The 69,608-nt window shown below is 37.3% G+C and overlaps 2 protein-coding genes across 2 annotated transcripts; both read right to left on the bottom strand.

Annotated features, from left to right (window-relative positions):
* Positions 1-38,458: 38,458 nt before the first annotated feature.
* Positions 38,459-39,884, bottom strand: LOC143565676 (uncharacterized). The gene is made up of 2 exons (XM_077052575.1): positions 38,922-39,884; positions 38,459-38,737 (listed from the first exon to the last, which is right to left on the bottom strand). The coding sequence occupies exons 1-2, from the start codon at positions 39,882-39,884 to the stop codon at positions 38,459-38,461; spliced, it is 1,242 nt and encodes a 413-aa protein (XP_076908690.1).
* Positions 39,885-49,061: 9,177 nt separating this feature from the next.
* LOC143565678 (uncharacterized) lies at positions 49,062-51,127 on the bottom strand. The gene is made up of 6 exons (XM_077052577.1): positions 51,054-51,127; positions 50,857-50,981; positions 50,639-50,735; positions 49,542-49,651; positions 49,367-49,441; positions 49,062-49,290 (listed from the first exon to the last, which is right to left on the bottom strand). The coding sequence occupies exons 1-6, from the start codon at positions 51,121-51,123 to the stop codon at positions 49,240-49,242; spliced, it is 528 nt and encodes a 175-aa protein (XP_076908692.1). The 5' UTR covers positions 51,124-51,127; the 3' UTR covers positions 49,062-49,239.
* Positions 51,128-69,608: the final 18,481 nt, after the last annotated feature.

Raw genomic sequence — 69,608 nt, 5'->3', positions numbered from 1 at the left:
AAAACGTAAAACACAGTGGTAAATATATATGACACAATGACTTGAAACGTAAAACACAATGGAAACAACATATTACACAATGACTTGAACGTAATATACAATGAACGCAATACTATTTTTCTTAAATTAAATGAATTTGTCATATGTCAATCCGAATAAAAGACAATGAACGTATTACACAATGATTAAAAGTTAATGACGAACAAAACAACACAATGACGTAATCCTTGTTTTAATTTTTGTATTTAATACGAGTACCAATTGAAAAATATAATGATTAAAATCTATAATACAATTCAAATGAAAACTCAACTAAAAGACATAATGAACAACAAAAAAAACACAATTAAAAAAACTAATTATTTTTTTTTTTATATAACAATATGATACTCATAATAAAGATAAAAAAATGTTTATTATTATGGTGAATTTTTTTTAAAAATATAATGCCGTATGAAAACGTTATGAACATTTTAAAATGATGAGGAATTGACATGTGCCTTGCATGTGGAGAGAGAAAGTCAACAAATGTGGGTTATTACCTTCATGCCCTTTCCATCAATTTTTATTTATTAAATTAATCTTAGCCATTCAAATCTAAGATCAATGGACTAGATTCCTTCTTACCTTTCTCATTTTTGTTATCCTTTGTATTTTAACTTTACCCTATATTTTAAAGCTCTATTATATATAGTATAGGGTAGTGTTTGGTATGAAGTAATGAGAGGTGAAATAAAATGACTCATTTCAAAGGAATGAAATAAAACATGTTTGGTTACCATTCATTAATGGAATGAATCATTCCTAAGGAATGCAAACCATTCCATATATAACATTTTTCATTCCTTAGCAAAAGATGGTTTTTCTTTCATTCCTTCTAGGAATGAAATGGAAAATGATAAATAATAATAACAATAATAATAATATTGATAATGATGATGATAATAATAATAATAATTAATAATTAAAATAATTATTATTTTTGTTATTATTATTACTCCTACTATTATTATTGCTATTTATCATCATCATTATTATTTTATTATAGTATAAATTTTATTAAATTATAATTGTTATTATACTTATATTACTATATCGCATTATCTTATAACCATTCTATTAATTGATAAAAAATATTATGACTGAACAGTTTACTATTTAATTAAAAAAAATAATAAAGTGATGATTCATTTCATTCTTATTTGATAACCAAACAAGACAATGGAATAGTAATGATTCATTTAATTTCTTTGTTCATTCCATTCCTTTGTCCATTTCATTTCCTCGTTCATTCCATTACCCCATACAAAACAGACGTTGTTGAGGTAAATACATGAATGATACCTAAAATAAATATATTTGTGATTCATACGTTGTAATTCCGTGATGCCGTTTTAAACTTCAAAAAGTAGGTTATTATATACGTGGCCGCGTTTTCTTGAAACGACGGTGGAAAATAAATAATTAAATGATTTAGAAAGTCGTTGGATGCATGATTCCACATTTCCCGGCCATTCCGCTTCTTTATGTATTTATATATTTTTTTTTAAATGGTCCTATTTGTTTCAAGACCAACATTCTTACAATATTTTTTTAATACAAAATGATTGTTTTTACAGCAAATATAATAATTTGACAGCTTAATATGTATCATACTGTTCTTGGTTTTCAATACTAAGTATAGCTGCATTATAGTGTCCTTGGTTTTGTATCAAACAAGCCACGAGTATAGTATTAGAAATAAGAAATGTATTTAAATTGTGACATACTAGGGTATAGGCCCGCGTGGCACGCGGATGGAATAACTTATCACTAAATATATTGAAATATAAAAACCTTTTTTGGCCGTCATTTTATACCTAACAAATTTTATACTCTTCTAAAACAACCTGTTTTGAAATATTTTCAAAATAGTTACAAAATATAAAAAATTGGAATTAGTCAACTTTAAAAAATTAAGAAATTTTGTTTGATTTTTGACCAATCTTGCAACAAACTTTTAAATGATCACTGACATTAATATTTTGTTAAAATTGGAAAACTTGAAAACATTTTACAATAAATGAATTTTCAAATAACTTTGAAAAGATTAAAAAATTTTATGTTGACTTTGAAAATAATTAAAGGTGAAAAAATATGATGCAAAATCAATGAAAACAAAATATAAACATATAGGAAATAAATTATCAAATATTTTTAATATTCTTTGAAAACATTATGAAGACTTAGACTATCAAATTGTTTGGATGTTATAATTAGAAGATTTATATTATGTTTAAAAAACTTTTTAGTTAAAATGGATAAAAATATAATATGTGTTTATTATATAGTATTGAGAAATTTAGTGACATTAATATTTTGTGAACACAAATTCAAAAAAAAATATTAAACATACATAACCAAATTTAAAACGGTGAATATAAAAAAAACTTATGTTTCGGGTGTGGAATCTCATAATCAATTGAATTTACTATAAATAATAACAATAAAAAATTAATATGTGATTAATTTAATTTTTGAAATAGAAAGTGACATTAATATTTTATAAAAAGTTGTCAATTTTAATAATATTCACTAAATCATATGTGCCGAATAATATTTATAAATGATGATAAACGGTTATTTAATTTATGATATATTAAGTATTAATTATTATAAATTATGTCAATTTAAATACGGTGTTCTAAAATAACGCGGTTATTATTTTAGTACTAGTTAATAATAATAATTAATATTCACGTAAATTAAAGTAAGATTAAATTACAATTATGGTAAGTATTTTTAGTTTGACAATCGGTTTTTTAAATATTAAAATGATAACTTATTATAGTTAATGCCAAATCACAAAAATTAAAATCAAATAGGTTTTACTTTTACTAATATGACTAATTAATTTAGAAATAATTACAAAAATGAAAATTAAATCGGTTAATTTGAAAACTTCAAAAAATTGTGGAAAGATTTTGAAATGAGTTTAAAATTATGGAGATTATTAAAACCTTTAAAAATTTATTGAAAGATTGGTCAATTTCCAAATTTAAAAAGAGTTTAAATATGTTAATTAAAAATGAGTTTAAATTTTGTAGTTTTAAGTTTGAATTTAGTCTTCTATGTAAAGATATAAATAATTTGAAATATCTTGATTCATGGGAATAATAATATTAATAAATTATGAAAAGTTGTCATGTTTAATAATATTCACTAAATCATATGTGACGAATAATATTTATAAATGATGATAAAACGGTTATTTAAATTATGATATATTAAGTATTGATTATTAGAAATTATGTCAATTTGAATATTGTGTTCTAAAATAACACGGTTATTATTTTAGTATTAATTAATAATTAATATTCACGTAAATTAAAGTAAGATTACATTACAATTATGGCAAGTATTTTTAGTTTGACAATCAGTTTTTTGAATATTAAAATGATAACTTATTCTAGTTAATGCCAAATCACAAATATTAAAATCAAATATATTCTAATTTTACTAATATGACTAATTAATTTAGAAATAACTACAAATATGAAAATCAAATCGGTTACTTTGAAAACCTAAAAAAATTATGGAAAGATTTTGAAATGAGTTTAAAATCATGGAGAGTATTAAAACCTTTAAAAATTTGTTGAAAAATTGGTCAATTTCCGAATTTAAAAGAAGTTTAAATATCTTGTAATTAAAATAATGAAAACTTTATAACTTATTTATTGGGTTTTCCATATATAACGTAATTGGTTATATATAGAAAATATAATGTATCTTACAATATAATAACATAATAATGTTTTAAGTCAAATATATTGAAATATAAAAATGGTAAGGTGTAAATGTTATTATTTATGTCAAAATAAGATGTAACAACTAATTAGAAAAGATAATGAATTAATAATAACAAAATTACTAAAATTATAATAATTATTATAAATTATAGAGATTATCATTAATAAATAGATAAATATAAGATACAAAAATAAAATTTTCTTTAATACATCGATTCTGATTAAAATATATTAAATGGACAAAACCAACAACTATATATGATTGATTATATAAAAATTAAATAAATTACATGAATTGTGAAAAATACATAAATACATGAATAATAACAAAAATATACATTAATATTAAACAAAAAATAAGATATCTTATCAACAAATCTTCAACCCGTAAAATTAGCTAAATCAAGTTGGGAACATAACTTGAAATGATAAAATTAAATATTAATATTCGTTTTACAAATAATAAATTTTAATCGTAGTAATGTTACATGCTATGAAATATTTACCAAGTAATTCATAAAATTCAACTTTAATTTAAATTTGGAAATTTATAAATTTTAAATTACATCGTTTTAGAAATAATCAATTTTAGTGATGAAAATTTTAGACATTATGAATGTTTGTTTAATCAGCTATTTAAAAAGTTCAACTAAAATTTAAATTCAACTTTAATGTTTGACCAGACAATTTAAAAATGTTTGACCAACTTAAACGTTTGACCAGCAATTAAATAAAAAAAATCAACTTTAATTTAAATATGAAAATTTCAACTTTTTAAATCAAATCGTTTAACTTACCAACTTAAACGTTTGACCAACAATTAAATAAAAAAATCAACTTTAATTTAAATTTGGAAATTTAAACTTTTTAAATCAAATCGTTTGGAAATTTAAACTTTTTAAATCAAATCATTTAACTTACCAACTCAACCATTTGACCAGTAATTAAATAAAAATAAATCAACTTTAATTTAAATTTGGAAATTTAAACTTTTTAAATCAAATCGTTTAACTTACCAACTTAAACGTTTGACCAGCAATTAAATAAAAAAATCAACATTAATTTAAATTTGGAAATTTAAACTTTTTAAATCAAATCGTTTAACTTACCAACTTAAACGTTTGACCAACAATTAAATAAAAAAATCAACTTTAATTTAAATTTGGAAATTTAAACTTTTTAAATCAAATCGTTTTAGAAAATAATAAATTGTAATGATGGTAAGTTTAGACTTTATGGAATATTGACTTACCATTTACAAATTTCAAATTTAACTTAAATTTGGAATTTAAAATTCGAAATTGTAATCGTTTTAGAAATAAAAAAAATTAATCGCGGTAATGCTACATGTTATGGAATGTTAAACCACTGATTTACAATTTACTATTGGCCTTACCGGAAAAGACTAATGATAATGTCCATGGATGAAACTTTTTATTTAGAACCTAGAAGAACAACATGTGAAAGAAAAAAACAGGAAAAATATAAAACTTCAAATAAATATAAAACAACCATTGTTATAGGTATAACACATGAACGGAAAACTTACCGGAAAAACGTAAAAACGTAGAAATATTAGCTTCATCGCCGTTTTTGATTTAGAACCTAAACTGATTTTAAAAAAATCAGTTAACAATGAAAACAAAGATAAAAAGGTTAGATCTACAATAACCGGAAGAAAATATGATGTTGCCGGAAAAAGATATAACCTTGCCAGAAAATCATATAACATTGTTGGCCATTAGAGTATAATATATAACCTTACCAGAAAATGATTAATCTCGATCTACATTACCGGAATATAGAAGATGGTGGATGGTGGAGTTAGTAAGCCGAGAGAGATAGGGAGAGAGAGATAGAGATTAAATACAAACAAAAACGAAAAACAAAAATCTTACCGGAAAATCGTAAAAACTTCAAAATATCAATTCAATCTTGGATTTTGATATACAACCTAAAGAGATTATTACAAAATCATATAACAATTAAAATAAATATAAACCATATCAGAAAACCTTACCGGAAAAAGATATTACCTTGCCGGAAAATCATATAACATTGTTGGCCATTAGAGTATAAATATATAACCTTACCGGAAAACGATTAATCCCGATCTACATTACCGGAATATAGAATATGGTGGATGGTGGAGTTAGTAAGCCGAGAGAGAGAGAGAGAGAGAGAGAGAGAGAGAGAGGTGGAAAATATTAAGGTTTAAATAAGTATTTTGGTGTTTGGTCAACATGACACATGACACAATATTAGAGCTTCTGAAAATGGTAGTTTGATGACTGGATTACACATGTGGACAGCCTAGTTGAAGGCCGTGTGTCCACATTGTATTGCTTTAATAGTATTTAAAGATGTTTCGATCCTTTAGCAAACATTGAAGAATTTGATATTTTGGTGAATCTAAACATCGATGAAGGATTCATTGAATCACTGATTACCGGAATTTGTTATAATTTTCTTTGTAAAAAGTGAGTATTTTAAGAATTTATTTCAAATCGATAAAGAAAAAACGCAATGCTCAGTACCAATCAAAAAGTCATGATTACGAGGTTTGATAAAAGTCTAGAGTCTAGTCTAACTAAAATGTTAGGTCTTGTTAAGCTGTCAACATTTTGATTCATAAACTTTTATATAATGACAACCATAATATTTTGATTCACAATTTCTCTGCATTTTGAGCCACAGCTTTTATAATCATGTCATCATATAAAAAACAAGATTAAAAAAGAAAAACCCCTCACAAACTCCACAAAAAGTCCGTGTACTTGAAAAAATAGTAGAAAAGTAAAACTTAACTTAAATTGTGTTAGTATGTAACAACCGTAATTTTTATAAGACCCGGTATTATAATACGAAAATTTAGTTCCCAAAATTTTCATTAAAACAAACGTTATATTCACTTTCATAGATCATATGCCAATGTTTAAACAGTTACAAGATTCAAAAGCTTAGAACAAAATAAGTATAGCTGTTTAAACTTTAAACAACCCATGATATGTAGACTATTTGCATGTTTTTGCAGTATATTAACAAACTTTAAGACTTTGTTTATGTGTTGCCTTGAGACTTGATCACGAACCGCCATAGACTTCATGAACTTTACCTAAAGATACAACAATACAATAAGATTAGCAAAGCTAAGTGAATAATCCTAAACAAAATGAGGTTTCAGGTACTCAATCAAACCGTGTAAAACAAAAGGAAAATATACAAGCATCAGTTTGTAGCCTTGTTTCTCTATGACCAGTATATTAAACAGGGTAGGTCAGTAGGGTTTGGAGTAGACAAAAGAAGTCATGCATGGCGTAAGGTATGCCTCAAACTTTTTCTAATTTAACATGTCATTTTGATCCCCACACAACTTATACCCACTTTTATTTACCACGCTTGTCATTCATGAGATCTACATCGAGTTTTAACCACAATTATGGGCAATACTTTCGTGTGTTATATAATTGTTTTATTAACACAGAGATTTACTTTCAGTAACAAACTCATCATCTTTTTATCAACATTGTTGGTCTTATGGCAACCAGGGTGGCTCGTGGGACAGCGAAAATAAGTTAGGGCTTTAGGCTCACGTTTAATTAAGCCCCCCAACTCTAAAAAAAAATTATATATAGATATATTATAATGGGTAAAGTAACTCAAAATAATGTATTGGTGTGGTAGTAGGTTTGGTTGTTACTAAAGTATAAGTCATTAGTTCAAAAACTTGTAATAAGCAAGATTTATTTTATTAACAGTTGTCATGAAAAGGTCCCAAGATCGTGTTTCGATTTAGGTCTTCACATTCGTTGAGCCCGCCCTGATGGCAGCATACCACTCTTACACAACTTGAGAATCACATAACAACTTTAACCATTTGCATCCTAATGAGTCTTTTAGCAACTTGTGATTTTATACAGCTATTCACTAGGTTTAGAACCTTTGTTAGGAATCACCGTTGACAGTTCAACCTTGTATTCAAGTTCAACTCTTGGCAGTTGGAACATTAGCTTGTTTATAACAACTTCCACCAGTGAATGAATATTCAACAATTGCAAGATCTCATCTACAACCATGTGAATCTTGTTTTGACACGAGACGGTTACAACCTAATGAATTTTTGTCTCTATTATACATCATATTGTCCAAAATTGACTTTGTCACTTCTAATTCTTAAACCACAATATTTTTGGGCAAATTTCATAACTTAGACTTAATATATTGAAAACTAGTTTTTATCCCCCGTATTACGGGGATTGTTTTATATTATTTGTTCTAATATTTATTTATTTTTTGAATTTTTTTTATTGTATGAAAGTTAATAATATACTTATGGTTTGATGATAAATTGTTTCACAAATAAATGAGATGTTATAACCCGGTTTAAAAGCTATATTGTTTTGATGAGACCCAAAACCCGTTTATTTTTTTTACTATAAAATTGGCTTTTTTAATTATAAATAATATATATGAAAGTTAATAATATACTTATGATTTGATGAGACCCAATACCCATTTATCTTTTTTACTATAAAATTGGTTTTTTAATTTAAATAATATATATATCTTTTTTGAAATAAATAAGATATTAATTTTTAGTATATCCTATTTTATAGGATTTTTACATCAATAATTTGGTGAGAATAATTTTTAATTTAATGAGATGTTATAACCCGTTTAAGAAATATTTGGGTTTGGTAATACCCATACCCATGAATTCGGGTCAAATGGATGAGAAGCCTTCATTTAAAAATCAAGCAAATCTAGTGACTCCAAAAAAAGGGGGAGCGACCACATCGCGACACGTAGGATTTTTATGTTTTCGTTTATATATATTATAGATAGATTATAGATAAAATATAAGTAAATATACTTTATGTTTAAGATACTCGAATTACTCACCTTAACCTTAAGAGTTCTCGTTGCAAGTTATTACACTACATTCAGAATCCATAATACATCTCACATGTTAATTGTGACTCATTCATCAATACAAGACTCAACATTCATTGTTATTTTATATCCTCACTTCTTGGCTCGTTAAACTTGAAGGTCGTCATAAAAGGTGAGTCTTTTCTAACATACAACACATTAGGAGTGATTTAAGCTACATTTTAACCTAAAGCCTAAATTTCAAAATTAGATGAAATTCCCCAAATTAATTATCATTATTCATAGTTTTGATCTAAATTTCCAAAGAGCGCAAACAACTTATGCATCAAAGAGATGAATACATCTCATATATACCAACACAAATCATAGAAATCATTTAAAATAAAAAACACCTACTGAAGAAACACGGATCTTCTCTCCTTGATGGGTTTTAGATCCGATCAGTCCACAGGGTAGGATACGGGTAACAACCAGTACGATACAAGCCCAATTCCCCGAAGTCCAGTGACCGGAACCTACAAAACAGACACCGTGAGCTCGTTACGGGAAGGACAAGAAGGGGGTCTTCCCGTAACCACCCTCCGGCGTAAGAATAAGTACAATCCTGACGAAGATAAAGTACTTAAGTATGTGGAGAGAGTACAGTGAGAGTGAATGAATACCTCATGAAAATTAGGAAGGTATTTATAGCCGAAGGGTGTGAGAAGGTGATTGGGCCAGCTGTCCTTTTCAAAAGATGCTCTCGTAACCACCTGGACACGTGTCCTCATATGATAGGTTCAGTTATACGTTGCATGTGCATGTATAACAACTTGGACACGCATCCTCATGAGATAGGGTGATAAATATCCCTAGCCATGTGCACGGTTATAACGGCCTTGCCAGGTGTCCTTCATTAACTGGCCGAGAGATCACGTATTGCCCAAGAAAGCATCTTGGTAAATCTTCTAGAAAGTAATTAGTTACTGACAGCTGTCATGGGGCATTACCTCCTGGTCATCTATGCGGACGAGTACTCCGTCTTGCGGATGACTTCTGACGGTGTCAGGATGCTTTCACATACGTCGTGTGGGTGTTTCTTTCTTAGACGGTTAAACGGGTGATCCGTATGTCCCGCGGGTAACTTGTGAGGAGCTTTTATTTGACCCGCGGGTGGTACTTAAGAGTATTTGGGTCTTTTTGGTACCCTACCTCTATAAGTCCCCCCAGTCCAGTGTTTCTTCCGCGTGAAGTACTTTATGCGGGTGAAATTTTGGACTTAAAGATACTTGTTGGGGATTTTTTCTGAATTTTGCAAGTTTTGGTGAAGATATCTTGTAATGGATAACCATTTCGATAGTACGATGTGACAGCTTGCAGGCGCGTGTGTCAGGGATGTGACGTTTATGCCGGCTGTCACTGTACCCGACTGTTCACCTTTTTGCTTTTTGAATTTCCCGCGTGATGTGGCGCCCGTTGATTCGATCTCGGCGTTCTCTCTCTACTGTTCATATCCCATTGCATTAATTGCGATGGGTATAAATAGTGGAGTTTAACTTTTCTTTGAAGTTTTATCACTTTGAATTCCGATTATCATCTTGCTTTTTTCTTCCTTAAGTTCCGACCAACCATTCGATTTTCCTTTACAACTGCTTATTATTCACCATTTTTTTTACTGGAGTGATGGCTAATCAATCATTGATACCTAATATCGACGAAGTGGAGATCACCTGGGACCAATCTGAGTATGACAATTTGATCCAAACCTACGGTATCCCACCGGAATAGGGACCGGAATTTCCTGCTCCCGGATCCGTTGTTAGTCTGCCACCCCTTGACAAGATGGCCGTTTATGCTGATTATTTTACCCATGGGAATTTTCGATTTCCCATGACCAAGTTTTTCATGAAGGTGTTGAGTGCTTATGGAATACATCTGTCCTAACTATACCCTCGTGCCGTTATGCAAATTCGACACTACGAATTTGTGTGTACGGCCCATGAGATGGTGCCTCGCCTCGACCGATTTTCTGTATTTTACCGGATGTTCAACCGGGGTGGGTGGTTCCAATGCCAAGTGATAGCTGACATGATTATCGGCCACGAGGTCGAGAAGGGTTCCAAGGACTGGAGAAATAAGTTCTTCTGGATCTCTGAGGACGTGGTACCGGTCACCATGGTCCGACGTTCAGCCAATGAGGCACTCCCGGAAGTTGCCATGGCTGTCCATGAGGAACGGGAGTGGTTCCGCATCCTGGTTTCAGTGCCAACTCCGATGCGGGCGCTCCCCGAGGAAGCCCTCGTATGGGCTAGTATGAGCCGTTTATGGCCATCTCCATATTTGGTATTTAAATATTTGGTAGTTAAATGTGGTTTTACTGTGCAGATCCGCTTATAGTTGTTGGTGGAGATGCTGTATCCGACAAGTTACCATCGCCAATGCCAACGTTTGAGAAACAACCTTCTCCTCCTCTGGAGAAGGAGATGGAAGACCGACCTGCTACCCCTCCTGCTGAGACGAATTTGGGGGGGGGGGTCAAATCTTCAATCATGGATTAATGACTCCTTGGATTATCTCTTTCAGACTGGGAGATTCTTGGTTCTCAAGAAAATAATCCTGCTGTGGATGTGGAAGGATTCAGAACTCATGAATCCCCACCTCGCCCTCTTTCACGATTTCCTTTCACTTCCTCGCCTCTGCCTACGGGTGTGGGAGGAAATTCCCAGTTTGGGCGATCGTTTCACGATGCCGGATGGAAAACGTCACAAGGTGCCCCTCAACAGTCTTCCTCTATCCCAGTTCGTCTCCTTGCATCCAGTTTTGATTATTATGGAGAGGCGAACCCAGGAGAAGATTACCATCTGTTTACCCCGAACTGGGATACTGTTAATGGATCCCGTTTCACTGACCCAAAGGTATGTATGGCTTTTATTAAGCAGTGTGTGCCACCCGCGGAGCGAATCCACCAGCGTGGACGCTCTCGGCATGATCTTCACATGGATATTTCTTCGTCCTTTGCCAACTCTTTGGCTTGCGTACAAGAAATACTACGCGAATGGAGAGCGATGGGTGGCAAGCTTGGAAAAGCTTCTCGAGCTATCGAGGAAGCGAAGAAAGAAGCTGAGGAGCAACGTTCGGTGGCAAATACGGCAAAATGGAAATTACCTGATGTCGAAATTTCTTTGCAAAGTGAAAAGGATCGGCATGCCACTGCTGCCCGCTAATGGAAAGAAGCCTGCGAGAGGCAAAATTCAGTCTTGAGGCTGCCCGTAGTTATGCTCAACGAAAGAAAGAGGACCTAGCCCAGGCACTTGAAGCCAATTCATCTTTGGAAAGCCAAGTGACCCGCCAAGGTACTAAAATCCAAGAGTTGGAGGCAGAGCTGAAGCTGCATAAAGAACAATCTGAACTTAAAGATAAGAATGCCCCTGAAATGCAGGCTGCTTATGATTCTTTGCTGCAAACACGTGAAGAAGTCGAAGCCCGTGCAACTGAAGCTCTAAATGATAAGCAAAAGGTGTCTGACGAGTTGCTGGAGCTTCGGGACAGGTCGGAGCGTGTAGAGCAAGATCACCAATGGTTGTTAGATCGAGGGCTTGACTCTGTAAGTTTCTTTCCTATGTCTTTCATTACGCATTTAATGCTATTGATGATAATGAATCACTTTTTTCCTTTGTCAGGTCATTCGACACATTAAAGGGAGTTCTGAGCTGACTGATAGCTTTGCTAACTTGATGACTGCTTCTTTCCAAACCGGCTGTTTGATAGGCTTCAATGAAGGGATGGTGTAAGCACAAACTGGTCGCTCTTTTGAAGATCATCCGCTTCACGTACTTGATGTTAAGCAGGAGAATGACATGCGGATTAAAGAATATGACGGCTTGGTGTTCCCTATACAAAATATGCTTCCGGAGTTTGCCTCAACCAATGATGGTGTGCAACAACTGAGGGAATATTTGGATGACGAATATGAGGACGCCTCGTCTGAGGACACTCCACCGATACCTCCGGAAGACACGTCGACTCCTAACCCTTAGGATAGATATGAACCTTAAGATTTGTAATAGTTTCTTCAAATTTTTGTAATCGCCTTTTGAATATTAATGAAAAGAAACTTTTTATCTTGTGAACATTATATTGTATGGGGGATAATATCTTTGTAAGATATTTTGAGTTATCCGAAATTTGAATTTTTTGCAAGTTGGATGATTATGATGACGTGGCGGAGAGAGAAATACTGTGGGGCAACTGGCAAGACGTGTATAACGCCTTTTGACAGCTTGTACACACTTTTCCGAATCTCCCGCCTGACGTGTCAATCATCTAACGGTCCGCGTTTTCTCTTTCTTCTGGCAGTCAGTCGGTTGCATTTATTGCGATGAGTATAAGTATATCACTTGCAGCCTCCAATTCGTTCTTATCGTTTGAACCTTTTCTCTCTCAGTTGGCAGATCTAAGACTTCCAGAATTCACTTTCTCTTATTTTAACAAAATTAAACTCTATGGCCGGCGATAAAAAGAGTACTCCAGCTATTCACGAGGTTGTTGTGAATCTAAAGGAGAAAGATTACAATAATGTTGTCAACGTATACGGTCTGGCGCCGGAGTGAGGGCCAGAACGTCCAGCCGACGGTTCCATTGCTACTGATCCTCCGGCGGGGAATATAGCCGTATATGTGGACCATTTTACGACAGGGAACTTCCGGTTACCCGTGAAGGAGTTTATGGAGGCTGTCCAAACTACCTATGGCCTCCACTTGTCACAAATTCTTCCCTTTGGGATGTTGCGTGTTCGGAACTTTGAGTTTTGCTGTCAGGCCCACGTCATAGAGCCTACGGTCAGCAGGTTTGCCGTTTTTTATAAACTGACGAACCGTGACGGGTGGTATGGTTGGGCTACCACCGGGAAGGGTCCCATTGGTACCGAGTGGTACCGGAGCCTTTATGAATGGAAGCCCAAGTTTTTCTGGGTTCGGGAAGGTGTTATTCCTTTCGCTATGACCCGTCGCAAGGCGAGTTATGCTTCCCCATCCGTCTCTGCCACCACCGAAATCAATCTCCCTTGGTATACCACTTTGACCAAGACACCTACGCCACTGCGGGTGATTCATGAGGGAGCCCTGGTGCTTGCGAAGATGAGCCGTTTATGGCAGTTCCCTGGTTTGGAGCCATATTTTGAGAAATCTAATAAGAGTAAGTTTTTATATTACTATTTCTGAGTTCCATCTTACGATCTTGATAACTTTGATTACGTAGGTGAAGGCTCTATTCTTTGCTCACTCTTGGACAAGGTGGAAGGTCTAATGGTGCGCCGACCCATTCATCCCAACGACCTACCGTTCTTGAACGTACTCGGCATAATTTTTTATTCTCCACCCTTCGCCTAGTGCCCGTGGTGTCTGAGGCTATGTTTGCCAAAGGTGAGGAGATCATTGCTGAATGTGAGGGGATTCTAAAACCTCAACCTCTTACTGCTATGACTCCTAGCGGGGTGATAGTACTTCTTTCCTCTAGTGGGGAATCATCACCCCATGATGGAGATGTGTTTATTGAAACTACTGACTCTGCAAATATCCTGCCCTCATCTATAGGTTTAACTCTCAAGCTGGGTAAGAATCCAGCCGTTAGCACTTCTGCGGGTGGTGATGGTGTTGATGTCACTGCTTAGGGTGGTCATCAAACCACCGACGATGTCACCACTGAGGGTGAGCATCATACTATTAATACGGGTGCTTCCAAGGTAGTGGGAAAACGCAAAGTGCAATCTACTAAGGTTGCTCCTTCTAAAAAGTCGAAAAAGCATAAACTTGCTAATTTGGAAACACGCCTTCATCAGCTTGTTTCCAAAGATATCTCCTTAAGTAAGTTCAATGCTTCCCAAATTTATCAATTATTGTGAATCAAACACATGTCTGATGTACGATTGTCATTTTACAGTAGCCCTGAAAGATTTTTCTAAAGACGTTTTAGGTCTGAAGGGCTCGACTCCGTCATCTTCACCACCCAAGACCTCTCAAGATCCGATCGTTGTTGCGGATGATTCTCCTCTTATGGAGAAAAAATATGGTAATTTTGAAGATCCCAACGCCTCCACATCCCTCCACACTGTCCAACGCTTTAGGGATAAGGGAGGAGTTAGTGCCTTTTCCTACGGACCGCAAGCATCTCCTTCTCGTCATGAGGAGGAAGCTCCCATACATCTTACGCAATGGAACGTACACCAAAATTCAATATTTAGTGATACGGGCGTTTGTATGGAGTACTTACAAGAGACCCTTCCTCCCGCATAAAGGGAGCGTCAACGCCATTGTATTTGCGAAGAACTGTGAATACATATTGTTATCATTCGGCGAACGCTATGTCTGCCAGTCACGAAATTTGCCGAGACTGGTTGGGAATGAATCATACGTGAGATGATCTGGAGACTAATTTGGCCGAAGCCAAGAAGGAAGCCCTCAGTGCTATGAATGAGGCTAAGGAAAGCCGTCATGCTTTGGAGGCGGAGAAGACTAACCGTCTGGCTGCTGAGGAAGCCAAGAATGTTCTCCAACAACAGTTGGACGAACATGATGAATTGATAAGAACTTTGCAGGCTGACTCAGCAGCCAAAGACGAACGCCTCGCCACCCTTGCCTCCAAGAATCGGGAGCATGCCCTAGAATGTGCGGGCCACAAAATGGAACTAGTCCGAGCTAAACCGGACAAAAAATGGTTGCTGGCGGAAGGAGTTCCTCAGGTAATTATGCCTCTTTGCATTGTCACATTTGTATGCCAAATATTCTGCTTACTTCTATATTTACCAGGTTATTGCCCATATCCGGGAGGGCGATGAGCTTGGGGACTGTGTTACTGTGCTTTTCAATGTGTCTAAGCAAGCTGGCCGTCAGATAGGCTTCCAGGAAGGCTATAAATTTGCCTCAGAAGCCAGGATTCCGGAAGAATTCATCTTGCACGGCCAAGATACTGCTGCAATACTTATCGAAAAGACGAAAACCTTTGACAAACTAAAGTTTTTGATTGAGGAGTAGATATCTGAGCTTGCAGACAAGGAAGATGGAATAGAACAATTAAAAGATCTCATTGGTCTTGATGAAGATGATGAAGAGCCTCAAAATGACGCGAAAGGCGAGAACGCGGAACACGAAGGCGTCGCATCGTAGATATAACTTCTTCTTTTTGTTGTAATTATTCCTTTTTTGTAATCCCTTTTGATGAATAATAAGAAGTTTTTACTTAGTCCGGTACACTTTGTCTTATACTTCATAATATAAGTGTCTTTGTAGGACCTTCGTTGTTGTCAATAAAGGATTACAAACTAACAAAATTACATGAGGCTAACATAAAATTTTCATAGATTAGGCATAAGCCGAATTACAAAAATGAAATTACATAGCTTTTACTAGTCTATTTGGGCACGCAGGCCAAAACATGAAACGAAAACGTACGTACTATATGTAACAGTTTTTCAACTGGGCCCCGTTCCAAGTTTTAGGAACCTCAGTTCCGTCCAACTTTTTTAACTTGTAGGCACCTTTAGATAACACTCGTTTAACTTTGTAAGGTCCTTCCCAAGTTGGGGCCAACTTGCCCGGAGGCTCCTGTCCGGAGGCCTCATTGTTGCGGAAGACAAAGTCTCCCGCATTAAACTCGCATTTTTGGACCCCGTGAGTTATAATATTTCTGTAGTTGTCGTTTATAATTGTGCTTGCGGATTGATGTCAGTTCCCTCATTTCCTCAAGAAGGTCAAGATTCATCCGGAGTTCATGATCGTTATCATCAATCAACAAGACTCTTGCGGATGGAATCCCGATTTTGGCTGGGATCATGGCTTAAGTTCCATAGGTTAAACTAAAGGGCGTCTCAGAATTACTGGAATTCTTTTGGGTGCGGAAGGCCCAAAGTACATGGGGTAATTAGTCAACCCAGCCCGTCCGTTTAGTTCCTAACCTGCCTTGATCCCTTCCTTGATTGTTCCGTTGGTTCGCTCAACCTGATCGTTTGCTTGCGGATGGGCTACAGATGTGAAATTTTGGATAACTTGAAGTTCTTTCAGCCATTCTTGTAGTCCGCTGTCCGCAAACTGAGTCCCATTGTCACTTACCAGCTCCTGCGGAAGACCAATCCGGCAAATGATGAATTTTCATAGGAATTTCTTGACACTTGATGTCGTTATTGATGCAACCGGTTTGGCTTCGTCCTATTTGGTGAAGTAATCAATGGCCACTATCAAAAACTTGACTCGTCCAGGGGCTTATGGGAAAGGTCTCATAATGTCAATAGCCCATTTCTGGAATGGCCAAGTAGATGTCACCGGAATCAGTTCGTTTTTTGGACGCAGGGTAATGGGGGCATGATGTAACATTGAGGAAATTTCGAGTTAAAAATGCCAAATTCCAAACCTTAGGGTCTAAAGTGAAAAACCTGTTCTCTTGTCCTATCGCGATACGCGACGGAACAAATGACAGGCCCATCGTGTACCGCGATGGGACTGTCAAAAGTTCTAGAAGTTGTCAACGGCGATACGCGATCGCCGTTGAACCAACGTCATCGCGATACGCGATGACGTGGCCTGACACGTTGTGACACGTGGCAAGCGGTGGCACAACGCGTGCCACGTGCCGCCACGTGTCACAACGCCTGCCACGTGTCGACACGTTGCAGGCCTATTGTGTGTGTGTCATCAAGCCTACGTCGGTACCCGACGGGCTTGACAAGGAACCCATCGCGTACCGCGATGGGGTCCAAAATGTTGTCTATAAATAGCAGGTCCGGGGTATTCACAATTCACACCTCAAACACACACATATCTCTCTCTAGCTTCTCTCTAAACCCCGAAAACCCGACCCTCGATCCACCTCGAAATCCGTGCCATAATACCTCGATAAGCGTGCCCAATACCTTGATTTCCGTGTAGACATTTCCTCGAAGTTCGTGCCACCCTCCACCCACACACGACCAAGATGGTGTTTATTCTCGAAAGGCGTGCCATCAATTATTGAAGATTGGTATTCATCGTTTGGAGTGACGAGAAAGTGAAGCGGCGTCGGAGTGCTGCTCAAGTTCTTAAGGTTTCTAATACGCCAATAAGGTTAGGCGTAACGACAAATCAATATAATGTATTATTATATTATAAGGCTTAAGTCTTAAGTCGATGTTATACTCGATACCTCGATAAATGAGAAATAAACATAACAAAGAAAGAAACAAAGAAATGAAAACGAATATGGATAAATATATATATGTGTATAAGTATATATATTCTTTGTTATGAAAATATTATTTAAGTAATAAGAGTATTCTTAAATAATAAAAGAAATGAATATGTTTCTTAGAGAAGAAGAAACGTCGGATTTATAAATATAAACTAAAGGTTTATAATTACTTTTAAACTAAAGGTTTTCAAGTAAAAGAAAATGAACTAAAGGTTCATCGAGGTTGAGATATAAAATAAGACTAAAGGTCTTAAGCCGGATCGTGTATCCGACTAACAAATGGTTATACTCGTACTATAGGTGCGAGATAGCAAGGGAAAGACCCTCGGACGGTGTTGAAGCCGATCCCAAAGAGAAAAGGTGAATACGCCCCCAAACTTTTATAAACTTGTTTTCAAACGAGTCAAACATGTTATGTCAAAATTGTTTACAAGGAACTACGTGTTCCTAAAAACCGTTATAAATAAGAGTATAAACCTAGCCCTCAGGCTGTGGTATACGTGTGTCTGGATCATTACATAGGTGGTACTACGCGGTGGGCACACCGCACCACCCTCAGTCGTAGGACGCTCTCCTGCAGGGAGTACGACCTTTTGTGTATATTTACGGGTACTTAACTAAGTCGAACACTGCGGTGTTTGCTGAGGTGACCTAGAGTAGAGAATCGAGTTTATAAATGTGTTGTTTTAACTTTGTTATTCGTAAGCCACGTTGGACCGAGACAGACGTAGTCTCGAGGGGTAATAAAGTAAAGAAAATATTTTTAGCGTCAGCGTGTTCACCAGCATTCGTTGCTGACGTATTTTATTTACATTGTGCATGTAAACAAGATTAGCGCTTGGATGTGTCGAAGTGCTACTTATATATCCGATGGCTCGTATATTTTGTAAACTTAACATATTAATATGGTGGTTTGTAATTATAAACAAGTAAATGTTTTGTTAACTCAAACGGGTATTTTATAATCCCGTCTTTTTAAATGTATATATAAATGTTACATTTTTGATCCTTAAAGTTTTATAAGTCTTCCGCAAACTAACGCAACTCTGATTTATTTACACTTGTGGTACCAACATAGCCGCCACACTCCTAGGCCGTGTTTTGGGGTGTGACAAGTGTTGGTATCAAAGCCATCGATCTTAGCGAATTGGGTATCATAAAACAATACCCAAGCTTCGATCCAAGTTTAGGAAATAATTGTTTATTTGTTTTAGGGATAAGATAGGCTGGTAACCTTTTCTTTCCCTCCACAATCTAAACCACCCATAATATTAGATGCCATTCAAAGCTTACATGGAGAATTATGTGCGCAAGGTAAAAGAGGCTGGAATCGCCGAACCTTACCCCGAGGACAACATGAGTGATGGATATTATGAAGCATACTTCGATCAAGATGTGGAACATGACTTGACCAAACCTGTATACTACCCCAGAAGTAAACACTATCCAATAGACGTTCCTAATAGTCCACCGAAACAAAGAATTGAGCCACCAACGCACTCAAGTTATCATCCACCAACCATACCAATGTACCATCCTTCTGAAGTACCAACATACCATCCATCAGAAATCCCCCCATACCTACCATATGAGATACCGCAATGCTATCCAACTGGATACTTACCACCAAACCCTCACCCATCCTATGCCTTTCTTTCTAACCTACCCATCAAGGAAGAACCGAAATCCCCATCCTCCGATTGGATGCAATGCCACTCCGATCAACAAAGGTAGCATACAGGAAGCTCAACCGCCAATGAAGTCAACTCTCAACCCAACAATAATAGAGGACCGTCCCGCAAACCTAAGATGAGGGTAATGATGCCCTGTGAAATTTTCCAGATTCCCCGAATAAACAATAAAACCACACAACCCATGGAGAGAGATGAACCGGAAGAAGAAGAACCGGAAGAAGAGGAGGACCTCGAAGAAGAGGAGGATCCTGAGGAAGAATCCGAACCGGAAGAAGAGCATCCTGATAATCCCAACGAAATATCAACATCAGTGGATGGATCACTCACTTCCCAAAACCCAAGCTATGGTTCTGTTGATCCATATGTTCAATACCATGAGAAACTCAGGAATCAAGCTTCGTCAAGCTTCCCACCATTCCAAGGAGAAATTCCATCAATTTAAGAGCAAGCTAATGAGATCTGAGAACAGAACATGGCTGCTAAAGCTTACCTCTACCTTTCATCCGATATGAATTACGTTCCGTATCCAGAACCAAGGAATCACTACGAAATGGTGACATTGGGTTACCGTGACCCACCACAACAATATGGATACCCCAACGTAATCCCACAGTCATATAAAGAACACTTGGACCATGCTCTGCATGAAACGGATGATTGGAGAAAGAAGGTGGCCGATGAAGGACAGAAAAAGAAGAAGATTGGAGAAACACTCATTCGCTAGTGAAACAAAATAATGAAGGTTGTGAAGAAGTTTTTGAAGGATTGAAGATGAAGAATGTCATGTGGAATTATGTGTAAAATAGTTTTGTATGATATATGAAATAGATGTGAAATAAGAACGTTGAAATGTTCTTTGAATAAAGATAGGATAATCCATATATTATCTATCAAACGATATATATATGTGTGTGTATGTATAAATATATATATATATATATATCCTTTAGTGATATATATATATATGTGTGTGTGTGTGTGTGTGTGTAATACAATGTGTGTTGAATAAAAGAAACGTTGTTAAAAGTTCATATATAAATTGAAAAGAAAAAGAAATATGTCTGAACAAAGTAATAACAACGAGAATGCTAGAAAAGAGAGAGAAATAAAAGGAAAGGGGAAAGACCCCGTAAATGAAAAAGAAGAACCAATTCCCAACAAATATATGAATCAAATTCAAAAGATGATTAAGAAAGCGGTTAGGGAAGAATCTGAGTTTAGATCTCATTCTAGACATTCTCAATCTAGACAAACCAAACATTTCCAATCCGTTCATCCTTCAAGATCCGTTAAATCCCGTCCGAAACCATCTCATGATGAGGGAAGTATTCATGAGTCCAACGCCAATAGTGGGGTTAGGCAAGAGTTCAAGAACTTCAAGCCCCCGATAAACGAACAATTCGAATTGAAGGGGACAAGACGCTGGCCAAGTTAGCATAATTTCCATGATTAGGGATAAAAAATGTTTGAATCAAGGATGCCTCGCATTCATGGCCTACGTCATTGAAGAGTCCAAGCCAAAAGAAATCAAAGACGTTTCTATCGTTTCCGACTTTTCTGATATCTTTCCTGATGAACTTCCCGGAATTCCTCTTGATCGCGAAGTAGAGTTTAGGATCGATCTCATTCCCGGTACTGCTCCGATCGCCAAAGCTCCATATCGCTTAGCGCCAACTGAGATGAAGGAATTAAAGAAACAACTCGATGAGCTTCTGGAGAAAGGCTTCATTCGGCCGAGTTCGTCACCTTAGGGAGCGCCAATTCTATTCGTCAAGAAGAAGGACGGATCCATGCGTATGTGTATCGATTATCGTGCGTTAAACAAAGTCACAATCAAAAATCGTTATCCACTCCCTCGAATCGATGATCTTTTTGACCAACTTCAAGGTGCTAGCTTCTTTTCAAAAATCGATCTTCGTTCCGGCTATCACCAACTCAAAGTCCAATCCGAGGATATTCTAAAGACTGCTTTTCGAACAAGGTATGGACATTATGAGTTCACGGTTATGCTGTTTGGACTTACTAATGCAACAGCTGCGTTCATGGACATGATGAATCGCATTTGCAAGCCTTACTTGGATAAATTTGTTATCGTATTCATCGACGACATACTTATTTATTCAAAGTCAATGGCCGATCATGAAGTTTATCTTCGAACTTTGCTTGAAATTCTTAGAACCAAGAAGTTGTATGCCAAGTTCCCAAAATGCGAATTCTGGTTGCATGAAGTGCAATTTCTTGGTCATATCATCAACATCAACGGTATTCAAGTGGACCCCGCTAAGATTGAAGCTATCTCTAATTGGGAGGTCCCAAAGTCGCCAACCGAGATCCGAAGTTTCTTAGGTTTGGCCGGCTATTACCGTAGATTTATCAAAAACTTTTCTCGTATCGCCGTTCCCCTAACTTCTTTAACTCGTAAGAACATCAAGTATGAATGGGGAACGAAGCAACAAGAGGCGTTCGATATACTCAAACAAAAGCTCACCCAAGCACCTATACTGGCCTTGCCAGAAGGTACTGAGGATTTTGTAGTATTTAGTGATGCATCTCACTCCGGCTTGGGACGCGTACTAATGCAACGTAAGAAAGTAATCGCTTACGCCTCTCGTCAACTCAAAATACACGAAAAGAACTACACGACTCACGATCTAGAGTTAGGCGCCATAATCTTTGCACTAAAGATATGGATGCACTATCTCTATGGAGTTAGATTTACCGTGTACACTGATCATAAAAGTCTAAAACACATCTTTGATCAAAAAGAGCTTAACATGCGCCAACGACGATGGATGGAGACACTCAATGATTACGATTGTGATATTGTTTACCATGAAGGTAAAGCCAACGTCGTGGCCGATGCCTTAAGTCGCAAAATAATATGAGAAGCCCAAAAGAGTTCGAGCGTTGCGACTAGAACTTCAAATTGATCTTTTGGAACAAATCAAATCTGCTCAAACTCAAGCGATCAATGAAAATCAAATCTCCGATGAAAAAGGTAACGGCACCATTGACTCGCTAGTCAAAGGTGACGATGGTATCCTTAGTGTAACGATTCCGACGAAACCAGGCATACCCTAACCGGTAGACAATAGTTACGTTATATTTAATGTCGGGTACATGAATTACCTTAGTAATTATACGAGAATACATGGTTCACTGTATTGATTGTACGTGAATATATAATTCATCGTATTAAATATGCGATTAATCGATCGATAGTTATTGAAACCCGAACGAATCGAGGGTTCAATTATAGACGATATCTATAGTATTTAGTGATTTTACGGAGCATTAATGCTTCGGGATAAGTAAAATACGGCACAGAAAAAGAATTTCGATTTAATGGTACGTCGGTACATTAAACGAAACCTTTAATACCAAACTGAGCAAGAGACGATCGATCAAGCCGAAAAAGATGCGCAACTATTAATAATATGATGTTCTAAGATAATAAATGCCATGGTTTAAGTTTTTAAAGTTTTTAAATCGGTTTTATATAAATTTCATTTTTAAGCCGAAAACGACTGTTTTAACATCGTTTTAAGCCGAATTAGACATTTAACCGAAAACGAACTGAACCAGATTATCCAAAACATTATCCAGATTTCGGAAATCCAAACATGTGGCTAAGATTGGAGAAGTGGGTCCCATCCCACCCTCCTAACTACACTGATCGGACAAGGGGTATTCCCCCTTGTCTTGTTATTCTTTTTTTTACACAAACAAATCAACAATCTTCCTTTCCTCTCAAGATCATGATCTAAAAACCCGAGATTTTAGCAGGAAAACCGAGGTAAAAAGTTGAGTTATTTACGTTTCCATCTTCGTTTCTTGAGTTTATTTGCAAGAAAATGAGGTTTCAAAGATGAAAACCGATTCTTGCATGATCAAGTGATGTATACGGGTTATACAAGGGATCTTGGTCCAAGAAAGGAATTAAACGAACCAAAAACGAATTTTTACGGTTTAAACTTTAGTTTTGAAACAATAACCGAAACTATAGTGTAAGAGGCTTGATCGTGAGTGTAACTTGCTTGGTATTGTGGTATGTTGGTTTTAGGTTCTGTATTTAGTGGTAAATAAGGCGGAAAAACGAGTTTGTAGCTTGTAGTGGCGGAGATCGAAAGGTATATTCGGTTTTTATATAAGTATGAGTTTTTGGACAGATTGTGGATGGTTTAGAGTTAGGTCATGAAATTTTACAGAGGTGTTAAATACATGAAAATATGAGTTCTGTGAAACTTTGGTAATTTTTGGACAAAGGATGAATATTTGGTGAATTTAATGCTCGGTTTTGGCCAAAAATGGTGAAAAATAGTTAAATATCATGAAAAATTCTGGAAAATTGCAGATAAGCTTTTTATAACATGTAAAAGTCACACACAAATATTTAGATCAGTTGGAGAAGTCTAAGTAGGCTTTTTGGTTAAACGAGTTCTAGGGTTTTCTAGCTCGGTTTTAGTGAAAATGGCATGTAAAAAGAGATTTTGGTTCTAGAAAAATTACAGGGGACTATGAAGATGGCAGGGGTCATCCAGGAAAAATTTGGGATTTTTCTAAGGTCGTTTGGTATCTACGACATATTTAGTGTTTAAATGGTGTTTAAAAATAGATAAATAAATTTTGAATATAAAAATTAATTCTGGAAATATTTTTATAAAATTCCCCACTGTCAAAAAGTGATTTGTGCAAAATTTCAAGATCCGAGACTAAACGGATAATTATTTGTGCTAAAAAGAAAATAAAAACAAACTTTTAAAGCTTAAAACGCGTAAACAGGTAAAGCTCGCCTAAACGAGCTGACTGGTGTATAAAAACCCTAAAAATGAACTATTTTCATATAACTGAGTTAAACAAGTAAAAATAAATCATCCGAAAATAATTCGGATGATTTGGGTAATTTTATCCGATAAAACAGTTTCCGGTGCACTAAAGACGGAAACGGGTCCCGCGGCCAATCGGGGCGTCTAAACCGATTTCTAATTTCACAACTTTAATTAAATTATCAGTCAACAACTATTTTCGGGTCGTGTGTGACCAAACTCATTTTGAAACGTAAAATCGGATATCTGTGCTAGGCACGCAAAACGGGGAAAACAAACTAGTAGTAATTTTGACTATTGAACTCTAAACGATATCACAATCTGAGTCCGGAGAAGTGTTTCTGGGTTAACATTGCCCCCGGAATGGGTACAGTACTGGGTTAACAGTGTCCCCAGATGTACTGGTTAACACGGTTAAAGATTATATAAACTATAATTGTATAATAACGATCGTAGGGATTATATTACAGATTGGACGTGTTAACTGATAATGATTGTTGTTACCTGCTTGCATGTGCTAAGGTGAGTTTTACGAGCCCCTTTTTCTGAATTGTTTTTAAATATTTTCCCGGGGCGGAAAGCATGTTACTATTGAAATGTTTAAGTACATACTGAACGCATGGATTTGCGTGTATTTATAAATATTTGATTGTACAGGAATCGTACGGAATGGGTACAGTACTGGGTTAACAGTGTCCCCAGATGTCCCTAGAAGTGTTTCTGGGTTAACATTGCCCCCGGAATGGGTACAGTACTGGGTTAACAGTGTCCCCAGATGTCCCTAGAAGTGTTTCTGGGTTAACATTGCCCCCGGAATGGGTACTGTACTGGGTTAACAGTGTCCCCAGATGTCCCTTGAAGTTTTTCTGGGTTAACATTGCCCCCGGAATGGGTACTGTACTGGGTTAACAGTGTCCCCAAATGTCCTTAGAAATGTTTCTGGGTTAACATTGCCCCCGGAACGGGTACAGTACTGGGTTAACAGAGGTTTTACTTGTGGGCTCAGCATAATTACATCGATAATATTATATTTTGATATGGATTTATCATGGTTTACTCAAATTGTGAAACTCACCAACTATTCGTAGTTGACCCGTTTTCTCACATGCTTTTTAGGTACAATTAAGATGAAGTGATTGCTTACGTGCTAAGTGCTTGATGTGTGTAAGATTTGCGTGCAGGATGTTATGATACGTTAGATTAAATAGAATTATGTATCGTATTGTATGATGTGTGTATCACCTAGACGGTAATGAAATATGAGATAATGTAATTTGAAGTATATTAATGCATTCAGTTTTCTTTATAAACAATGTGGTTGATATCAGAGGTGTCTGTGGCGCTCCGGTTACGTTTCCGCTGCGGTTACGGGGTGTTACAAAAGTTGGTATCAGAGCCATTGGTTATAAAAGAATTAGGATGTCTTTAAAAGATACCTAAAATATAACCAGTAGCTCAAGTATTATAGGATCTGAATATCAACTAATAATATATAGTGACGGGATCTGGATGAACTTGGATGGACAAGTGAGTTATTATGGTCCGGAACATAATAACAGACTTGTCCGCACGAGGGAATTCAGGGGAAGTCACTGGGTACATCAATAGGTAAAAATGGCAACATATGTGTAAAGTATATAATATTATTTATACGTGCTAATGTGTATATATATATGTACATATCTTGTGGGTACATGTATTGAGAAATAGGACCCGTATAAGGAACCGGGGGATGAAATAATAAAGGTACCGAGGATGCTGAAATTTCTAGAGCATCGGTTGATGATAAGTCTGACTTATCGGGCCATAGTTATGATAGTACCAAATTAAATCTCCCGTTTGACATTAACCAGAAATATCTAGTAACCGTCACTCCCAACCGAAATTAATAAATCCCTTACCCTACCAATACCGATACCGTATATCTTAATAACCCCCTATGTTCACCCGAACCGCCGACCCTCACGTACGGACGGACCTGTACCTGAACCCATTCTTATTCTATTAAGGTAAATAAATAAATAAAATAAAATAAGATAAAATAAAAATAATAATAATGATAATAAATTTGATAATAAATGAGCAGATAAAAATAATATATAGAAATATATATGTGTAATTCTCACTCTCAAACATATGAGACATACCACCTCCAGATCGAGAATTACCGATTTTAGCGAACCTAGAACGCCTGAGGACATTGACTGAGCAAGTGATAGAGTTTCCCATAATAGTAACTGATAATATTTGAAGGCAACATAGGCTGCGCGATTAACTTGAACCTTGCAACTCCCTATGTTATCCTTACATCCGTTAGATGCCTATACCCAGGTATACTCAAATAGAATGATTACCCATACACCAAGAGGTGTTGGAATCATTATAGCATAGTTGGTGGTTCGTTCGTAGGTGGTATACCGTGTATGCCGGATATACAAATAGACACGGATATTATAACTCCGTGGTACGTAATCGTTTGGTGCTCACGGTGAGCATGTATCGGTTATGCTGATATGCATAAGGATATTGAAATCAAGCATATTAAACAATAATCTTTGTTGAGAAAGATCTATATGTCAGTTGGTGACAAGGGTTATGGAACATATTTGAACGTTAACCGACGTCAGGTTAAGTCTATATATTATTATATTTGTGGGACATATATACTAGATATTGGTATGTGTAATATGTATGATAATATTTGGTGTGTATGTATACCTGCTGTTATGATTGAGCTGGTAACGAGTTATACGGTGAGATTAGTATTGATTACTGCGTACGGGATGAGTACGGCAGAATGACATAAAAAGAATAACTCCAATGATGGAGATTGATATGAGTCAGTTGATTGCTCAAAGATAGCAGATGATAATACCGAATGACGTATCACAGATCACTGCTAGTGTTGATGCAAATGTGATCGCAGAATTATGGATCGAGCAATCACATGAATAGAAATATTTCAATTCTTAGTGGTATTACTAAGAGTGATAATGTCCCACCGAATACTATTATGACTACAAGTATTAATTATAAACTAAACATGAATAGTAGTCGTAATGAATTAGATCCGGTATGAAGGATATGTTTGTTGGTTGTGTTAAGGAAATTATTAATAGTTTGCTGATGGTAAAGGGAGGAATAGATTAGCGAGTGGATAGAAAAGATCGAAATGGTTAAGGATATTGGTAAGATTCTAGAATATGGTGTAGTGAAATATGCTACAGATATGTTGGTAGATTATGTTGTATCGTGATGGAACACGATGGTACAAAATTATAGTTAGAAAATTATTACTCAGACGATATGGTCAGAATTTAAAATTCTTGTGCTAGAGCACTTTTATTCAAGTAATTAAGTTCAGAGATTTGAAACTGAGCTATGGCAGATAGAAATGTTGTGTGCTGATCACTTAGAACACGCTAATCGTTTGAAGGAATTGTCATGTCTGGTAACATGGCTAATTACTCCTGAAACTAAGCGAAGTGAGCGCTATATTGGGGACTAACTCCATCGATAAGGAGTATAGTCAATCCTGTAAAATATACAACCTTTGGAAGGGTTGTGTCACAAGCCAGCATTGATATATTTGACTCTATGGGAAGCGGAATATGGGAAGCGGAATGGAAGGACGTTAGGTGAGACGTCGAGTGTTAAAGAAGAGAAATGATAAAGGTATAGTGCAAGATAGGCTTTTGAATAAGTAGGTATGTCCTACAACCCAGAATTATACTGAGACTAGTTCTGGTGTGAAACATGAACCGCATGAAGGGTCCTTCCCTAAATGTGGAAAATATGGTTATCGGCAGGAGGAAGAATGTCGAGTGATAGTAGGCCACAGGTGTGGTAAAGATGGACGTAATGCCCTAATTGTAGAACCAATTATAGCCATGTGAACCGGCAACCCCAACCCATTCGTGTACAACCACTCCGAACCCAACAGCTTCAATAACAATCCATCCAAAGAAACCAAATTATGCCAAACAGTTGTACTTGCTATGAATGTGGCAGTACAGAACGTTTCAAGAGAAATTGCCCGAAGTTGAACCAAGGTGTCGTGGGAAGACGAACCTCATGACAAGCATCAACCTCTGATCAAGCAAGGAGCCGTGCCTTTGTGAGTAATTCGAATAAAGCACGTCATGATCCAAAGGTGGTATTAAATATGTTGTAGTTTTAAATCAATAGGCTTCAGTGATATTTTTACGGTCGCCGATAGAAGTTAGTTTCTGTTAACCTCCTACCCTTTGGAAAGATACCGAATAGTGAAACTATAGAACCCTATACTGTAGAATCGCTAACGGTAAATCCCTAATGGTTAACTAAATTGTTCGGAATTGTCCTATTATTCTGAACGATTAACCTTTCCTTATTGACCTACGACCAGTAAAGTTAAGAAGTTTTGACGTAATAGTTAACATGGATTGGCTAACTCAACATGAAGCTGAAATCAAATATGAAAAGAAGATGATTAGAAGCTCTCTTTCGGACGATGAAGCGATTAGATACAGAGAAAAGTGTACGATTTAAAAGAAAACATACAGAAAATATCCCGGAGGTACGCGAATTTCCACAAGTTTTCCCAGAAGAACTTCCTGGATTACCGCCAACCCGACAGGTCGAATTCAGAATCGATTTAAAGCACCCTACCGACTTGCACCAACTGAAATGCAAGAATTATTGGATCAGGTTTTATATGACCTAGTTAGTCACCATGGGGTGCACCAGTGTTATTTGGGAAATGAAGGACGGAAGTGTTAGGATATGTATTGATTAGGGAGAATTGAATAAAGTGACGATCAAGAATAGGTATTCACTTCTTCGAAGTAAATGATCTGTTTAACCAACAGCAAGGGGCGATTTATTTTTCAGAAAATTGATCTTAGATATGGTTATCACCAAATGAAAAATCCAAGAGGAGGACGTTGCAACAACAGCGTTTCGGACTCGCTACGGCCATTACGAGTTCTTAGTTATGCCTTTTGGGCTAACAAATGCGCCGGCAGTGTTCATGGACCTCATGAATCGAGTCTCTAAACCCTACCTCGACAAATTCGTCATCGTGTTTATTGACGATATTCTGATTTACTCGAAAAGTAAAGAAGAGCACGAGCAACACTTAAGAATAATTTTAGAGCTTCTGAATCAGGAGAAGTTGTATGCAAAATTCTCCAAGTGTAACTTCTGGTTACAAGAAGTGCAATTCCTCGGTCACGTTGTAAACCACCAAGGAATACACGTTGATCCGAGTAAGGTCGAAGCAATTAAGAATTGGCAAGCGCCTAAATCGCCAAAGGAAATCCGCCAATTCTTAGGCTTAGCTGGATATTATCGTCGATTTATAGAGAACTTTTCCAGCATCGCCCAAACCTTTAACTCTCCTGACTCAAAAGGATCGAAAGTATGAATGGGGAGAAGAGCAGGAAACGGCGTTTCAAACGTTAAAGCAAAAAAAAAAAAAAAAAAAAATTGTGCCAAGCGCCGATTTTAAGTCTCCCCGATGGAGACGATGGTTTTGTCGCGTATTGTGATGCATCGCGTAGAGGGTTAGGATGCGTGTTGATGCAGAATAATAAGGTTATAGCCTATGCTTCCCGACAGTTAAAAGTACACGAGAAAAATTACACTACTCATGACTTAGAACTGGGAGCGGTTATCTTCGCACTTAAAATATGGAGACATTATCTCTACGGTACGAAGTGCACCATCTTCACCGATCATAAAAGTTTGCAGCACATATTCGATCAGAAAGACCTAAATATGAGGCAACGAAGATGGGTCGAGTTGTTAAACGATTATGACTGTGATATCCGTTATCACCCCGGCAAGGCTAACGTCGTAGCCGATGCCTTGAGTAGGAAAGATCGGGTTAAGCCATTGCGAGTGCGAGCGCTGGGGATGATAGTCCAGTCGAACCTTTCGGACCTAATTCGAGTCGCTCAACGTGAGGCATTGAAAGAGGAACAATTGGAAAAGGAGGGACTTTACGGCAATGAGAAGAATTTCGAACAACGCGTGGACGAAATTCTCTATTTCAAAAATCGGGTTTGGATCCCGACCCTCCATGACCTTCGTGAATTGATCATAAACGAAGCGCATAGATCGAAATATTCCATACATCCGGAATCGGATAAGATGTACAAGGATGTGAAGGATATCTACTGGTGGCCGGGTATGAAAAAGGATATAGCAACGTATGTCGGTAAGTGTACGACTTGTGCGAGAATTGTGATATTACAACAACCGGAAGTTCCCGAATGGAAGTGGGAGTAAATCACGATGGATTTTGTGACACATCTCCCTAAGACGTCCCGAGGACATGATGCAATTTGGTTAATCGCGGATCGATTAACCAATCCTCGCATTTCATCCCAATCCATGACGATTACCACAATGAATTCTCGCCCAAGTTCTTGACGGTGAAATGGTATCTCGTCGTGAGTACCATTTTCAATTATCTCAGATCGAAATAGTCAGCCTACTTCCATTATTGGAAGGCGGGGAAGGAAGCATCGAGAGCTTGAAGCTTTCTATGGGTGAAGTAATTATCACCAAATTGTTAAATTGAAAATGGGCGTCAACCAAGCCATTTCTTTCAAATTGATTCGTGAAACAACCAATCGGATTTATAATATTTAAGATAAGTTGAAAGCGGCGCGAGATTGGCAAAGGATTTATGCCAACATTCAAAGGAAACCATTGTCGTTGGAAAGAGGCGACAAGGTATTTTTAAGGCATCACCTTAGAGAGGTGATATAAGGTTTGGCAAAACCGAAAATAGCTCCTTAATATATTGGACCTCATGAGACTATCTCCATGATTGGTCATTTAGTTTATCTATTAAAGTACTCCAGGGGCTAAGTACTATACATGACGTTTTGCCATGTATACGGATTGAAAAGTACCTAAGCGATGAGGCAACGAAAGTACTAGTAATGGAGGTACTCATAGAAGACATACTTGATATCATAAATAATTCCGTAGAGATAGTAGATGGGAAAACTAAACAGTTTGGACACACCAAGCTTTATTGATTAAGATTAAGTGGAATTCACAGCGAGGATCAGATTATACCTGGTAACGCGAGGGTGAATTCTGAAGGAAAAACCCCCACCTTTCTCTCGGAAGGGGATAGTGGGCGTGAAAAATTTCGAGGACGAAATTTCTTAACGGGAGGAGAATGTAACGATTCCGACGAAACCAGGCATACCCTAACCGGTAGACAATAGTTACGTTATATTTAATGTCGGGTACATGAATTACCATAGTAATTATACGAGAATACATGGTTCACTGTATTGATTGTACGTGAATATATAATTCATCGTATTGAATATGCGATTAATCGATCGATAGTTATTGAAACCCGAACGAATCGAGGGTTCAATTATAGACGATATCTATAGTATTTAGTTATTTTACGGAGCATTAATGCTTCGGGATAAGTAAAATACGGCACAGAAAAAGAATTTCGATTTAATGGTACGTCGGTACATTAAACGAAACCTTTAATACCAAACCGAGCAAGAGACGATCGATCAAGCCGAAAAAGATGCGCAACTATTAATAATATGATGTTCTAAGATAATAAATGCCATGGTTTAAGTTTTTAAAGTTTTTAAATCGGTTTTATATAAATTTCATTTTTTAAGCCGAAAACGACCGTTTTAACCTCGTTTTAAGCCGAATTAGACATTTAACCGAAAAACGAACTGAACCAGATTATCCAAAACATTTTCCAGATTTCGGAAATCCAAACATGTGGCTAAGATTGGAGAAGTGGGTCCCACCCCACACCCCTAACTACACCGATCGGACAAGGGGTATTCCCCCTTGTCTAGTTATTCTTTTTTCTTTACACAAACAAATCAACAATCTTCCTTTCCTCTCAAGATCATGATCTAAAAACCCGAGATTTTAGCAAGAAAACCGAGGTAAAAAGTCTTGTTATTTACGTTTCCATCTTCGTTTCTTGAGTTTATTTGCAAGAAAATGAGGCTTCAAAGATGAAAACCGATTCTTGCATGATCAAGTGATGTATACGGGTTATACAAGGAATCTTGGTCCAAGAAAGGAGTTAAACGAACCAAAAACGAATTTTTACGGTTGAAACTTTAGTTTTGAAACAATAACCGAAACTATAGTGTAAGAGGCTTGATCGTGAGTGTAACTTGCTTGGTATTGTGGTATGTTGGTTGTAGGTTCTGTATTTAGTGGTAGATAAGGTGGAAAAACGAGTTTGTAGCTTGTAGTGGCAGAGATCGAAAGGTATATTCGGTTTTTATATAAGTATGAGTTTTTGGACAGATTGTGGATGGTTTAGAGTTAGGTCATGAAATTTTACAGAGGTGTTAAATACATGAAAATATGAGTTCTGTGAAATTTTGGTAATTTTTGGACAAAGGATGAATATTTGGTGAATTTAATGCTCGGTTTTGGCCAAAAATGGTGAAAAATAGTTAAATATCATGAAAAATTCTGGAAAATTGCAGATAAGCTTTTTATAACATGTAAAAGTCACACACAAAATTTTAGGTCAGTTAGAGAAGTCTAAGTAGGCTTTTCGGTTAAACGAGTTCTAGGGTTTTCTAGTTCGGATTTAGTGAAAATGGCATGTAAAAAGAGATTTTGGTTCTGGAAACATTACAGGGGACTATGAAGATGGCAGGGGTCATCCAGCAAAAATTTGGGATTTTTCTAAGGTCGTTTGGTATCTACGACATATTTAGTGTTTAAATGGTGTTTAAAAATAGATAAATAAATTTTGAATATAAAAATTAATTCTGGAAATATTTTTATAAAATTCCCCACTGTCAAAAAGTGATTTGTGCAAAATTTCAAGATCCGAGACTAAACGGATAATTATTTGTGCTAAAAAGAAAATAAAAACAAACTTTTAAAGCTTAAAACGCGTAAACTGGTAAAGCCCGCCTAAACGAGCTGACTGGTGTATTAAAACCCTAAAAATGAACTATTTTCATATAACTGAGTTAAACAAGTAAAAATAAATCATCCGAAAATAATTCGGATGATTTGGGTAATTTTATCCGATAAAACAGTTTCTGGTGCACTAAAGACGGAAACGGGTCCCGCGGACAATCGGGGCGTCTAAACCGAGTTCTAATTTCATAACTTTAATAAAATTATCAGTCAACAACTATTTTCGGGTCGTGTGTGACCAAACTCATTTTGAAACGTAAAATCGGATATCCGTGCTAGGCACGCAAAACGGGGAAAACAAACTAGTAGTAATTTTGACTATTGAACTCTAAACGATATCACAATCTGAGTCCGGAGAAGTGTTTCTGGGTTAACATTGCCCCCGGAATGGGTACAGTACTGGGTTAACAGTGTCCCCAGATGTACTGGTTAACACGGTTAAAGATTATATAAACTATAATTGTATAATAACGATCGTAGGGATCATATTACAGATTGGACGTGTTAACTGATAATGATTTTTGTTACCTGCTTGCATGTGCTAAGGTGAGTTTCACGAGCCCCTTTTTCTGAATTGTTTTTAAATATTTTCCCGGGGCGGAAAGCATGTTACTATTGAAATGTTTTAGTACATACTGAACGCATGGATTTGCGTGTATTTATAAATATTTGATTGTACGGGAATCGTACGGAATGGGTACAGTACTGGGTTAACAGTGTCCCCAGATGTCCCTAGAAGTGTTTCTGGGTTAACATTGCCCCCGGAATGGGTACAGTACTGGGTTAACAGTGTCCCCAGATGTCCCTAGAAGTGTTTCTGGGTTAACATTGCCCCCGGAATGGGTACAGTACTGGGTTAACAGTGTCCCCAGATGTCCCTAGAAGTGTTTCTGGGTTAACATTGCCCCCGGAATGGGTACTGTACTGGGTTAACAGTGTCCCCAGATGTCCTTAGAAGTGTTTCTGGGTTAACATTGCCCCCGAAACGGGTACAGTACTGGGTTAACAGAGGTTTTACTTGTGGGCTCAGCATAATTACATCGATAATATTATATTTTGATATGGATTTATCACGGTTTACTCAAATTGTGAAACTCACCAACTATTCGTAGTTGACCAGTTTTCTCACATGCTTTCAGGTACAATTAAGATGAAGTGATTGCTTACGTGCTAAGTGCTTGATGTGTGTAAGATTTGCGTGCAGGATGTTATGATACGTTAGATTAAATAGAATTATGTATCGTATTGTATGATGTGTGTATCACCTAGACGGTAATGAAATATGAGATAATGTAATTTGAAGTATATTAATGCATTCAGTTTTCCTTATAAACAATGTGGTTGATATCAGAGGTGTCTGTGGCGCCCCGGTTACGTTTCCGCTGCGGTTACGGGGTGTTACACTTAGACTCGGTAATAGGATTTGGGTACCATATATTGGAGGCTTGCGTGAGAAAATTTTGAACGAAGCTCACAAATCTAAGTACATGATGCATCCCGGGAGCGACAAAATGTACCATAATCTCAAAACGAATTACTGGTGGAATGGGATGAAAAGGGATGTCGCTTCGCATGTTGCCAAATGTTTGACATGTTTGAAAGTCAAGGCAGAACACCAAAAGCCTTCGGGATTGCTTCAACAACCCGAACTTCCCGTATGGAAGTGGGAGTTAATCACTATGGATTTCATTACCAAACTCCCAAAGACGACTCGACAACACAATGCAATATGGGTAATTGTGGATCGTTTAACGAAGTCCGCACACTTTATACCCATAAATGAATCATATTCAATGGATAGACTAGCGCGTATTTATGTAAACAATATCGTTGCTTTGCATGGAGTACCGCTGTCTATAATCTCTGATCGAGACAGTCGTTTCACGTCTCATTTCTGGAAAAGCTTCCAACAAGCTCTTGGTACAAAGCTAAACCTTAGCACGAGTCAAACATGTCATGTGAAAATTGTTTACAAGGAACTACGTGACAGTCGTTTCACGAGTCAACCATGTTATGTGAAAATTGTTTACAAGGAACTACGTGTTCCTAAAAACCATTATAAATAAGAGTATAAACCTAGCCCTCAGGCTGTGGTATACGTGTGTCTGGATCCTTACGTAGGTGGTACTACGCGGTCGGCACACCGCACCACCCTCGGTCGTAGGACGCTCTCCTGCAGGGAGTACGACCTTTTGTGTATATTTACGGGTACTTAACTAAGTCAAACGCTGCGGTGTTTGCTGAGGTGACCTAGAGTAGAGACTCGAGTTTATAAATGTGTTGTTTTAACTTTGTTATTCCTAAGCCACATTGGTCCGAGACAGGCATAGTCTCGAGGGGTAATAAAGTAAAGAAAATATTTTTAGCGTCAGCATGTTCACCAGCATTCGTTGCTGACGTATTTTATACACATTGTACAGGTGAACAATATTAGCGCTTGGATGTGTCGAAGTGCTACTTATATATCCGATGGCTCGGATTTATTTTGTAAACTTCACATATTAATATGGTGGTTTGTAATTATAAACAAGTAAATGTTTTGTTAACTCAAACGGGTATTTTATAATCCCGTCTTTTTAAATGTATATATAAATGTTACATTTTTGATCCTTAAAGTTTTATAAGTTTTCCGCAAACTAACGCAACTCTGATTTATTTACCTTGTGGTACCAACATAGCCGTCACACTCCTAGGCCGTGTTTTGGGGTGTGACACATGGCGTTGTCAAGAATCACATTTCCTGATTTCTTGCACAGCGTCTAAATGCATACCAGGCCAGTAGTACCCCACATTTATGGTGTTTGCCTCAGTCATTCTAGGACCCGCATGTAAGCCACAAATGCCTTCGTGAACTTCTCGAATTAAGTAGTTTGTGTCTTCCGCGTCCACACATCGCAACAGCGGCCCTAGAAACGATCTCCGGTACAAAACACCATCATTCATCTGGTAATTCAAGGCTTTGTGCTTTATCTTACGGGCCTCAGATTTTTCTGTTGGGAGGACTCCGGAATATAGATAAGCCTTGATCGGTGTCATCCATGATTCGACGCCCATTTGAATTACCAAAACTTGATTTTGTGGAACAGACGGGTGGTCAAGGACTTCAACACGAATATCCTTAGCGAAGTGCTCAAAATTTGGTGAAGTTAACTTGCTAAGGGCATCCGCAGACTTGTTCTCGCTCCTCTTGATGTGAATAATTTTGAAAGAGGAAAATTGATGGATTAAGTCCCTTTCTTGCGACAGATAAGAAGCCATAACATCATTTTCTGCTTCACATGTTTCGTTAATCTGTCCCGCAATCAGCATGGAATCCACCCATGCTTCCAGATGCTTAACCCCAAGCTTTCTGGCTATTCGTAGGCCTGCCAGAAACGCTTCATATTCCGCCTCGTTGTTAGTACTTTTGAAGTCTAATTTTATGGCGTATGTGAATTCACGGCCTTCGGAATTGACTAGCTTGAGGCCTTCGCCGGATCCCTCACTACTTGAAGCCCGTCTGTGAACAATGACCAAATTTTTCCTTGTTCAGGAGGTGCTTGGGGTTGCTATTCGATCAGACATTCTTTCTCTTTGTGTTGCGGAACCTCGGTCACGAAGTCCACCAACACCTGTCCTTTGATTGCTGGTATGGGTTTATATTCTATCACATGTTCACCCAATTCGATGGTCCACTTCGCCAATCGTCCAGAAAATTCCGGTTTAATCAGTACATTTTTAAGCTTGTATCCCGTTAGCACATTGATGGGATGACCTTGAAAGTACATGCGGAGACGTCGAGCAGCATAAACCAATGCTAAGATTAACTTTTCGAGCATTGAATATCTGGTCTCCGGGTCTGACAACGTCCTACTGACATAATAAATTGGAGTTTGAACATTCTTCCTATCTGTCAGCAGTACGACTCCGATGGCGATTTCAGAGGCAGATAGGTATAGTGTCAAAGGTTCACCCGTATATGGTGCTGTCAGAGTAGGCAACTCCATTAAGCACTTTTTAACCTCCAGGAAAGCTTGTTCAGCTTCTGCGGTCCATTTGAATTGTGCTTTCTTGAGGCAATTTCTCAATGTTGAAACGAACGGATAAGACTTGGCTGCGTGATTTGCTAAAAAGCGATTTAGCGCCACTAATCTCCCGTTGAGTGTCTGAACCTCTTTGAGGGAAGAAGGAGAAGGCATGCGGGCTACAGCCTGGACTTTATCGGGATTGGATTTGAAGCCTGCGCCCGTGACAATTACTCCAAGGAATTTTCCCTCTTCCATCCCGAAAGAATATTTAGCCGGATTCAGCTTAATGTTAATACCCCTCAAGGTTTCGAAAGTTTCTTCGATATCTCTCCGCATCTGATCTTCCTCAATGCTCTTTATTACCAAGTCGTCCATATAGACTTCTAGGTTTCGACCAATCTGATTCTTGAATGCTTGGTCCATCAGTCGCTGGTACGTGGCACCCGCGTTTTTCAATCCAAAGGGCATCATTTTATAGCAAAATGTTCCCTGGTCTGTGTGGAATGTTGTCTTATGCTCATCACCCGCCGCCATGCGGATTTGGTTATAGCCTTTGTAGGCATCGAGGAAACATTTAAACTTAAACGGGGCCACGGCGTCTACCTTGAGATCAATTTCTGGTAGTGGGTAACAATCTTTCGGGCAAGCTTTATTTATGTCTTTAAAGTCTATGCACATTCGCCACGTTTCGTTACTCTTTAAGACGATGACCGGATTAGCTACCCACGCCTGATATTTGATTTCCCGGATGATTCCGGCGTGAAGTAAATCTTGCACTTGTTCATTCATAGCTTTTGTCTGCTTCGGGCTCATCTTTCACTTTTTCTGGACAATTGGTGTAAACATCGGGTTTACTCTCAATTTGTATTACGCAATACTCTGCGGGACACCAGTCATATCCGCGGGTTGCCAAGCGAAGATGTCCATATTCTTGGATAACAACTGCTTTAAAAAACTCCTCACTATTTCTGAAACAGTGGGCCCAATTATGACTGTCTGATTGGGGAATTTTTTGTTCAAAACCCACTTCTCTGGCTCAGCCCTCTGAGTTTGCTTTGGGATTTTGCTGGGTTTTGAGCTTTCTGTTGCAAAGCAATGCCGATTGACATGGATGATCGCTACGCCGGTGCGGTTTGGAACTCCGACTGCACCGTGAGCTGTGGACGGATGAGCATTGAAGTCTCCAATTGCTTCCCGCCCCAAGATAATGTCATGTTTGGAAGTTGCTGGTAAGACCAAAAACTCAACTTCCTCAGTTCTTGAATGAGTCCCATCACTGAGCGTGACTGGAAAAGATATAACCCTCGCGGGTGCATCACCTCTCCTCTAGAACCAGATACTGGAGCATGGATAGGTTTTAGCCTTTCTTTGTCTTTGTCATCAAGTTGTTCGAAGCACTGTTCGTACATAATGTCAGATGTACTACCGGTGTCGAAGAAGACATATTGCGATCTGTAGTGACCAAAGAGAGCGGTGATAATCAAGGGGTTTTTGTTACACGGTCCATCTTTAACTCTTGGGAAGATCACAAGTTCATTCTTCCATTCCTCATCCATGAATTCTCTTCTCCCCCCCCCCAACCTTATGTCCACCTTGAATCATGTGAACATTTAAATCTTTAACTTTATTTTTGGATGGGCCCTGATTATCTCGCGCGGGAGCTTTACTAGTCCCGGGTTTTGTGCCTTTGACCAGGTGTTCAAGTTTCCCTGATTTCACAGCTGCTTCAATTTCATTTTTTAAGGCTACACATTCATTTGTGTTGTGCCCGATATCGTTATGATACGAGCAATGTTTTTTATTGTCGAGAAACGATCTTCTTGGTATTGGATGGGGTTTTCGAAAATTCACATTCTCGGTGGTGAGAATTTCTGAGGGAGTTCTGTATAACGGAGTCCAACTGTTGAAGGATCGTGCTGAAAAATTTTGCTTGTTCTTATTGCCGATTAAAGATCTTGCGTCAAATGGTTTTGAAGTGTCCGCATTTGGCTGGAGTCTAGACCAAATTGTTCCTTTCGCTTGTTTATTCGGTCTTGGATTTTGGAATTCTACTTTCAACTTTTTCTTTGAATTGTTATACCCCAAAGTTTTTTCAGTTCTGGCATATAACTTCGCCACAGTCATAGTATCATACCATTCTTGTGGCATTCCATCTCTGCCAGTTAACGTGCGGATCAACGCATCGCATCTGACATTCTTGCGGAAGGCACCACGAAGCATGTCTTTGCTGATCCCGCCGATATTCAAACTTTCATCATTAAATCGAGTAATAAAATCCTCCACTGATTCGTTATCCCGGCGGACAACGTCCAAGATTTCTGACTGATCTCGAGTGTGTTTCTTTTGCTGACTAAACTGCTGGGAAAGTTTTTTTACCAAATCATCCCAACTAGAAATCTGACCGTCTGGTAGTTTTTCAAACCATTCGCGCACTGCCCCTATTAATGTCAATGCAAACATGTGACACCAGTAAGGGAGATAGTGGCCCCCTAGATCTGGAATTATGGTGATGAGTTCTTGCCAGATCGGATCCGCCGGAATCATCTTCCAAACCCAATTCTGAACGAGTTCGGCGGGTTTCCCTCATAATTCGTCCGAGATCACCCAAATTCGTACCTTATGGTGCTGTGACACGTCCCAAATTGGTAGGAGTTGTTCCGATTGGTGTTGTAACATGCTCGAGGGTATGACCACCAGGTGCTACATCAACTGTTCGTGAACCAGGAGCTGCGACACGTGCAAAAATACTCGAAGCAAGGCCTTCAGGTATTTTTGTACCAGTGACACGTGAAATAAGCGCAGGAGTTCCTGTCGGCCATTCAGGAATTTGACTCATATCGTACAACGAACCAAAAACAGAATTATTGATGTTCTAACAAAAGCACGGATAACGCCAATGAAGAAACACGGATCTTCTCCCTTTGATGGGTCCTAGATTCGATGAGTCCACAGGGAAGGATACGGGTAACAACCAGTAAGATACAGGCCCAATTCCCCAAAGTCCAGTGACCGAAACCTGCAAAACAGACACCGTGAGCTCGTTACGGGAAGGACAAGAGGGGGGGGTCTTCCTGTAACCACCCTCCGGCGTGAGAATAAGTACCATCCTGACGAAGATAAAGTACTTAAGTATGTGGAGAGAGTACAGTGAGAGTGAATGAATACCTCATGAAGATTAGGAATGTATTTATAGCCGAAGGGTGTGAGAAGGTGATTGGGCCAGCTATCCTTTTCAAAAGATGCTCTCGTAACCACATGAACACGTGTCCTCATATGATAGGTTCAGTTATACGTTGCATGTGCACGGTTATAACAGCCTGGACACGCGTCCTCATGAGATAGGGTGATAAATATCCCTGGCCATGTGCACGGTTATAACAGCCTTGCCAGGTGTCCTTCATTAACTGGCCGAGAGATAACGTATTGCCCAAGAAAGCATCTTGGTAAATCTTCTAGAAAGTAATTAGTTACTGACAGTTGTCCTGGGGCATTACCTCCTGGTCATCTATGCGGACGAGTACTCCGTCTTGCAGATGACTTCTGAGGGTGCCAGGATGCTTCCGCATACGCCGTGTGGGTGTTTCTTCCTTAGACGGTTAAATGGGTGATTCGTATGTCCCGCGGGTAACTTGTGAGGAGCTTTTATTTGACCCGCGGGTGGTACTTAAGGGTATTTGGGTCTTTTTGGTACCCTATCTCTATACATACGGAAACCAATACCCCAAAACAATCTACACATAGTTCAAATTCAACAATGGGTGTGTGGTGGGCTCATCAAATAAACTTAGTATGTAAGAAGCATAACAAACCTTCCTAAGCAAGGGTTTTCACATTATTTCATCATCGTTTCACCCAAGGTTCATACAAAACCGACTTACTGAAGACATAGGTGTGAGTTTTTTTTCTTTTCCTAAACCAAGGAGATGAGGCATTAAGTTTTTTTTAGTGTTCTTGGCTTCAATTTCATGGATATCTCCCTAGAAACCCAAAACCACATATTATTCTTCTTCTTGGCCCGTTCCCACACCTTCAGATACACACACATTCTCTATAGTGATTTTCCTTAAAGGACGTGGTCTAACCCAAATTAAGCCATGATTTATTTTTAGTTCAATTACCTGACAAGTTGACATATTAGGACTTTGAACAACATACATTAAAAAATTTGTACTCACCGTAAACACACTACCTCTCAAACTCATACGAGAGGAAACCATGTTAGATCTACGCATGTGTATACCCCTCCTATCCATCTAAAAACCAAAATATCAATTGGTTTAAGTGTTGACCTTCCTTCCAGCAGGCCAGCCAAGAAATTCATACGTGTTTTTTTAACGTAAATCTTGGCACACCTAAATATGTGAAAAAGGTCACTACCAAATCGTCACAATAACTGAACCCCAAGATCTCTCTACACCGTGTATATTATTATGTTTTATTTATATATTTCGATATTATTTATATAAAAGCAGGCCATGAAGATAGAATTGGGAACCAACTTTTATAAAACTTATATCAAATTGTACATAAATAAAATAGATAGTAAACCATATTCGAATTTCTATAAAACAAAATAGTCACGTTAAGTGAGCATCATAAGTAAAAATCAAGAATAAGTAGGACCCGATGATACATATTGACTTAAAATTTAAATTTCATTGTATCCTTGCTTTTTTTCATGCCTAATTATTCTTTATGCAAAAAGATTTGTCTTTACTTTCCACGACATGTGATAATTTCATAACTTAATATGTAACATTTAATATTTCCTTCTTTCCAAGTTGATAAGTACAATCATAATTTCATTCCACTTTACCTATAAGGCTAGTTGTTGTAGGGTATTGATAGGGGCTACAAAAGTGATGTGGCGCAGCAGCGCTGGTTTAATACCACGCTAGGGCGTTAAGGCCCGGGCGGTAAAGGAGAAAATGGTAATGGGACGGTAAATGGGGAAATGGTGGGGCCCGAATGCACAAGGAAATTGTGGGGCTTTTACGTGGTAACAAGGTTTTAAACCACAACACCATGTTAAAAATGTGTGTTAGTTAAAGCACTATTGTCTCCGTACAATGACGTGATGCTTTAACTTGATGTTTAAAGCCTCACCACAATAAATAGAATTACGGTTTGAACTTTAGAAGGGGGGGATAATTTCTGGACATTAAGTTGTTTTTTTAACTTAGTTTGTCTTTTTGTCGTGATTTCATTTACTTGTAAAAAAACAATAAATTAGCTATGAGTTTTTAAGTCTTTTAAAAAACCATTAATTTAATGACGAACATAATGGTATTTAAATAATTTGATATGTGATGACGGGGTAGCCCAAGGAATAATAAAATGGCTGAAACACATTAACGCTAGAAGGGTTAAAAGGTTAAAAGCTTCGTTTCCCGCCCAAACTTATGTAAACAAGTACCCACGTGCTACAGTACGATGTCACATCACTGTTCACATCCTTGTCCCCTCTGAACAAAGGACATGCTCAGATAAAGTAATATTATTTTAACTATGGACCAGTGGTCCAAAGCTTCCCGCCCATAAAGGTCAACTCTCTAGGCAAACTGGAGGGGAACTATATTAGTTACAATTGAACGAAAGGCTTAACTCTCTTCTCCTATATAAGAGAGACTTAGTCATAAACATAAACACAACAGATTTGGGAAGATAACACCATCTCCCTAATCTTCTCTTCTTCCTTGAGAAATATGCTCTTAGCTTATTTCTTTCTTACTTCAATAACTTCATAGCTTCACCAAGAGCATCATCCTAAAACCGATTCCAAACATCACGGTTCTTGATCTTCGGTGATCTATAACAACAAACAACTAACTAGTGAACCTCCTTCTACGTTTTGCAAACGTAGAGGGACACCACGACCTGCGTTAGGTTAACCGGAACCCTTGAAGCTTGTTAGCCTAACCAGTCCATTCACTATCATTGGTCTTATCTTTGTTGTAGCAACAAGTTGGCGCCCACCGTGGGGCTACGCCGCTTACTTTATCATAAAGACCAGTAGTGTAGCTCCATTTTCATCAAAATCACCATGTCGGAAGGTCGATCTCCCAATAAAGTCGACCAAGTGTCAAGAACACCGACACCAAGCGCCGGCCGAGAAACTCCGGCGGCTACTATATCTTTTTCCAACCCGGGAGGAATTCCAACGGAACCCTTGTTCCTCGAGTTTTCACCTTTCCGAACTCCAACCCCTTCACGATCTGGAGTTCCTTCTCCTCATGCCGGAGTCACGAACACCCCGGAGCGTGTCGAATTGACGATTGAAGGAGTGTCACGACATTTCTTGCAACTAAGACACCTCCTTAATCAACACGCGAGCCAAGAAAGAGAAAAGGGGATAAGAATAAGGCTGGAGTATGACGAATCAGAGCCCTCATTGTTGCTCGAACGTCCACCTTCCCCACCAACCAGCTCACGACCGGCTGCTTCTCTTTTTGAAGCTGGTCCAAGTGTAACCTGTCAACCCTTTAACCCATCTCCCTACACCTATGGGAGATCAAGCCCAACGGCTTTCCCTTTGTTCACTTCACAACCCCCTGGACACGAGACCACTCTCGACCAAATGTGGCAGTCACCAGCTTCAAGTGTTCCTCCTACAGCCACTACTTGGGAGCAGGCCATGACGGTCTTGCCCTTGGCTCGGAGTGACGCAATGAGCACTCCCATGGGAACAAGCCAAGCAGCAGCAACCCCTGAAAGCCTTCAAGGCTTTAACCTCATGCCTCAAATGATGGCTCAAATGATGGCACACTTCCCTTGGACCCAGTTCATCAACCAAGAACTGGTTATTCACCAAGGAACGACGAGTCATAATCTCACTACAAGGGTAGAAGAAGACCTTGCGAAACCTTACAAGCCCGGCAACCTGTCTTGTTTCTCTCAACAAATCGCCGATTATGACTCTCAAACAAAAATCAAGATGCCACCCCATATAAAAACATATGATGGGACCGAAGATCCCGAAGACCACCTCTAAGTTTTCACTAGGGCAGCCAGAATTGAAAAATAGTCCCATGCTGAATGTTGCTTGATGTTCATGCAAACGTTAGTCGGATCGACAAGAATATGGTTCAACGACCTTCCTGCTCAAAGCGTTCGAAGCTTCGATGATCTGAGCAAAGGCTTCTTGTCCCACTTCTCACAACAAAGAAGGTACGTCAAGGACGTCACTGTCATTTTTCAGATAAAACAAAAAGATGATGAGAGCCTTCGAGACTTCATCGAAAGGTACAAAAAAGAAGGGTTACAATATGTAGGGGCTGACGAAAAAATGAGGGTGGCAGGCTTCATGAACGCCATCACCTCCAAATACCTCACAAGGGACTTTAACAAGTGCCTACCTAAAACCCTTGAAGAGGCTCTCGAACGAGTTGAGGCTCACATCCGAGGTGAAGAGGCCGTTGATTTCAAAGAACAAAGAAAACGAGCTCCTAGTTGGCAATAAGCTTCCAAGACACTGGAACGACAAAACGCTTAAAAGGTTCCATGCCTAGTCAAAGTCTTGAAATGTACTACAAGAGATGTATAATTCTCCTTTTTGTGAACAACAACCTCTTGAAATGAATGATAAACTTTTTGTCATAACTTGTCTTTACTATCCTATAATCAGGTTGAGAACCTAGCAAGAAACTCCATGGTAAGGGCCATGTAAGGGGATGAGCTCCCATGCCACATCGCTCAATAGGTTCATGGGTTAAATGTACCTATATAAGGGGTGAGTACCTATGTCAATCCTACTCCATGAGACTTAGAAAATTTTTTCAACTAAAACTTGTCTCATAGACAGGTCTGAACAGCCTACACCAATTCGTTCCTTAAGCTTACAAAAGTTTACGAAAACAAAAAAAAACATACATTAAGTAGTGATATAAAATATAGCCAACATGTGCTTTTTACCTAATGAAGCCTTGAAGCTAAAGTGACTGCAGCACTAAAACTTCTTAAGGAAAGTTAGCTAAAAACACATCAAATTAACAAGACAAGTAATCGAAACGTAATACATGAAACATTACGATTCATAAATAAAGCCTTCAAGCTTTGAAGCCTTTCAGCAAAAAACAAAATGTGTAAAAGTCAGAAGCCATTGAGCATACTCCTCAAACACCTCTGACTTGGGGGGCTGATGACGGGGGTAGCCCAAGGAATAATAAAATGGCTGAAACACATTAACGCTAAAAGGGTTAAAAGGTTAAAAGCTTCGTTTCCCGCCCAAACTTATGTAAACAAGTACCCACATGCTACAGTACGATGTCACATCACTGTTCACATCCTTGTCCCCTCTGAACAAAGGACATGCTCAGATAAAGTAATATTATTTTAACTATGGACCAGCGGTCCAAAGCTTCCCGCCCATAAAGGTCAACTCTCTAGGCAAACTGGAGGGGAACTTGATTAGTTACAATTGGACAAAATGCTTAACTCTCTTCTCCTATATAAGAGAGACTTAGCCATACACATAAACACAACAAATTTGGGCAGATAACACCATCTCCCTAATCTTCTCTTCTTCCTTGAAAAATATGCTCTTAGCTTATTTCTTTCTTACTTCAATAACTTCATAGCTTCACCAAGAGCATCATCCTAAAACCGATTCCAAACATCACGGTTCTTGATCTTCGGTGATCTATAACAACAAACAACTAACTAGTGAACCTCCTTCTACGCTTTGCAAACGTAGATGGACACCACGACCTGCGTTAGGTTAACCGGAACCCTTGAAGCTTGTTAGCCTAACCAGTCCATTCACTATCATTGGTCTTATCTTTGTTGTAGCAACAATATGCAACATTGCAACATAACTCGAGTTACAATAATCTATTGTCGTGTTCAATTTGTTCTTGTTTAAAATGGATTTTGTGGCCATGTTTTGTAGACCTACTATTGTATGTGCTCTAATAATTACATTATTGCTTACGTGTTTTTCCATTTGTTCGGTGCTTAAGGTGAATCTCGAGAAAAGCAACGTCTACGGCACAGGTTATGTTGGCAATGAAATAAATCAACTCTCTGGTTTATTACAGTGTCAAAAGGGTGTCTTTCCATTCAAATATTTGGGTATGCCGATTGGGGCCGTTATGAATCTAATAACTAGTTGGGCTCCAGTGATCAAATCGTTCGAAGATAAGTTATCTTTATGGAAGGCAAAAACGTTATCAATGGGGGGTCGATTAACACTTATTAAATCTGTACTTAGAGCCTGCCATTATATTATTTTTCCATATACAAGGCACCGACTTCGATTCTGAACGATCTTGAAAAAATTAGAAGGCGTTTCTTTTGGGGCGGAGACCCGGATAAAAGAGCAATAAATTGGGTGGCTTGGGAGAAGGTAGTGGCACCAAAAGAGTCAAGTGGTTTAGGCATTGGGTGGTTAAAAGATATGAATAATAGTCTAATCTCGAAGTGGTGGTGGCGCCTTAAAATGGAGAGAGCTTGCATGCCGGTTCCAAAAAAGAACGGGTTTCCCGGCACTTGGGCGGCGATTGCAAGAACGGATTTCACCAATTACAATATCAACCTGAATCATTTCATCCGCGGTGTCGTTGGGAATGGAAAAAGAATCCGGTTCTGGGTCGATACATGGTTAGGTACGGTTCCTTTAAAAGGCAGGTTCCCGGGTCTTTTCGCTATCGTTAGGCATAAAGGAAGTAAGGTGGCAGATTGTTTTAATAGGAATGGAGACTTGCTTGTGTGGGATTGGAGTTGGATTAGAACTCCTACCAGTAACAGTGAGAGAATCGAGATACAAGAATGCCATTCTTTACTTCGATCGATTCGTATCACAGATATGGAAGATTCTTGGTTTTGGTCAGCGGATACGAATGGCCTATTTTCAGTAAGATCAGCACGAAGATTATTGTAGAATCAATCTATGGTAAATGATTTGAGCCCATATGAGTGGAACAACTGGGTCCCGATTAAGGTAAACGTGTTCGGATGGAAAGCCCAACTCCAAAGAATCGCGACAAAAACGGCTCTCTTGAGAAGGAATGTGCACACGGGGAGTACGGTATGTCCTTTTTGTCTTGATATTGATGAAACAGTTAACCATTTGTTGATTTACTGCTTGAAGACGGACATGGTGTGGCAACATATAGCTAGTTGGTGCAAGCTTCCACCTTTTTTTGCCTTCTCCATAAACGATGTATTGAGTTACCAATCTAGCTTGGCCCGGGATAAAGACGTACTAAGCTAGTTCAAGCCATTTTTCGAGTCACTCTTTGGTGTATTTGGAGAGCGAGGAACGACATGATCTTCAATGGAGTAAACGCTAGCCCTACTCAAATTGTGGAAAACATAAAAATACAAAGTTACCTTTGGGTTGTTTCAAGATCAAAGAAAAATGTAATCAATTGGAATAGTTGGTGTAATTTTGATATACAAAATGTGTAAGCTCTTTTTTGTTGTTGGGGACTAGTAGTTGCTAGTTCGCCTTTGTTAATACAATGCCGCCATTAAAAAAAACATTAGAAACTAGACTACCTCATGTTGCAAGTTAGTGCTACAAAGACGGAAACATTGAATTTTAATGATTAAGTGTGATCACTAGACGCAGTTATTGACTGAAATATGAAATTGAATGTCTGTCTTTTTAGAGTGTTTAAATTAACTTCAACCAAAAGCGATCTAACAGTATACACGTTTAAGTTTCAACATAACTTATTATTGGACAACTAATTTATGTCCTAAATTAGTTGGATAGCTTACGGGTGTTAAATGGGATGTGTTTGGAGATCGAAACTTGACACATACCTGGAAATTTGACTAGCATGAACATGATATGAACTTAAAATCATGTCAAACAAATGTAACCAAATATGATACGACTTTTCACACATTGACACGAACACGCTTTTCAAACCCCAAATGTTTTTATTTTTTCACATATTAATAAATAATTATATACTTATAACAAAAGGTACAAACTTATATAATGACAAATATAACTTCTATTCATAGCCAATAAATCCACTCTTGCAGTTTTTTAGTTGGAACTTTTTCTCTAAGGTATGTGTCTCTATCATGTGAGCTAGCCTCAGATTAACATGTTCTATTACATGACATTACAGTGAGACTAGAAGCTTGTACATTAATGGACATTACAAATGACGAACCATATGAGAAGGTTTAACTCATTTATTAAACGAATAGGGTTAGGTTATATTGAAATAAAAATCACTGACCCACTAGACCTGTTTAGGTTACAAAAAGTTTCCCCCTAGACCTCATACTAGTCCACAGGAACCTCAACAAAAGGTTTGTTAAGAAAAATGATTTGATAATTTAATATTTTCCCCATAAGGAAAAAGTAGTTTTGCAAGTTCAACTGTCCAACCTTTCATTTTCTCTTAAAACTGTAACAACTTTAAATTTGGTCTTATTATCTGACCAAGCTTAACATAATATCTTATTATTTTATTTATTAATTCTATTATGCTAATTCATTCTCCTGTTATTTCTTTTATTAAATAAGCTATTGGAATGTATGATCAAGGAAACGAAGCTGGCTATGATATTGAAAACTAGTGGAATACTAACATTCGAAATCATGTATTATCACTTAAGCACTTTCAAGATTGATTTTAGAGACAACTTTGGTTCACTCGAGTATTTTCTACAATCAAGTAACATAGTACAACGGTTTCACTTAAGTTTGGTAAAACTACCATAAAACATAACTCAAACCCATGTTACACATAAAAAAGAACCGTCACGGTACTCACGTTACACGTGTGTGGATTACAAATGCTAATATGATACCAAATCAAACCTCAGACAAAGGATAACAAACATTGGTCATTGAAACTACATAATACAAACAACTAAAGACCCTATAAATTAAATAAAACAAAAAAGAGTAAGTTTATACCTTCTACATCTCATACTAGTCCACAGGAACCTCAACTTCCATCTTCAAATCAGTATTCCCAAGAATCTGCAATCAACCACACAGGTTTTATTATCATAAAGTGGATTATTATTCGGTTACAGAAAAGTAATATTCAAAACACCTTCATGAAGTCAGATAGAACTAATAAAGAATCTTTCTTGTAACCAGCTTCTTCAAGAACTTGGGTCAGCACAAGCTGTACAACCAGAATTAACATAAACATCACTGTTTGTTTGCTTGTTTTGAGACAACAAATTAGAATCATGTGAAACTAAGAATTTAGGTTATAAATTCACCTCTCTCTGTTGTTCAGAAATAAATTGTCCTGTCAAGTCGCGTAAAACATCTAACAGATCCGAGAATGCAACCTTCCCATTGCCATCAAAATCATAAACCTTAAATATAACTGCAAAAGAGTATATTTCTTCTTCAACAAGTAAACAAAAAAATAACCTGCTAGAAGGTTGGGCTGTAAACGAACCGAACAAGGCCTTGTTCATGTTTGCCTGCTAAGATTTTATCAGACAAGTGAACGATTCACGACCACCTAACCAAATGAAATTTCTTGTTCGTATTCATTCATTAAGAAAATGAACTTGTTCGTGAGCAGTTCACGAACACAAACGAATGAACACAAATAAACCAAAAAAATGTTATATTTGATTTGGCTAACTGAGAATGGTCAGTGTCAACGGTTCAGTCTAGCCACCAAGTTTGCGTTGGAGTTTCTCTTTTTAACATTCATAATTTCTTATTCATAAGTTAATTTACCAAAAATTAAACAAATAATACTCATGTATATTTTTCTTTATAGTTAACAATTTGCTTAAATCTATAGAATAAGATTAAAAAAGTAACTAAAAAGTATCAAAAACCTTTACTGAACAAACATAAACGAACACATAGGGGTGCAGACGAGCCGAGCTGCTCGAGCTCGTGTCAAAAAAAAAGTAAATGAAGCTCGTTTAGGCTTGTCGAGCCTTTTCTACTTTTAAGTGCATCCTTTTTTAGACTTTTATGTATCAATTTTACACTGCCAATCGAGCTTGAGCCGAGATTTCGCTTGTTTAAGGTACTACACAAGTTCGAGCCAAGCTTAGGCTCATTAAAGGGTTTTTTTTTCAAACATATAAAAATTATTAAAAACCTACAAAACATATAAAAATTATTAAAAACCTATATAAATGAATCAATAAAATAATAAATGAGCGGATCCCGAGCTTGAGAAAACAACTCAGGGCCCGAGCTCAACCCGACGAACACATTATAGAACATTCACAAAGTCAATTGAACTAACATGTAATGTAACATGGCCTGTGTTCGTTCATTTAGTTAATCGAACGAAACTCCTTGTGTTTGTTTACAGGGTAGTAGAAGGTAATTGGTAACTTACATTCAATTTTATGTTGTAAGGTAGCTCGAGAACTAAATGCAGACAGGAATGCAACAAACTCCTTGAAATTCAATCCATCAACCATCCTGAACAATCTCTGAATAAATAAAAACAATTCGATTCGATTCAATTAATTAATAACTGCACGATCTAATCTAATAATAATAATAATAATAATGAAAGAAGCAGCAGGAAAGGAAAGGAAGATTGAATTGAACCTGAGCGAGGGGATTAACGGCGAATTCAGGCACGGAGAGGAATTCATCAGCGGAGATGAATCCGCCGCTGTTGCGATCCAGCTGGCAAAACCTTTGGTACAGTGATACTATCTCTTGTTGCGAAACTATACATCAATTGAGTAAGAAACGAAATTTAATTTAAAATTAGAAAGCAAATGGTGTGGTGTGGTTATTACAGGTGTTGTTGCAATGTTCTTGGACTTCTTCGATGTCGTATTGAGTGAGCATTGACGACGTATTCCCCATTATTCTATTTCCTTCCACCACAAACAACAACCCTACTACTTTATATATTATTAATTTGGGTACCATATATCACTTTTTTACCATATATCACTTTTTTTAACAGTTATTTTCTTTTTTTTACGCTATTGGGTATTGAACTCATGGGTATATCCCCTTTCACACCCATACCACGCTATGGGTATATCACTTTATCATCTAAATATTATACACACTTTTTATTACCTTTTTTTTCTTTAAATATATAAGGGCGTTTGTAATGGGGGCGAGCGGCCTCGCCCGACTGGGGGCATAGATTTGTTGTCGGTTGGGTTAAAAACAAAAATTTAATTTTATTAAGTAGACCAATGACAACTGTTTGGGGTGGGGGTGGGGGGGGGGGGTGATTTCAGGCTACAACACCACTACACTTTTAAAATGAAAATCGTTCATCTGCTGGCGTGACATCACGTGTCAAATATTCTTCTTATTTTATAGTCCTTCACTACACATAACCTAAAGCGGGACGAAAATTGGCCGCTGGGGTATAAATGAAAAAAATATGTTAAAACTATGAGTAGAACATCAAATCATGAAGATTCAGAAATTATTTCTGAATTTAAGGCCACCCATAGTGGGCGATCTTTCCAGGCGAAATGAGGGCGAGACGGGCGAGAATATCGTCCCCACGGGCGAAATGGAGGGGGGGACCTTTTGTTGTCGTGTTGTTGTAAAAATAATAATAAATTCATTTGACTGTTCAACGGCCACATTTTAAAAACAAAAAAAATTAAATAAAAACTAATATAAATACCAAACCAATTCAACCCATTTTTCACCATATCATACACAAACTTAAATACAAATACCAAATTTATTCAACCATTTTCACAATTTCATACTTCTTCACATTTTCATTTCATTTTTTCTCAAAATGGATTCCCCGAATACCCCCGAACTCTTCCGAAATTTGGGATAAAGTAATTAAGGAGAGTCAGAGAATTTGTCAAGTGCAACAACGAGTGTTTAAGGAGACAAAAGAGGCCATAAGCGCAATGCGGTCCGTCGCCAATACGATAGTGTCTGGCACTGCAAGCTCTTCGTTGCCACGCATCCACAGAATCGTACCGAAGCGAACGATTGTTTGATGAAGGACTACTTCAACGATACACCTACATTTAACGACGCTATGTTTCAACGTCGTTTTCGGATGTCTAAGCGTTTATTTTTGTGCATCGTGGGAAATTTGGAGTGAGAGTATACGTATTTTCAACAAAAACCCGACGCAAAAGGATATTTAGGATTCATCGCCATCCAAAAGTGTACTTCGGCGCTAAGAATCCTCGCATACAGCAACACGTCCGACATCAACGACGATTATTTAAAGATGGCCGAGAAAACGACGCGAGACGCGTTGGAGAATTTTTGCATCGGTAAAATTTAAATTGTTTACATTAATTACTGTTTTTAATATAAATATTTTTTAATAATTTATTTGTATAGGAATAATACAATTATACGCTGGTCGTTATATGAGGATTCCAACTTCAAATGACCTGACTCCATATACGATGTACACGAACACAAACATTCTTTTCCCGTCATGATCGGGAGTATCAATTGCATTGCATTATGAGTGGGGCAACTGTCCAACCACATGACGAGGTCAATACACTCGTGGTGACCATGGAGTACCAACAATTAGTCTTCAAGCCATTTTTTCACACGACCTCTGGATTTGGTCGGCCTACTTCGGCTCCGTTGGTTCCAACAACGACATAAACGTTCCCTACGCGTCCCCCGTGCCAGAGTATTAAATCAGCCGAAGCATACCGGTCTTACCGTTTTATGCCAACGACACCTTCTATCGTCACGGATACTATTTGGGAGATGAGATATATCCAGAGTACTCGATCATCGTCAAAACGTTTCAAGACCCAATCGACGAAAAAAGAGAATACTTTAAGAAGAAGCAAGAATCCGCACGAAAGGATATCGAGAGGTGTTTCGGGGTTCTAAAAAATGTTGGCATTATGTGAAAAACCCATGTCATGTATGGACGATGGCAAAAATGAGTGATGCCATGTATACATGTATCATATTGCATAATATGATTTTAGAAGACAATGACAAAACAATATGTCAACACTATATACCAGGAAGCGTTCCAGATTAGTTCCCTCAAGCAACCGCAGAGCAACGAACGCAAAACCTACACGAGCTCACATCAAGTGAGATACATAACCAACTTAAGGCAGCTTTGGTTCAACACGTGTGGGATAATCGTCCCGTCGAAGTAGAGGACAAATACGAAGACGAGGAGAAAGATGATGGCGAGGAGGAGAACGAAGACGAAGATGATGACGAGGACGAGAACGAAGATAATGAATAGATTAGTCTTTTTATATGTATATTTTATTTTATTTTTAGGTGTGTTTTTTTTATTTTGATTATAATTTATATTTCTTTTATTTAGTTAATGTAATAAATTTTAATAACTTAAATGGTTTTTGTTTGTTTACTTAAATTAAAAAATAAAATACTAAAAAAGGGTGACGTGGCACTGAAGGGGCTATAACACCATTACACCTTAAAAACAAATTCCAACTCTTTACTGACTGCGAGCCACGTATCGTAATTCGCCCAATTTGTAGTCCCTCCACTACACATAGCCTAACTCATTTCATATATAATTGATTTTCTTAATAACTTAATTATATTTAACTTTTTATAACAACTGTAGAATCGCATGGTAACTTAAATTTACTTTTTCTTGACATTATTATATAATATAAAAGAGAAGTTTGGTGCCGCCAGTCAAGTGGCGGCACCAAACTTGTTCATACCATTTTGATTTTTTTAGTATTGGTAGTATAGCGAACGTAACGAGAACCGAACTAACGTCAATTTTTATTTACGTAACGGAAACATACTAAATTCGTGTAAACTCACTGCATCAACGTCCGGGGCTAATTTTGATGTCATTTGTTTTTTTTAGTTCCGGTACCATAACGAACGTAACAAAAACCGACCGGATGCTAATTTTCTTTTTTCTTTTTTGTTTTAGTACTGGTACCGTAACGAACGAAAAAGAAATCGACCAAAATCGCATAAAGTCACTGCCTTTTGTTTTAGTTCCAGTATCACCGTAACGAAAACCGACGAACTGTCATTTTTGTTTTAGTTTTGGTATCGTGAGAAACCGACTGAATTCACGTCGACTTATCATCTCAACGCTCGAGACCGACAACGCTTGAGTTTTACCATCACTCAGATTTTACCGACCTGCCCGGCGCAACGTGCCGGGTAAATTCCTAGTTCTAATATAAAATTTGTTTAAAACTGGATTTGAAAAATTTTTTTTCTACAAATATGAGTTCGTATGATCTGTTTACGTTGATATTGTAGATAGTTTACTTGGTTTCCAATAAATTATTAATTCTAGTCTTTTTACAAATATGAGTTCTCTTGCGTTATCGTCTATGCTTTGCCACCGAATAAATTATTCAGTCTTTAATTAATTAATTAATAGCTTGTTATAATATTTATTATATATACTTGATGCTCATAGCATTTAAATTTAAATATATAAGATTGTGAGCTTTAGTCACCTTAGAGCATTCTTCGTTCTTTATCCCTATCTCTATAATTACATTACAAAATATTACATTTATCTCTTTTGTTCAATTAAATAATATTTTTTGTATCTTTATCATTACAGTTTTCTCTTCTCTACTCACAATCAATCCAACAAATATTAAAATAAAAACAGGGGCAAACAATGTTTTTCAATATTTAGAAAAAATCACTATCGCTGTGTTCCCAAGTTTAATTTAATGATAGAAGAGAATAGAAGGGGAATCAAGATAGAAAAGAAAGGAAAAATAGGGAAATGATATCATGTTCCCGAGTTTAATGAAAAGAAGAGAAAAGGAAAGAATATTAAACACTTTATGTGTTCCCGAGTAAAGAGGAATAGAAAAGAAAGTTACACTTTTACCATTATACCCTTTTACTTGAATTAAATGATATCATGTTTAGTTGTATATTTTTGGCTTCTACTGTATTTTGTAATTTATGTTACTAAACTGTTTGGTGTTTCGGGTAGGAAAATCCAACCGATAAACATTAACGTCGCGGGAATTCTGGCCTAGTCGAGTGATAATCTCCATCCTCATGATTGTTTCTCGGTTGCATTGTTTACAAATTTACCAAGCTTTTAAAAAGTTGATTATCTGATCATCACAATTAAGGGGGTAAACATGCCACGCTGCTTGTGAGCTACTCAAGAACAGCTCGCTAAAAGCTCAAATCAACCCAAGTTTAAACAAGCTCAAGCATTAACTGAAGATCGTTTAATAAACGATCACGAGCTTGACTAGGCCCGAAAGCCTGAACGAGCTTACTATTTATATATAACATAACTTTTATTTAAAATGTAACATATATACATAACAAATATTATTATACATACAACTATGATAAAAATAACTAGATGTTTTCTTATCAGCCACATATTCAACGATTTTTTTACATCGAAATAGAAGGCAAATGAGCAATTGAATAATCATAAATTTTGTATATTATTAATATAAAACTTATACAAAATGTTATAACTATAAATTTAGTACATGCATATAAATAAAATAATTAAATAACTAAACAAGCTGAGCCCAATCAAGCTCAACCTTAAATATTACTCAAGGCTCACGAGTCAACCTTGAGCTTTAAAACTAGAGCTAGAACGAGCCGAGCTCAAGCTCAAGCTATCTAAAGTTAAACAGGCCTAGCTTAAACTTATGACAGCTCGGGCTCAAGCTTGTGCACACCCCTTAATTCACAAAACATAACAATAAACAGATAGCAGTTTTAATAAACTTTACCAGTGAATTCGACAAAAAAACTGGCGAATCCAAAAGAGAAGTCGGACTAAGACCCGCAGGAATAGCCAAATAAGAAGATTCCTTTGCCACATCAGCACAAGGTCTGATGTTTTCAGTATTTAACCTAGGAGCATTGTAACCAGCTCTAGCAGCCATTCTTTCAACAAGACCCGACTGCGAGCCCGTTACCTTATTCTCACTTGTTAATAATATGCATCTTACAAAACTTTTATTGGTTTATACATGAAAAAAGCTTTATATTTAACTGACAGTGTACGCGAGCCAAGCTGCTCATGAGTTACTCGATATTGGCTCGCTTTGCGCTTAATTAAAGCGAAGCTTAAACGAGCTCAAGTGCATATGAAAGCTTTTATTAAAGCAGATTTTTATGCATATTGCAACACTAGCCTCGCTCCTTCAAACAGCCTTCACCACTTGTTCCTCCACTGTTGGCCACAAAAAATACCCTTGAGAAAAAAACTTGATTAGCATGTACTGCACCTTTGTTAGTTACCAAAGTTCCCAGTATACCCCCAAGTAAAAAATGGGGAAATTTGAACACATAACTGAATTTTATACGCTTTTTTGACCCGTTAACGATAGTTATTTATCATATCTCAAATCAATAGAAGATGCAATACACTAAAAACCAAGACCTTGAAATATAATCCGTAACACATATTTTTTAACAACAAAATTGTAGATGAATGAAGTAAAAAATAAACACAGTGGCAAACAAATAAAACTATAACAATTATGATTCTCCAAAAGATAAATTAATTTACAGAAAAGGATGTTCTTTTTAAAATTAGGGTTATACATCACTTCAGAACCACATAAGATTGAAATAATGGGAACTGAAATTGAAATCAGATACTAAACATAACATATGCTGGTTTGGTTTTTAACATTTGATCTGAGTTTGTGTTTTCAATATTTCGATTTTATCTAACAGTACTAGTTAAAAAATCATAATCCACCATAGACAAAGCAAAGCAATAGAGATGGATGTTTATGGAACCACAAATGCACCTGAGAAATATAGAAGATGGTTAACAGGGGTTAGGAGAATATAATTGAGATATGAGGGATATGATGGAAGTTCAGTTGAAAACATGGCGGGTTGTGGGAGATTATCCCGCCATATTGTTGATGGGGCAAAATTGGAATTGAGATAAGAACGTGGACTTTATCTCTTCTCTTCTCTGCATATCTTTTCAATTTGGAAAGAAATATAAATACACTAAAAACCTCTTCTCCTCATTTCTCTTCTTTTCATTAAAAAAACTCTGGAACACCAATTTTGTTTATTTCTCTCCAAATCTTTTCTCTTCTCTCATTAAATTAAACTCTGGAACACAGCGTATATTTCTCTCTCCATCCTATAATTTACACTCACAACCTCACCCTATAATTTGTAAACTTCTCTCACATAATTATAGAGGATGGGATGAGAATGCTCTTATCATTATCGATTATATTTCCGGGTGCACCATTCCCAACTAGTATACGTTAAACCCAAAGGTAGTTTAATATACACCACCGAGCTATAAGAAAATTAAAACACATCCACTTCTTTTATTAAATTCCAATAACTTACACAGAAAAAGAACATTTTTTATATCTTCATTTCTTACATAGAAGGGCTATTTGTTTTTAAATGAAAGGTCTTTCAAAGCTTTTTTGTCTGCGCCGTACTGATCATGCGCATACGTCTAGGTATACAGAGTGTTTGTTTTTAGAAGACATTTTATTAAAAATGTCCGCCCTCTTTTTGCTACAGACCTTGACCAACCACTTCTCACATCTTTTAGCCACTTATCGATATTATTTATGCTCTTTCTTCTTGCTACAAACCTTAGCCCTTCTCCTCCACAACTCTTCTCTTCACCCCTCTCTTCCACCCCTGCCTCCGCCGGCCACCCTGCCACCCCCAGCCTCTAACAATTTCCCCACCGCATCTGCCTGTCACCCCACCATCACCTCCGTCCACCCCCGCCTTTGTTGGCCTCCCCACGAACTAGAGTTTCTTTTGACGGCCTTCACTCTCTTTCTCTCCTACTCCATAGATAAGAAGCTTAAATTAGGATTATATTCTTATAATATTGATTATATTATGCCTTAGATTAGTTAGATTGTAGTTTTTATATATAATGAATGTTGTTGTTGCTTGTTTAGATATTAGTTTTTTTTTGTTGTAGAAAGTTTGTAAAAAGTTTAGGTATAAAGAAAGTTAGGTATAATAAATGTTGTTGTTTGGCAGTTTGCAGACGTTAAAAAAACAAACAGTCTTCTTCTTTAAGGCTATAGAGGTTTGGTCCACCTCTTCTTCTACAGATTCATGCAGATGTGATCCGCAAACTGCATACATTTTACGTATGAAAAAAACAAACTAACACCATAATAATTTTGGGGTAAGCTTCATACATTAACTAGCTGCCTTCTTCAACACCTTGTTAACGAAGTCCTTAACTTCGGTTAAAACCTCCTAGCATTCCGGCAACTCGGGGAGCACATAAAAACTACGACACATGTTTGGGTGGTCCACTAAATAAGCTTATTTGCCAGGCTTCTTCAACTAATCATAGCACCATATTTGCCAGTACTTGAAACATCAAACATTGTCTTAACCATTCAACCACCAAGGTAACTCGAAAACCAAATTTTGAAATGTCCATCCCCTGTGGGGCACTAAAGTTGAAGATCAGATGTTTGCGGCTATAGCCTTCACCTAGTGGCATGAACAGCTTCCAATACCAGTCTGTTCGATGCAACGACAAGATATTACTTCTTTGGAGTTCTTATTAAGATGTTTGCTCCTCCCCACCAAAAAAATGTTAAAATCGCCACCACACCGATTACCTTCACAAATCATACAAGTCAGATTAAAATTTAATTTTTAGTCAGTTAAAGACAATAGCGAAACCAGAACATTCTAGCCTTGTTTTCTCTACGAAGAGTCTAACTCTTGTATTTTTCTTAAAAAAATATTAGTTATATTATTGATGTGCTAAAAGTAGTCAAATAAAACATGCTAATCTAGACACTAAGTAATACTCTAGACTCTTAAACTACTAACCGGCAAGTGTACCAGTCGACTCTAGTACAGCTAAGTAAGTCTGGATATCGAACCCATGAGACTCTTTAAATTACATAACTAGCAAATTAGACTCGACTTACTGACACGACTATTTAAATATTATTATTAAAGGGGTGTTTTTAAACTAATTAATATTAAACTAAAACTTAACCCTAATTAATTAAATAATAAAACTCAATGATTACTTAAACCCTAATTGATTATTTAATAATAAACTAATAGAAACCCTAATTAATTAAAAGATTAATAAACTAGTAAATTACTTATATTAATTCAGATGATGAAAGTAATTACCTAGGCCAGAATCTCCAAAGTTATGGCTATCAATTCAACTAGGAAAATTAAGTTATGAAACAGGGATCATAAGATAAACCCTTGAAAGAAAACCCAAACAAGATCTTTGACTCTTCAAGAAGACACCTTTGAGTTTCTAACAAGTTTTAAGACACACCAGTTTTAAATATTAAACTTCCTTATGGTTATTTAATTGCTTATGTTTAAGTATCTTTATGGCGAAGTCCTACCTTACAGCGGGAAATCAAAGATAGCTAAGCAAAATCAATTGACTTAACAGACTAAGTTGACAATCAAACCTAGACAGACTCCTTACGAAGAACTAAATCTAGCAATCTCGATCAATAAAGATCTATCAATAACCTATCACCTTACAGCTTTCTAGGCTAACAACTCACTTTTATTTATTTGATTAGATTTATTGTTTCTATGATTTTTAATACATATCAATTACAAACTAGTGAAGAACACATAGTAAATAACCTAACAAAACCATATCCGATGAAACAATCAACAAGGGTGATGTGAAAAAATAAACATAAGCAAATAAAACCAAGTAATACGCATCAATTAAATCAAACTCAACAATTTACTTAAAACATAAAAGTTATAACAAGCATAATCCTAATTAAAATCCAACCAAATAAAGGTTCATCCATGATCTAGGTAGTTTATAAAGTTTAGCCTAGAATCATGTAATCAAAATCAAACAAAGTAATAGAATAAGAAAACATGGTGAAATAATAAAGAACGGACAATCAAAGGTGATAAAACCCGCAATCTTTACTCTCGAATGTCTAACTCTTCACCGAATGCTCTCTTGTCTTCAAAACCGCCAAGAATCTCGAAAAATAGCTATAGCAAACTCCAAATTCGTATGGTGGCTGTAGGTTCTTGTTCAGGTTAAGTTTAGGGGTGTTTATATACTGAAACATGGCCTAATACTGAACAAAAAACGAAAATTTTATGGAATTTCTTGGTCTAGGTGCTGCACGACCATGACTAACCCCCATGCCCGCGCGGCGTGGCACAAATGTATAGGGGGCAGGTCTGACCGGCCTGGTCTGACTAGTTCTCCCTCCGGTTCCTTCCTGACGCGTTTCGGCTTCTCGTTTTTCTCTTGTTTTTTGCCCTTTTCGATCACGATCAACTCCCGGAACCTACAAAAAATAATAATGTTAGTAGTATACAAATCTTGACTAAAAACAAACAAAAACTTATTAAATATTAAATAAAATATACAAGAGAAACATATATATTTAGCATCATATCATATATATATTAAAAAAAGAAAGATTATGTTTTAACTTCTCGGTTTTTACTGGTGGACATTAGATCAAAATTCACTGCTCTCAGAGCCCAATATGCTTTGTGTTTTAGTTCTACGGGTAGATGACATGCTTTCCCATAAACAAGTTTGAATGGTGTTGTTCCTATGGGGGTTTTGTACGCCGTCCTAAGGGCTCACAAAGCGTCATCTAACTTTTCTGCCCAATTTTTGCGATTCATTCCTATAGTTCTTTATAAAATCCTTTTAATTCCTCGATTTGAGACCCCTACTTGCCCACTAGTCTGAGGGTGATATGGTGTTGTCAGTCGGTGGTGAATCCCATATCGTGCTAAGACTTTGTCCATCAGAGCGTTACAGAAGTGGGTACCTCTGTCGCTGATTAGGCTTTCGGAGCACCGAATTGTGAAAATAACTTTTTCATAAATCTTACTACAACCCGAGCATCATTAGTGGGAAGAGCTTGAGCTTCTACCAATTTAGACCCATAGTCGACTGCTACTAGGATGTACTTATTTCCGAATGAGTTAGGAAAATGGCCCATGAAATCTATTCCCCATACGTCAAAGACCTCACAAAATTGAATGTCTTTTTGAGCCATCTCATTCTTGGCTGAGATGTTCCCGGCTTTTTGACAAGCATCGCATGCTTGGATCAAAGCATGTGTGTCTTTATATATGGTGGGCCAGAAGAATCCTGCATCAAACACTTTTCTAACCATGGTGGCGGTACTGTGGTGTCCTCCAATTGGTCCTTAATGGCAGTGTTTGAGAATATCTAAGGCTTCCTTTCATGATACATACCTACGAATAACCTAATCGTCCCCTATCCTAAACAAGTATGGATCTTCCCAGAAGTAGAACTTAAGGTCGGAGAAGAATTTCTTCCGTTGTTGATGAGTTAGCCCTTTTCTTAGGATTCTACAAGCCAGATAGTTTGTGAAGTTGGCAAACCAAGGACTTTCATCCTTTTCCTGCATGACTTCTTGGATATGCATGAGAACTTCGTGTGGAAAATTATCATCGATAATTTCTTTGTGAAGTTCTTCTGAAGCTGGGCATTCTAAGCGTGAAAGATGGTCTGCGGCTATATTCTCTGCTCCCTTTTTGTCTTTGACTTCTATGTCGAATTCTTGGAGTAGTAGAATCCATTTGATAAGTCTGGGTTGGCATCCTGCTTGTTGAAGAGGTATCATATGGCGGCATGGTCGGTGTAAACTATAGTTTTGGAAAGAACTAGGTAAGATCTAAACTTTTCAAAGGCGAAAACTACTGCTAATAACTCTTTTTCTGTTGTGGTGTAGTTTTCTTGTGCATCATTAGGAGTTTACTAGCATAGTAAATTGGGTGAAATTGTTTTTCTTTGCGTTATCCGAGTACGGCTCCAGCTGCAAAGTCACTTGCATCGCACATGATCTCGAATGGAAGGGTCCAATCGGGTGTAGTCATGATTGGTGCGTTGACAAGTTTTTCTTTTAGTATGTTGAATGATTCAACACATTCTTCGGAGAAGACGAATGGTGCGTCTTTCTCCAGAAGTTTGGTCATAGGTCTAGCAATTTTGGAGAAGTCTTTCATGAAGCGGCGGTAGAAGCCTGCGTGACCTAGAAAACTTCTAATGGCTCTGACTGAAGTTGGTGGTGGAATTTGGATATGGTTTCTATTTTGGCCCTATCAACTTCTAGTCCTTCTTGGGATATATTGTGACCTAGAACGATGCCTTCTTTGACCATAAAATGGCATTTTTCCCAGTTGAGTACTAAGTTTACTTCTTCACACCTAGCCAACATTTTGTCTAGGTTTTTCAGACAATGATCGAAGGAGTCTCCAAAGACTGAGAAGTCGTCCATGAAAACTTCCATAGAGTGCTTGATCATTTCATGAAAGATGGCCACCATGCAACGTTGGAAGGTGGCTGGAGCATTACATAATCCAAATGGCATTCTTCGGTAGGCGAAGGTTCCATACGGACATGTAAATGTGGTTTTCTCCTGATCCTCAGGAGCGATGGGAATTTGAAAGTATCCGGAGAATCCATCAAGAAAACAGTAGAAAATTTTTCCAGATAATCGCTCAAGCATTTGATCGAGGAAAGGAAGTGGAAAATGATCTTTTCTTGTGGCGAATGCAAACTCGCCATCCTATAATGGTCCTCATTGGTATTAGTTCGCCCTTCTCGTTCATTACAACTGTCATTCCTCCCTTCTTGGCACTACTTGAACTGGACTGACCCATGGTGAATCTGAGATTGGGTAGATTAATCCGGCATCAAGTAGTTTGATTACTTCTTTCTTCACCACATCTTGCATCTTGGGATTGAGAAGTCTTTGATGTTGGAACACGGGTTTGTATTCTTCTTCCATGAGGATTTTTTGAGTACAAAAAGAGGGCCTGATGCCCTTGATATCCATGATCTTCCATGCGATAGCCTTCTTATGGCTCTTAAGAACCTTAAGAAGTTCGTCTTTCTCTTCTTTAGAAAGGTGAGATGAAATAATTACTGGAAGTTGAGAGTCTTTTTCTAGAAAGGCGTATTCGAGATGGCTTGGAAGTTCTTTTAACTCTAAGGCTGGTGGTTCTTCGATTGATGGTTTTGATTTTTCATTACATTCGGTGATCTCATATACTACTTCTGATGCTTCTTGACAATCATCATTGAGATTTTCGTTTTCTAAAATGGGTTTAGTAATAGTGTCAATTAAGATTTGTGTTTCTAATGAGGTATTAAGGGAAGATTTCCGCACATAACAACTCACGATAGAATCGATGATGTCAACACAATATAATGTGTCATCGTGATGTTGCTGATATTGCATAGATTTTCCTATGCCAAAAGTGATTGCCTCGTCATTGACCCTGAGAGTGAGTTTGCCGGTGCAAACATCAATAATATCCTTTGTGGTTTTTAAAAAGGGTCTTCCTAAAATCAGAGGTACACTTTTGTCTTCCTCCATGTCTAGAATCACAAAATCTACTGGGAAAACAAACTTGCCAATTTTGACAAGCATGTTTTCAACAATGCCCCGAGGATATTTAACGGATCGGTCAGCTAACTAAATGCTCATGCATGTGGGCTTTGGTTCTCCTATCCCTAGTTTTGCAAAAACCGCATAAGGCATTAAATTAATACTAGCTCCTAGGTCAGCCAGGGCATTGCTAACAGACAAATTTCCTATGAGACAAGGGATAGTAAAACTCCCTGGATCGGTCATTTTCGGTGGAAGCTTGCTTTTGAGGACAACTGAGCATTCTTTACTCAAGGTGACGTGCGAGAGTTCCTCCCACTTCCTCTTGTTTGTCAGCACTTCTTTGAGAAACTTGGCATATTTTGGCATTTGAGCGATGGCTTCGATGAAAGGGATGTTGATGTGGAGTTGTTTGAAGAGTTCTAAAAACTCCCGTACTGAGCTTCCAATCGTTCCTGCTTCAGCCGTCCAGGGTATGGAATAGGTAGATTATAAGTTCGGACTGACTCCTTGGGTTGTACGGTGCCCGTTGGGATCAGTCTTTCCTGCGTTATATCAGGGGATTCCTTCTCCATAATTGTTTCTGAAGTTGGTGAGGCAACAGTGGTTGTGCCACTTCTTAATGTAACAGCGTTGGCTGCTGCATTTGGGTTTGTTATAGTGTTGCCTGGAAGAGCGTCGGGTGGTCTTTCTGACAATTGTCGGGCAATCTGTCCGATCTGAGTTTCTAGATACCGCAATGATGCTTGTTGACTTTTGAGGTCGGCTTCATGTTTTAATAATACTCCGCTGATATCAACAGCTCTTGAGTCGGCCTTATTCTCTGCTTCATTTGTCTTGGTCATGATTTGGATCAACATTTCTTCAATTATGGAGTAGCTCGGATTTTGATAGCTACTGGAACTTTGATCTTGAAATCGAGGTTTAGGCTGGAAGGATAGATTCATCGGCCTCTTTTCGAATTCGGGTAGGATTGAGTATTACCTCCGTATTTTCAACTGAAATTCGGGTGGTTTCTCCAACCTGGATTATAGTTGTTACTGAAAGCGTTGTTTTGACGATCGATGAAGTCAACTTCTTCCATGGCCATAATGAATTGCTTGTAGTCACTCATCTTATGGGTTCCTCCACAGATGTTACAGGTGATCTTGGTTTTTAATAATTCAGCTTGAAGTTGTTCGATTTTTTTAGATAGGGCTTCAAGCTGTGCAGTGACAATAGTGTTGGAATCGACGTGGTGTATTCCTTTATGGGTTGGTGTATATCTTGGCGGGTTGTAAGCGAAACTCTTCTTTGCTGCCTTTTCCAGGACTTCAAATGCTTCGTTAGGTGATTTGGATCCCAGGTCCCCACCGACGATTTGGTCGATGGCCTGTTTGTTTTGACTGGATTGTGCGTCAAAGAAAGTTTGTACTTGTAACCGTACACTCATTCCATGATGTGGGCATCTTCTCAGAAGACTTTTGTATCTCTCCCATGCTGCGTGTAAAAACTCATCATCATCGGTCCGGAATCCGATAATGTTGGCTCGGTATTTGGCAGTTTTATCAGGCGGAAAATATTTGAGAAGAAACTGTTCAACCATCTGGTCCCAAGTGGTGATGGAACCAGAGGAAAGGGATTCTATCCATTCCAGGGCTTGACCCATTAGAGAGAAAGGAAAGAGTTTGAGTTTGATTTGATCGTCTGAACAGTTTTGAATTTAAAGGTTTTGCAGATGCGTAGGAATCGAGATATATGAGAAAGAGGGTCCTCGTCGAGGAGACCATGAAATTGAACTGAATTTTCCACCATATGAATGGTTCTTGATTTGATTTTGAAATTTTCGGTGATTTCGGGTGGAGCCACTCCATTGCCATAGCCTTCGAGAGTTGGCTTGGTATACTGGCTCATGTTCGGCTCATTGTTCTGGGCCGCCATCATTTCTTCGGTTTGATTTTCTCCGGACGTGGTGGCGTCTACTGATTCGTCTTTGATTGCTTCGGAGGTTTCTGCAATCCGTTTACGTCCTCGTCGACGAAAGAGTCGTTTCGGTTCAGAAATTGGAGAAACAAGCTCGGATATAAAAGTAGAGGACATACATGGGACTATATCAAAATGAAAACTAAAGTAAAAGTTAGACTAAAGGTTAGTAGAAGTTAAACTACAAGTTAAGCTAAGCTATTTTAAACTAAACTAAGGTCTAAGTCAATTAAGCTAAAATAAAGGTAAGGTAAATAAAGGTTAAAATTAGGCTAGCCGTAATATTATATAGTTTAATAGTAAAAAATAAAGTAAAATAAAAGTTAAAAATTTGTACAATTATAGAAAATGATTAAACTAAAACTTGGATCATTCTTAGAAATGTACCGTGTCCCCGGAAACGGCGCCAAAAACTTGATAGCGTGCGTGTGGTATAAAATATAAGAGGTTGGAATGATTTGCTTATGCACAAGATCGTGTTTTAAATTTATAAAAGTGATTTCTACAAAGACTAAACACACACAAAATAGGCAAGTGTACCTATCGTATATGTAGAATAGTATTGGTAAGAACCAAGCATCGATCCGTGGATACAAATGTTTCTAATAATAAATCGTTGTTTTACTTTAATAAGAGGTTTTAATCATTTTGGGGTTAAACTTTTTGAACTTTTTATAAAATATAAATACTTATATATAATATATAGGTGACAAAGATGAGATATTCTAAACGAGTAGTTCAATTACGTGAAGGTTACCATCTAAGATCAGGAATCCACTTCGTTTTAGCATTGATAATTAATATTCAAACATGTGGTAAACTTGCCGTAGCAATATATGATAGATAGCTCCTTAAGTCTTAAGTGAGCATCTTTGGCACTAGGGAGGTAACATGCGCATTTTAAAGTCCATCCTTTCCTAATGTCATGTTACCTCAAGAATGTCAATTTAAGTTGGCAAGTAGTTTCGTAAAGTAGAAAGATTAGGATTGACTTTGATTTCTCATATACCAATTCTAACAACTTCGGGTGGTTGTAGTTAACTCACACAGCCTCCCCTTGGTTGATTTATGTAGGTTATAATTACATATTCCCTTAACATATGATTTCTTTAACTAGCATGATATCCTAAGCAAAGCCATTTTCGGATTACCAAGACTTAGAGAAATACATCATAACTTATATCTCATCATTTCTAATTACAATATAAGGATCCATGTTTCGATAATGTAACAAAGTATTTCTGCCTTTCAAAAACATGAATCAATCATGAACGATTGCCAATATAACTGACAATCACCAACTTTGAATTAGTGATTTAAGATGGTGAAACATTTCTCATCAAAAGATAATTGTAAGATAACCATGTACTTTACTAGACTAAACCACATGTTTTATATAATTATCAAGTAAAACAAAGCTTCTTCATAGATATTAGATGGTAAAAGGAGTTTAGCTCATAATGAGCATGGTGATTAACATTAGGATGGATGATGATAAAAAACACATGATTAAACTAGAACAATCTAACTAAATGTAGATGGATCTTCCTTCTTAATGATGATGATGATGGTTGATGGTGATGACCTCCAAGCCTTCAAACTCTTCACGAAATCTTCTATGTGAGTGTTGGTGTGTGTTTTTATAACAGAAACCGGATAGAACTCTTTTCAAGGCACACCAAATGAGTGCAATATGAGCCAGTATTTATAGGCAATCTGGAGTGAGAAGCACGGCCCCGTGCTTACGTAGGCACGCCCCCGTTCTTTTTAGTGACATGTGCTAATTCTTTTTGTCGTTTCTGGAAGGTAAGCACGACCCTGTGATTCCTGAGGCACGCCCCCGTGCTTTTTAGTGACATGTGCTAATTGTTTTTGTCGTTTCTGGAAGGTAAGCACGGCCCGTGCTTCCCAAGGCATGCCCCGTGCTTTTTAGTGACATGTGCTAATTCTTTTTGTCGTTTCTGAAAGTTAAGCACGGCCCCGTGCTTTTAGAAGCACAACTCCGTGTTTTAAAAAGCACAGCCCCATGCTTTCAGAAGCACAACCCCATGCTTTCTGAAGCACAGCCCCATGTTTTGTTGTTTTCTTGGGTTTTCTTTGTTTTTTTTTGGTTTTTCTTTCGTTTCTTCGGTTGAAGCTTGGATTCACCTGAAAATACATTTTAACATGATAAGTAATTATTTTAACTATATTATACGATAGAAGTTGCAGTTTTTAGAGATTATTTGATGCTAAAAATATGTATATTTTTATATACATCAATTCCCTTAATTCTTTAATCATGGAAGTAAATACCTGGTGTTTCCTCTTCCTTGGAAGATCCAGAGGATAATACATGTTATGTTATTGCAAAACCATCATTAAACAACCCTTTAAAATTGATTAACAAAAGTAAACAGTAAAATATAGACAAGAAATCAAATCAGAAAAACTGTACAGAAAGTAAACTTTACAAACTAAAAGTTTTGAAAAAACTACCAAGTGTAAACAAATCAAATCGAATGAAAATGAATCGAATCGAATCGAATGGAAATTTTGTAAATAGAAAAGCTTTTAGATTTTCCAAGTTCAAATGAATTGAATCGAATTTGATAGAATGAATCGAATAACAACGAATCACATCGAATTTTGAAAATTTGATTTGATTCAAATCGAAAGTCATTTAGACTCATTTTATAAAACATTATTCGATTAGATTCATATTAGATTCGTTTGTATTTGAAGTTCGCTTCGATTCCCTTTGACTTCAGTGATTCAACAAGATTCCTGAATTCGATTCAATTTGAATCTAAAACTCGATTCGATTATATTGAAAATCGATTCAAAGTTCAAGTATGTCCAAAACTCAATTTCACACAAATCTGAGTTCGCTCAGACCTGATAAACCATAATGTACAACTTTTTCACACAAAATCGAACATAACGTGAGTCAATTAGACCCCTAAAAGTCCAAAAGTACCCCCCCCCCCCACCCAAAAAAAAAAACCTAAAAACCATACAAAACTTTATAAACATTCAATCAACTCAGTCCAAAGGTTTTTTAGGATGTCAATAACAAGGTGGTAACAATTAATATGTCCAATAAAAACCATAAATATCACCGACTATTCCGATTGAAACCGACCAAAACCAAGAACGAGAACATACATGATTAAACGAAAAAAATACGGATGTTATACCGATGGTGAAAGGTCCATGATTGATGATTATCAAGTATTACAATAAGATGAAAGCATATTTGTTGTTGTGAGATGTTTTGAAAGGATGGTGGTGGTAGAGGTAGTGTAAGAGAGACAAAAAGTTGACAGAAAGTGGGAAATGTGAATTTGAACAAAGGAAGAGATTTTGGGTTGACCCGTTATATATGGTCAGCCTATTTCGCGATATGGTCAAAACCACTCAAGTTTTAAAACATTTTATGTTCTTAACCCTCGAACTCCGAAAGTATTTGTAAATTTAAACCCGAAAAGTATTTATACACCGAATCCAAACACTTAAATATATACAAGATATATGTTTGTCGGTCCAGACATTTGACAACATTTGGTAAAGAGACCCTTTTAGAAAGCCATTAAAACATAAAGTAAGTTCAATAAAACAAAAGAAACAAAGAAAAACAAATAAAAATAAAATTAAAAAAGTTAAAGAAGTAAGAAATAAAAAGAACAAAATAACTTTAAGTAGAATTCAAAACAAAACAAAATAAAACAAAGTAAAACATATTAAGAGTAAATATGAAATTAATATTATAATTTTATAATATTTACAAAATCTTCTAATGACTTTAACATTTTTGCGTGAAAAATCACAACATGGAATCATATTGAACGATAACGTCCTAGATCACACTTCTATTTCAATATTATCATGCTAAGAACCCAAAGTTGATTGTTGATATAATCCATTTTCAAAACTTAACAAGTATTTGGATGTCAAAATGACACGTTAAGGTATGTGTTAAGCACAATACTCATGTGATCCCCTGTTCAATCCAACATATTACATGACTCCATCATA

This window comes from Bidens hawaiensis, unplaced genomic scaffold (genome assembly GCF_021521415.1).
Source record: "Bidens hawaiensis isolate Kalapana, Puna unplaced genomic scaffold, B.hawaiensis_p1.1 tig00022510_1, whole genome shotgun sequence".
Lineage (NCBI taxonomy): Eukaryota > Viridiplantae > Streptophyta > Magnoliopsida > Asterales > Asteraceae > Bidens > Bidens hawaiensis.
This window is presented reverse-complemented; position numbering and strand designations above follow the sequence as displayed.

Coding starts and splice junctions, on each gene's coding strand:
- LOC143565676 (XM_077052575.1), bottom strand. CDS start 39,884: ATGATTCCGGCGGATCCGATCTGGCAAGAACTCATCACCATAATTCCA. Junction 38,738..38,921: donor TGATTCAAGGTGGACATAAG/GTTGGGGGGGGG, acceptor ATGTACGAACAG/TGCTTCGAACAACTTGATGA.
- LOC143565678 (XM_077052577.1), bottom strand. CDS start 51,123: ATGGGGAATACGTCGTCAATGCTCACTCAATACGACATCGAAGAAGTC. Junction 50,736..50,856: donor CCGTTAATCCCCTCGCTCAG/GTTCAATTCAAT, acceptor TTATTTATTCAG/AGATTGTTCAGGATGGTTGA. Junction 49,442..49,541: donor TTTCTGAACAACAGAGAGAG/GTGAATTTATAA, acceptor CTGGTTGTACAG/CTTGTGCTGACCCAAGTTCT.